A 72,089-nucleotide genomic window follows, 5' to 3' on the forward strand; every position below is an offset into this window, starting at 1 on the left:
TCTCTATATAGGTCAACTCTTTCATTGCATGTATTTATAATTATCCTCACTATATTGTGAAGATTGAAGATCACCGAATTGAAGAAAAGACAAATCGGTGATATTGGGTTCATTAACACAAATCTCATAGATGCAACTGAGGTTAAATATCGTGCCGAAGATACCGAGACCAACTTGCTACGATCATTGGTAATAAATGAAAACAAAGATAGAATACTCTTTCTTTACAACTTCAAGTGAGTGTTACTGTCTTGTGCATATTCGGTTTCCCTTATTAGTCCAGGTTATAGTAATGTAATTGATGAGTTATGCATGCGTGCGCAGCTTCCACTATATTCTCCTAGAGATTAAGCTTGAGCAGGGACTACTAACCGTCTTAGACTCGAGACGAAAAGATCCTCAGGACTATGCGGACATGACTCAAATGCTCGAGAAGTAAGTTAAATCGATCATTATCCACCATATCAGCAACTTTGTTTATTTCCTGATATATCAAGTAATTGTTTTCTTTGTCCGGCGAGGTTTGGAGAAAATTCACCAAAAAAGCTCCGGGACTGCCGAAGAAGCTGCAATTTAGACACCCGAAAGTAAGTACTATATAGTAACATGTTCCACGCATCTCCTAGTGATTCAAGCGCTAGTTTCATCAATACCATTTGGCATGCTTGCTTATCAGTTTGATTGACCTCTATTTCTTGTAAAGTGGTTGTGGCAGGAACAAGGGAATGATTTCTGTGGATACTAAGTTTGCGAGTCCATCCACCACACGACCTGTGAACGAGGGTACTCTGATGAACAATATGAAGTGCGTAAGCAATAATATTCACAATTTTATTTTATTACCATCATTTGTGTTGAGTTTCATTTATTCATATATATATATATATATATATATATATATATATATATATATATTGACCCCCTTCTTCAAATTAGATCTTTGGGATGCGGGATGAACTCCTAGCACCACATCGTATGCGAGCAATTCAAGAGGAATTGGCGACATTCTTCCTTGACCACGTGATCGCTAAAGACGGACAATACTATGTGGATCATGTGTTCATATATAATTAGGAGATTATATTGTAAGAGATAATTATTGTATATATGTAGCCGGTAGTGTCGGATAGATATACGAGAACTTGTTGTTCGACCAATCTCTCGAAGAAGGAGAGGTGGTCGATATCACTTCTCTCTGTATGCATATATGTTCATGACGATCTTCTGTTTCCTTCGTTTGCTTACTAGCTAGCTAGCGTGTCTAGTCCTCGCTATACGTATGTATAGTACGTAGCGTCGACCAAGCACGGACATAAGAGAGGACACTTCTCTCTATTAATTAGCTAGCTAACACAATATATGGAACACCTAAATTAACCCCCCAAAACCCGCAACCCCCCCCCCCTTTCAAAAAAAACAAAAACCCCAGCCACAGAAATGCTGACGCGTGGATGGCTATTGGTCCCGGTTGGTGCCACCAACCGGGACCAAAGGCCCTCCTGCCTGGGCTCCGCGCACAGGCCACGTGGAGGCCCATCTGTCCCGGTTCTGAACTGAACCGGAACTAAAGGGACAGGGCATTAGTAACGACCCTTTAGTCCCGGTTCAGGAACCGGAACAAAAGACCCTTACGAACCGGGACAATAGGCCTGTTTTCTACTAGTGTACGAGGCGACTTGCGTATAGTCTCCTACTTGATTGATACCTTGGTTCTCAAAAACTGAGGGAAATACTTACGCAACTTTACTGCATCACCCTTTCTTCTTCAAGTGAAAACCAACGCAGTGCTCAAGAGGTAGCACTCATCACTGTCGATCCCCAGCGGGAGAGGCCCCTGCCTTCCTCTCCTCCTGTGTGGTGGTAGATGGCCGCAGTTGACGGCGCTCCTGCGAGCAGGGGACACGAGTGCGGTGCAGCGTTCTTTCACGTGTTGTAGACCATGCCATTCTATGACGAGGATGTGTTCCAGGTGAGCATTCTGTGAAGATGGTTACCTGCTTCACGAAATGCATTCCTAAGTAGCGCTTTTCTTGTTAGATCGTCATAAAAATCTGGATCTTACATTTTATACCATGTTTATTTTATGAAATTGCTATCTCATTCACATGCCGGACTGATCCACTAGCCAAAAATGTAACCGGAAATGGAAACAAATGAAACTGGATGCTCATCATGTATTTCATGAAGAAATTTGCATGTCTGAGGCATGTCTCCGTATAAAAGGTCGATCTCTGCACAACAGTAGTTTCTTCAGGTTATCGTGTTCGATTTTTTTCATCTCATTTTTCCATGCACTAGATTACATGGTTAATACACTGTCACTATGCAATAACTGGGAAGATTACGGAGGGAAGGGACAATATGTAAGATGGGGCAAGGAGGCTGGTGTAGATCTTGCTTCTCATGACGACTTCATATCTGATGCAACACTTAAGAGCTACTACAAAAGCTTTTTTTAGGAAGCTACTACAAAGCTTTTTTTCGGAAGCTACTACAAAGTTTTGTTCAGGTAAATTTCTAGCTTAAATGGCCATTGGAAATGGATTCCTGTTATCTGTCATGCTTGGTGACTAATGGATATCATCATATGCATAGCTATATGAAATGCTACCAGCAAACAGTTACTCTAATTTTAGTTTACCAGCTCTGAATTCTGTAGTCGTGTTTTCCTGTTATACCAGACTTTCAATATTGTGCATATGTTTCCTTTTCTTAGCTTGTTTTTTCAAGAGTAAACACAATCACAAATGAGGCCTACAAAGACGATCCTACCATTCTTAACTGGACGATGATCGTGGAGTCATGCTGCCCTTCACATCCATCAGGCGATACACTCTAGGTCCTTATTGCGGTCTTATTTTGGGGAACTTTTATGTCTCATTTATGTTTGTCCACTGCATATTTTGACAATGTTGGTTTTTCTGTAGTCATGGATAGAAAAGATGGCATCTTACATTAAGTATATAGATACTGTGCACCTTGTCGAGATTGGTGTAGAAGTATATATTATGGACCGTCTACTCCTGAAATTTTGCTCGTCAACCAAGATGAAATCGATCAGACACATAACGTACAGTTGTATAACTATATAACTTGAGTTATAGAACATGAAATTTTGTTATATATGTTTAACAGTTGCTTTTCAACAAGCGAATATTTGTGGCCTGTTTGCAACACATGGGCAATTAACTATGGTTTGATTCTCTGCACGGTCGGCCTCGCCCCTGCTCGCCAGGGACGCCTCCTTTTGTCGTAATCACGCTCGTCACCGGCCGCCTCTCTATCTCTGGCCGACCTCCACTGTCAGCTCCGCCTCTGCCTCGATCCCACGCACCATGGCTGCCCGGATGGCCAGCCATCGGACGCAGGCGACTGCCATGCTAGGTATCCTCGACCGCTGCTGCCACTGTTTTTCTGAAGATACGCTTGTTCCATTTGCACCAACCTTGTCGTTTAGTACTCTCTCCATTCCAAAATGAGGTAAATATACTAGAAGTCTTGGAACTTGTGTGCGACGGTCAGTTTGATGCACAAACTTGCAAAATACATGTTTCTGGTCATCTAACTTGCGCGGGCGTGCAAATACAGTCACATTTTTCTGTACGTGGGTGTATTCGCTGCCTATGTGGCATGCCAACATGGCCAGGGCCGATATTTTTTTTCTTCAGAAACACCCTCATTTTTTTTACTTTGTACAAAAGCAAACAAAAGTTGCCTGTTGGGTCCCACCGTCAGTATAGGCCATTGTCAGTGGCTAGTGCACGTTGTTAGACAAAACGTGTTGTATTCAATCTCTGTAAACCATAGTAGTCCTACGTAGCTCTTTCTCCTCCCGATTCTCTCTGTAAACCGACCCCGTCTTGTATCCTACGACAAAGGCGATCTGTCTAATATAAATATAGATCACGCGGCCTTCTACGGAAGGTAGGAACGCTTTCGACCAATATTCTTACACATGTGATGTTTTTTTCCAGAAAGATGCTCGTTATTTTTTTACTTTGTACAAAAGCACTCCAACAATAGTTGTCCGTTGGGTCGTAAAGTCAGTGTAAGTTGTAAATATATTGGGCTGGAAAAAATGGCACGAGCAAGTTCTAACCAACGACCTATTGTAATGGAGCCTATCCACCGCAACTGACCGTACTTGGTATTTTATTTCGCCTACTAAGGTATATCACCTCTAAAATAAAAGTGCACATTCTGAATATATTTTCATTTCTCTAGATTTTCATATTTAAAATTATTCGGATTCAACCAAATTTTCAGGTGAGTTGTTCGAAACAAAATTGCATACATTCATTATGCGCTATATTTTATTTTGTCTAGATTTTTTAATCTAACATGATTTGAATTTAAACAAAATTTATTTATTTATTCCGGAAAAAATATGCATACATTCATTCTGACCTATGTTTTCTTTTATCTAGATTTTCCAATTTAAAATTATTCGAATTTGAACAAAAATTCTGTTGATTTGTTTGAAAGAAATTTACGTACATTCATTATGAACTAAATTTATTTTATATAGACTATTCAAATTCAAATAAAAAATAGTTGATTTGTCCAAAAAAATTACGTACATTCATTCTGACCCATATTTTATTTTATCTTGATTTTCAAAATTAAAATTATTAGAATTCAAACAAAATTTTGTTGATTTGTCCAAAAAATACGTACATTTATTGGGCACTAAATTTCCTTTTATCCTTATTTTCAAATTTTAAATTATTTGAATTCAAACAAAAAATTAGATGATTTGTCCAAAAAAATGATGTACATTCTTCTTAACATATAATTTCTTTCAGCTAGATTTTTGAACTCATAATAAATTAGTTTATTTGTCCGAAAGAACTTTACGTATATTCATTATGAACTATATTTTATTTTATCTAGATTATTCAAATTCAATCAAAAAATTAGTTGCTTTGTCCGAAAAAATTACATACATTCATTTTGACCTATAGTTTCTTTTATCTAGATTTTCAAATTTTAAATTATTTGAGTTCGAACACAAATTTACATTAGTTATGCACTATATTTTTTAATCTACATTTTTAATTTAAAATTACTAAAATTCATACAAAATTTTAGTTGATTTGTCCAAAAAATACGTACACTCATTCTGCACTATACTTCCTATCTAAAATTTTAAATTTAAAATAACTTGAATTCAAACAAAATCTAGTTGATTTGTCCCAAAAAGTTTATCTAGAATTAAGTAATTTTCTTACATAGAAAAAAGAATACATAAGATAAATTGTGCTTATCTATTTAAATGTCATTGTGTCCAGATGGTTGGCGCTCGCACGTGCGGCGAGCTTACGTGGTCATAGGTTAGAACTGGTGCCTTCCCCTTTGCTCGTTTGGTTTCTACTTTAACTCGTACGGTTTATCTTATATAAAGCTAATTGTGCTCTATAACGTCAACAGTAAGGAGGTCAAGTGGCTATCTAAGCGAGGTGAATAATAGCAGGTCGTGTGTTTGAATCCTGCTGCTCCTCTAGCACTTTTCATTTTATTTGAAGATTTTCTGCATAAATAAATAAAATGCAAGGGTGCTTTTTGAAAAAAATACAGTGCATGCGGATTACCCACTGCGTCAGCCACTGACAGTGGACCCCTGCCAAGTTAGCAAGCCAAGCGTGCACATGATACGGTAGAAAGCACCGTATATGAACGGAAAGACAAGTTAGATGGCCAGAAAGACGTATTTTACAAGTTTATGCACCAAACTGACCATCATATGCAAGTTCTGTGACCTGTGGTGTATTTACCTCTTCCAAAATATAGTGCGCCCGCGTTTCCCGAGATCCAACTTTGACCATAAATTTAACCAACGAGACCAACTACGGCGGGAGAAAAAAATTATATAACTGAAAACTTTTTTCGAATACGAATTCACTGATATAATTTTTGCTCCCGCCGCAATCGGTCTTGATAGTTAAATTTACGGTCAAAGTTGAAGCGCGAGGATAAAGGAAGCACTATATTGTGGAATGGAGGGAGTAATTAACATCTATGTTTCTTCTACTACAGTGGGATAAGAGTACCATATCCCGAACAATAGGGTGGTCCAACTTTTGATACCGGCGAAGCTTTTGCAAATGATGGCTGCATCATTTGTTGCTCTGGTGGAGGTTTAATTAAACCGAGGTAAAAGAATGTTAGTTTCTTTTGTCAGATAAAAACATGACTATTTATTTTGCTTGTCACCAAGATCTCTAGATATCAATGAAATTTCCATAGTAGTTTTTGTTGCCTTTGTGTAACCCTGATAGCAGCCTCTTGGAAGGTTCAGATGTGTGGTAAAGGATTTCAATTTTCCTGGTTACACAAAGGCAACCCGAGGAAGGTTCAGATTTCTCATGCTCGATTCAGTGCTCTCAGGGTTAGATAGACAAAAATGCCTCCTACTTACACAAAGGCAACCCAAGAAAGGTTCAGATTCTCATGACTGCTTCTTGGGTATTTCATGCCTTTACCATCTTATTAGGAAAATGTAGTTTGTTTTATAGCTGATGCTGCTCGATGCTTTTCATCGATGAGTAAATGCTTAAATTTAGCTCATAACTACATGGCACAAGCTACTTCCGATGGGTCTTGTGCAAATAACTTTCATCTTCAGACATGCCTTGAGTTGATTATTTAATCCTTTTATAAGAATCTATTTAGCTTTGTATCGTTGCATTTTCATTATATATGCACTTACCAATGCATCTAAACGTTCAACAATGTAGAAACCACCATTAGTCTTGAGGCTACAAATTGCTTCTTCATTCCTCAGTGTTGCACTGTAGGTGCTAAGGGTCCGAGGTCGTACGTTCGTTGAGGCATCAATACACCTCACTTTCCCTTTCCTTTCCCATATTTCTGTTCTTGCATTTATTTATTCTTCTCGGACCTCTTTGTCCGCTGCTTTAATATGGTTCTGATTAGTGCCTTACGTCTCCCAAGATATATGGATTTTGGTTGAGTCAGTCATCACATAGATAAAATGCTAACATTCTCTCAATTTCTGAATGGATTTGTTAAATTGCCTTTCTCTTGTTGGATCTCACCTGATTTGTTTGATACCCTTGAAGCAAATACCATGACAAGAGCTTGAAGATTTCAAAGATACAGAGGGTTAGCAGAAAAGGATACACTGATTTCATCTGTTGCACTTAAGAGCCGAGTCTCTCCCTAACAGGTAGCTCAACTCTTAACATATTCATTGCAGAAGCAGAAACAACGGGATACATGGCCTGAATACTTGCATTGTGGCATGTTTTTGCCTGTGCCTCAAATTGGAACGATGTCCATGCTTTTGACCTCCACAGGTTAGCCACACTTCTGATAAACCAACGGCTGGAACCCCGATAATTTGGGTTATATGGCAAATGTTTAAACTGCTTGGGTCATGTTGGTCAATAGAGTAATTTGTTAAACACATGGTCGTATCTCACATGTGTTACGTACAGGAGGTTGAGTACTTCACAAAGATAGCTATAGGCGCATGATATATTCTATTGTAACTACTAGCTAGCTTATTCTCTTATCTTCTTATCTTTCTTCCTCATCAAGTTGTATCTCAACAGACTCTGTACGCGTATCTCAGGCTCGCACCCTGCCTATTAAACACGCAGCATGTCGCCCTAGATCGGGTAAGACGTTTCCGCCAACGCACATGGTAATCAGAGCCTTCCTACTTCCCATCTAGGCTCCACCTCCACCTGTGCCGAAACCATGTCTTCCTCCTCCGGTGTTGCCCACTCCAATCTCAATGGGCAGGTCATCGAGAAGCTTTCCCGCACGAATTACGTGCTTTGGCGCACGCAGATCAGACCCCAACTCCGTGGCGCCGGTGTCTTCGGCTACATTGACGGCACGTCACCGGAGCCGGCCAAGCTCCGCGCTGCCAAGGACAAGGACGGCAAGGACACCTTCGAGCCCAACCCTCTCCATCCTCTTTGGGTCAAGGAGGACCAGCAGGTGCTCGGGTTCCTCCTCAGCAACCTCTCCAAGGAGGTGCTGGTCACGGTGACCGCGGTCACCACGGCGAACGCACTCTGGACGACGCTGGCGGGCATGTACTCGTCGCAGTCGCTGAGCCACGTCAACAACATCCGCACCTCCCTCATCAACGCGCAGAAAGGTACCCAATCCGCCGCCACCTACTTTGCTCACATGCGTGGCCTCGCCGACGAGCTGGCCGTAGCGGGCAAGCCGATCCAAGATGATGAGCTGATCTCCTACATCCTCCATGGGCTGGATCTGGAGTACCAGCCCCTGGTCTCAGCCCTCGACGCTCGCGTCTCCCCCGCCTCCCTCGATGAGATCTTCGCCATGCTCAGCAACTTCGACCAACGCATGGCACAGTTCCACGGTGCGGGCGGCCACTCCTTCAAGTCCTCGGCCAACACTGCAACTCGCGGTCGTGGTGGTGGTCGTTCCTGCGGCTCTTCCCACGGCAGGGGGTGGTCTGGCGGCAGTGGCAACAACGGCGGGTGCTCCAACAACAAGGCTCGCCGTGGCGGTGGCAGCGGTTCTGGTCGATCTCGTCCGGACTCGCCTCGCTGCCAGATATGTGGTAAGCCAGGCCACACCGCAAAAGATTGCTGGTACCGTTATGATGAGGACGAGGATGACTCCCAAGATGATGACAAGATCGCTGCGGCGGCCGACGACTCCTATGGCATCGACACCAACTGGTATGTCGATAGCGGCGCAACCAACCACATCACCAACGAACTTGAGAAGGTGACCATGAAGGAAAGGTACTGTGGAAAGGATCAAATCCACACGGCCAGTGGAGAAGGTATGCGGATAAATCACATTGGTCATTCAATATTTAGTACCCCTAGTCGCAATATTCATCTCAAGAAAATCTTGCATGTCCTTAGTGCTACCAAAAATCTTCTTTCTGTTCACCGAATTGCCTTAGATAATCATGTCTTTCTTGAGTTTCACCCCTTTTTCTTTTTGATTAAGGATCAGGAAACGAAGAAAATTCTCTATCGAGGTAGATGTGTTCGAGGGCTTTATCCGTTGATCCCGGTGCGTAGAAGATTCAATAAACAAGTCTATGGTGTTACCAAGCTTTCATCAACCCGGTGGCATGATAGATTAGGACATGCTTCTTTCTCTCTAGTTGAAAAACTGCTTAGGAAAAATAAGCTCCCGTTTGTTGTTGAGCGGCATAATGAAACCATTTGTGATTCATGCCAAAGAGCAAAAAGTCATCAATTGCCGTATCCCGTATCTACTAGTGTTTCTACCAAACCATTGCAACTTATATTTTCTGATGTATGGGGTCCGGCCCCAACCTCTGTTGGTAGACACTCGTATTACGTCAGTTTCATTGATGACTATAGCAAATTCTCGTGGATTTATCTCCTTAAGCATAGATCCGAAGTGTTTCAAGTTTTTCAAAACTTTAAAGCTCTTGTTGAACGCAAGTTCGACAGCAAAATAATTGTTGTCCAATCAGACTGGGGAGGGGAGTACGAGAAGTTAAATTCCTTCTTCCAAATTCTTGGCATATCACACCACGTATCATGCCTTCATGCCCACCAGCAGAACGGCTCCGCCGAACGAAAACATCGTCACATAGTTGAAGTTGGTCTTGCCCTTCTTGCAGGAGCATCCATGCCTCTTAAATTCTGGGATGAGTCTTTTCTCACAGCCGTCCATCTCATAAAAATTCTTCTTAGTCGTGTCATCCATAATGAAACACCCCTAGAAAGACTCCTTCATGAAAAACCAAACTACCAATCTCTTCGTGTCTTTGGGTGCGCATGCTAGCCCAATCTTCGTCCCTACAACAAACGGAAACTCATGTTTCGTTCCACCAAATGTGTGTTCCTTGGCTATAGCTCTCAACACAAAGGTGTCAAGTGTCTCGAGGTTTCCACGGGTCGAGTCTATATCTCTAGGGATGTCGTATTTGATGAAACGTAGTTTCCCTTTGCTGATCTTCATCCTAACGCCGGTGCACTTCTTCGCAAAGAAATTCTTCTTTTGCCCTCACATCTCACCGGTTGTGATCATGGGGGGAACGATACTGATGATCACTTGTTGACTAATCCTGCTGATATGTTGCATGAGTCGTGTGGTGCAGAACCAGGAACGGAATCAGAAAAAAATGAAGAAGAAAGAGCAAATTTTGGCCCTTATTTCATGTGTTCAGAAACAGGAGACAAGATCTCCTCGGGATCAGCGCAGCGTCAGGAAATCCGATCCTCCTTGGGATCGGTTGCAGCAGACGCGGGATTCCCCTCGGGATCCAGCGCACCTGGCGCGGCTGCGGCTGCAGGCGCACGCACCGCAGCGCCCGGCTCCACAGACGGCACACGGTCGCCTTCTGTTGGTCGCGACGCGGACCCAGTGACGCGCCAATCTCCTGCTGCCACCTGGCGGTGCATGGATGGCCCAGACGGCGCACGCTACCGCGGCCAGCCGGTGTGCTACAAGCGGCGGGCTCCAGTTCGCTCCATTGATGCGGACACTCGTGTGGGCCCTGACGCGGCCCCTGGTGTTGATTCGCCATCATTGCACAATGATGGGACGGTCCAGAGGCTGGGATCCTCTATGGCCTCTCCAGGCGATGCAGTTTAGCCAGAAACCGCAGAAAATTCCGCTGGGACAGCCCGCGCTGCTGCACCCAGGGGATCCTCCTCGGGATCGGCTCCGGCTGGAACTCCTGTACAGGAGACAGGATCTTCTGTGGCCATGGATGAGGCTGTGGCATCACCGCGACGCACACGGCTGCAAAAAGGGGTAACGAAACCTGTGAACTATAAACACGTAGCTAAATATGGTATGATTTGTTCTACAGGAGAACCAGGTGAACCAAACACGGTTGAAGAAGCACTTGGTAATGAGAAATGGAAGAAAGCTATGAATGAAGAGTACATGGCATTGAAGAAAAATAAAACATGGCATCTGGTTCCTCCACAGCAAGGTAAAAACTTGATTGATTGCAAGTGGATATTCAGGATTAAGAGAAAATCTGATGGAACCATTGATCGTTATAAAGCTAGACTTGTTGCAAAGGGCTTTAAACAAAGATACGGCATAGATTATGAGGACACGTTTAGTCCAGTTGTAAAAGCTGCTACCATTCGCCTTGTCCTGTCTATTGCTGTTTCTAGGGGCTGGAGTCTCAGACAGCTAGATGTACAGAACGCGTTCCTCCATGGTGTTCTGGAAGAGGAAGTGTACATGAAGCAACCTCCTGGGTTTGTAAGCAAGAATGCTCCATCCTATGTGTGCAAACTTGACAAAGCACTATATGGGTTAAAGCAAGGTCCAAGGGCATGGTATTCACGTCTCTGTCACAAGATGCAGGCACTTGGCTTTGTTCCTTCCAAGTCTGACACTTCATTGTTTATTTACAACAAGTCCAACACATGCATATTTGTCCTCTGATGATATTATTGTGACAAGATCATCTGATGAAGCAATCACAGGGCTCTTGAAGGACTTGAGTGCAGATTTTGCCTTGAAGGATCTTGGAGACTTGCACTTCTTCCTTGGGATTGAGGTAAAGAGAAATAATGATGGACTTCATCTTTCTCAAGAAAAGTATGCAACTGATCTGGTAAAAAAGGCTAGTTTTGAAAGACTGTAAGCCATCTCCTACTCCACTATCCAGTTCAGAAAAACTATCTCTCACAGAAGGGACACTCTTGAATCAAGAAGACAGCACAAGATACAGAAGTTTGGTGGGAGCATTATAATATCTCACTCTTACTAGACCTGACATTTCCTTTGCAGTTAACAAAGTTTGTCAGTTTCTTCATGCACCCACCACTGTTCATCTAACTGCTGCAAAACGCATAGTTAGATATGTCAAACATACTTTGAGCATTGGTCTAAACTTTAGCAAATCACCTTCAACACTTGTCAGTGCATTCTCTGATTCAGATTGGGCAGGATGCTTGGATGACAGGAGGTCAACTGGTGGGTTTGCTGTATTCTTTGGACCTAACTTAATATCATGGTGTGCATGAAAGCAAGCTACTTTCTCCAGATCAAGTACAGAGGCCGAATACAAAGCATTAGCAAATGCTACAGCAGAGATTATATGGGTTCAGTCTATGTTGAAAGAACTTGGTGTGAAGAACACACGAGCTCCATGTCTGTGGTGTGACAATCTTGGTGCTACCTATCTCTCTGCAAATCCAGTCTTTCATGCTAGAACAAAACATATAGAAATTGATTTTCCCTTTGTCAGAGAAAGGGTTGCTCAGAAGCAACTTGACATTCGGTTTGTGCACTCCAAAGATCAAGTTGCAGATGGATTCACAAAGGCATTGCCTATACGGAGTTTTGAAGAATTCAAACATAATCTCAACTTGACCAAGCTGTGATTAAGGAAGGGTGTTAAACACATGGTCGTATCTCACATGTGTTACGTACAGGAGGTTGAGTACTTCACAAAGATAGCTATAGGCGCATGATATATTTTGTTGTAACTACTAGCTAGCTTATCCTCTTATCTTCTTATCTTTCTTCCTCATCAAGTTGTATCTCAACCGACTCTGTACGCGTATCTCAGGCTCGCACCCTGCCTATTAAACACGCAGCACATCGCCCTAGATCGGGTAAGAAGTTTCCGCCAACGCACATAATTAACATGTTGGTTTTGTTCTGAGATGATATAAACTTGATGTATACAGTATTAGAGTACTAACATAGATCCTTTTTCTTTCAACATGTATCATTATTGCATATACTTGAAGTAATATAATATGTCTAAGTGTACGTGGTGAGTTCTTAAGTTATGGTTTTCAGAAGTATTTAAACATCATGTCTTTTATATGGCTATCTACCTATCCAAAACAGTTGACATTCAGGGTCAATTGAGCTATCAAACATAATATAAGACGCAAAAATATAAGTGTATGAGCATGCAGTGTATAATTGGTGAGATTAGGGGAATGTACTGACAAGTGACAAGCATATTTCCTTGCGTGCCATCCTCGATGTTGCTTCCTTAGCTCACACAGTAGTTCTCTCACTATGTTCCGTACTCGACTTGATTGGCATGCTTTAGCTAATTCGTGTTCATGTTGTAAGAAACGAACTCATGTGCTGCTCTTTTACCACTTTCTTGATGCAAATAACATCAACGGACCTGTACTGCTATGTATTAGTTCTCTGAAACATAACCACTTGTTCTTCCGATGTATATGTTTCTTGGCAAAATTTAGGGTAACACTAATCTTCTAGAGATTGTTGTAAGAAATAACTATATTTAGGATCTTATCCCATCAGTGGGCTAATTCTATAAAACAAATAATAAGTAAATTTCTTAGGAGTACTATATATGTTTGGAGTAATGAGGTAATTTTATCATATGTGAATTTCTTTCTCTTGCCTTACCTGATTTTGTTTTCCCCTCCATTTTTTCAAGTTCCAAAGTTTGGCAGCAGCTAGGTTGATTTGGAGACATTTCCTGTTAGGAGTTAAACTTTGGTTTGGAGGCATTAAGCTTTTGCTGGAACTAGCTTTGTTATTTGGTATACTTATGTCAGCATTAAGGTAAAATAACTATCTACCACATTGTTTAATCTGGGGTTTACCCTGGTGCCAACTGTACTATATTGTTATATTTTACTTTAATCTATGCGTTGCTATTTATGTATCTCGGCATAAATGGCTCATCATACTAGGATTTAATGTAGTAATCTTACTTCTATTGCTTCTTGGTGAAGATGAATTATATTGCGTTTTCATGAAAGCAGGAGCCACGTAGTTGTGTAGCGGGTCGCAGGAGAGGTAGTCGACAAGCGCGGGCTGGGCGGGAAGGTGATGTCCGTGATGGCAACCATGCCGGCAAGTAGGGCAGGGTCCGACGGTGGCCGTCATGGTGTTTCGAGGGAGAGCAAGACATTCGCCATCGTACACCTAAAGAAGTTGAAGCCCGGGCCAAAGTTGGCCACCGTGGCTGGCGTGAAAGCTGACGGACCTAAAGGTTAGTGATGGGTCTGTCGTCGTTCTCTGAGCTTGGTGGAGATGCCGGATGAGAGTGGTGGCGCCGTGTTGATCAGGTGGTGCCGTGTTGACCTTGATCAACACGTCCGTATTTGATCAATATGCCCATATTTTATTATTTTGTGGCAATGCATGGGTATTTGGTATTTGCCCGTAGCAATGCATGGACGTTCTACTAGTTAGTTTAGTTGAGGGTAAGACACAACGATGGAAGTGCATCGTATCTTCGCGTACTCGCTCGCTTTGCTGTACATGATGACACGCTTTAGTGTGCAATCAATAGGGACCCTGACGCTGTAGGAATACAGTCAAAAGTACAGTTGTGCTGGGTTGTACTAAGCATTCTATCCTGGATGTCTCCTATTCCCATATTCTTTTTTTTTCTTTTTTCTTAAAAAAGGGGACTCCCCGGCTTTTGCATCAGAACGATGCATACAGACACCTAGATGTCTCCTATTCCCATATTCTTAAGGTAACATTGGTTTCTTCTTGCATTGTATTTTTCTAACAATTAGTATTGAGAAAACTGATGATCCTTTTGAACTATATATATTGAGTAAACAAAGACACTTGATCGGTCCTCCTCGGTTGTATATATACACGGACAAACATTGCCTTTTGCTAGCCGCAGGTAGGTTGCTAAAATTTAATTTGATAAGACATCTTTGGACGAAAGGACTTCGTGACTTATGACCGACTCTACCATTTATTAATGTAACTATCACAGTGTGTCTGCACATATACATGAACAACATCTAAATGGATTGTCATTACTATTTTAAAAAATTATACAAAGTAATAGCGCATATATTTTACAGGCTATACTATATATCGTCTTGTAAATGGGACATTTTTTTTAGAACAAACATCCAGTGGGCATCTTATAACTGAATATTGCCAAGGAAAATGCTGGACAATAGGATGAAAGATAAAGACACAAAACGACCCGCAAAAAAGATATTACATCGGAAATCATATTGGTCATCTTCTTCCTTCGATTGTACAAAGCCCGCCGAAACTTAAAAATTGAACTGAACTAGTGCGGGGTTAAAGCGATTTCATTGCTCAACTTGGAGGGAAATCCTCCATACAGAGCTGTGGTACATTAAGAGAACCCGATCGGATCCATAGTGTCATACAGCCTTCTACACGATCAAAAGAAGCTAATTTATGACTCATGACATTTTGCTTCCTACTAACACGAGCAATAAAACGTCTCATCAAGAAGCTTCCTAACTTCAGTCACTAGTAAAAAAAAATGGTCAAATATGAAGCACATTAATGCCGGTTTGAATTTGAGCCGCCACTAATGTGTCCATTAGTGCCGGTTCCAACGGCTAGGCGGGCGGACATTATTAGTACCAGTGCGTAGGCAACATTTAATACCGGTTCATGCCACGAACCGGTACTAATGAGGTTGTGTCAGGCGTGGTTAGGCTGGGGCCCCCACGAACACCTTTAGTATCGGTTCATGGCATGAACCGGTACTAGAGTTTCTTAGTAAGCTGATTTTCAGTCCCACCTCGCCAAGAGAGAGGCAGTAGGAGCGGTTTATAAGCCGTGAGTGCAGAGACGATGAAGGAGAGGCGCAATGCTCACCTGCACGTTGCTTAGCTTCAAGCCTTTCGGAATAGCATAGATTGCACAGAGCTATGTGCAGTGCAGTCTACATTATCCTGAAAGACTTGAAGCTAATTAACCAGCATTGCACCTCTTTTTTATTTTTAGTAACTTATTTGATCTCTAGACTTTTATTGCGTTCAGTATGCAGCATTCAAAGCGACGTCATCAATTTCCAACACGTTCTGACATCATTTGTTGTTTTTCAGTCATTTACCGATTTGTTTAGAGAGCTAAATGACCGTGAAACTGAAAATCACTACAAAATGAACTCTGAAAATGTTGAAACTTAGCATGGTATCATCATTTCACCCGCATAGCATTTGAGAAAGAGTAGAGAGCGTCACAAAGAAACTAAATATAGAAAAAAAAACTACTCAGAAATAAATAGAAGAAAATAAATAAAGCAGAAAAGAAAAAAACTATATCAAAAATTACTCAAAAATAAATAGAAGAAAATAAACAATGCAGAAAAAAACTACTTAGAAATAAATAGAAGAAAATAAATAAAGCAGAAAAGAAAAAACTATATAAAAATTACTCAAAAATAAATAGAAGAAAATAAATAATGCAGAAAAGAAAAAACTATATAAAAATTACTCAAAAATAAATAATGCAGAAAAGGAAAAACGATCGCAGAGAATTACTAGGGGCAGCATTCAGAAGCGCAACCCACGATTAGGAGACAGGTTCATCTGCATGCTCCAATATGATGAATCAAGAAAGCTATCACTAGTCACTAGTAGAAAAGGAGGCTTTGGTCCAGGCCGGGTAAGCCCATTAGTCCCGGTTAAGTCCAGAACCGGGACCAATGGGTGCATTTATCCCGGTTCATGCGGCTAAGGCATTAGTCCCGGTTCACTTGGGTGCCACGAACCGGGACTAAAGGGTGCGATGCCCATTGGTCCCGGTTGGTGGCACCAACCGGGACTAATGGGCTTTGAGGCATTAGTACCGGTTCATGGCACAAACCGGTACTAAAACTCCCATTTTCAAACTCCCCCCCCCCCTGTGGACCGCCTTTTCAGTTTTAGAAAAAACAAAAGAAAATGATGGAAATGTAAAAAAAAAATAAGTTTCCCATGTCATATGTGGTCTAGTTGTTGGGAAAATTTACAAATATTAATTTCGACTTTATTTACAAAATCTCTCTAGAATTTGTAAAATGGGCATAACTTTTGCATGCGAACTCGGATTAAAAAGTTTTTTATATGAAAAATCATCTACTCGAAAAGTTACATTCGATGAAGACGGCCTATGGCCTGTTTGCAAATTTGTAGAATCCTCAAATTCCAAAAGGAAAAAAAGTTATGCTCAAATTTCAGTTTTTTTAAATTTTCATTAAATCTGGTCAAACTATGGTCAAACTACTTATTCAAGAAGTATTAGTGTTACTAAATAATTATTCAAGAATATTAGTGTTATTAAATAATTATTTCACCTTTTTGAATTTTGGTCAAATCTGGTCAAACTGTGGTCAAACAATGGTCAAACTACTTATTCAAGAAATATTAGTGTTACTAAAAAATTATTGTTTTTTAGAACAATAGTTTCAAACTCAAACAGTGAAATGTGTGACTTCATGCTCAAGCTAAATTCCTGAGGGTTAATAGGATTGACATCTTACTATTGTCAGGAAAACAACAAGTGCAGACTTGGAAACGAGGGAGAATAGAACCCGGAAGTTAAGCGTGCTCAGGCTGGAGTAGTGAGAGGATGGGTGACCGTTCGGGAAGTTAGATGATTTGGAATGATGAGGGGTGATTAGAGATTAAATTGAGCAGTGATGAGGGGTGATTAGAGATTAGAGGTTAAAATAATTCAGAAATTTGAAAATAAAAAAAATTCAAAAAAAATTCAAAAAAAAATTTCAAAAAAAATCAGAAAATTTCCTTTAGTACCGGTTGGTGTTACCAACCGAGACTAAAGGTGGACCGGCCACGTGGAGGGCCTTTAGTCCCGGTTCTGGATTGAACCGGGACTAAAGGGTCAGCGCATTAGTACCGACCCTTTAGTCCCGGTTCCAGAACCGGGACTAAAGGCCCTTTTTCTACCAGTGAATAGAAAAAGGGTCAAATATGAAGCACATTAGTGCCGGTTTGAATTTGAGCCGGCACTAATGTGACCATTAGTGCCAGTTCCAACGGCTAGGCGGGCGGGCATCATTAGTACCGGTTCGTGGGCAACCTTTAGTACCGGTTCATGGCATGAACCGGTACTAATGAGGCCGGTGCGGCTGTGGTCAGGCTGGGGCCCCCACGAAGACCTTTAGTACCGGTTCATGGCATGAACCGGTGCTAGAGTTTCTTACGAAGCTGATTTTTAGTCCCACCTCGCCAAGAGAGAGGCAGTATGAGCGGTTTATAAGCCGTGAGTGCAGAGACAATGACAAAGAGGCACAATGCTCACATGCATGTTGCTTAGCTTCAAGCCTTTCGGAATAGCATAGATTGCACGGAGCTATGTGCAGTGCAGTCTACACTATTCCGAAAGGCTTGAAGCAAATTAACCAGCATTGCACCTCTTTTTTATTTTTAAAAACTTATTTGAACTCCGTGCTTCTTGTGTTTAGTATGCAGCATTCAAAGCGACATCATCAATTTCCAACATGTTCTGACATCATTTGTTGTTTTTCAGTCATTTACCGAATTGTTTAAAGAGCTAAATGACAGTGAAATTGAAAATCACTACAAAATAAACTGTGAAAATGTTGAAATCTAGCATGGTATCATCATTTCACCCGCATAGCATGTGCGAAAGAGTAGAGAGGGTCACGGCAAAAACTGGACACACTTCGTGTACAAACTGGACAATCTCTTTCGGAGTATCAGGGTTTCGGACGAGAACTCATCTGTTACACGGGCACTTCAATGTTTTTTAAACTTATTTGAACTCCGGGCTTCTTTTGTGTTTAGTATGCAGCATTCAAAGCGACGTCATCAATTTTCAACATGTTCTGACATCATTTGCTGTTTTTCAGTCATTTACCAAATTGTTTAGAGAGCTAAATGACCGTGAAATTGAAAATCACTACAAAATGAACTGTGAAAATGTTGAAACTTGGCATGGTATCATCATTTCACCTGCATAGCATGTGCGAAAGAGTAGAGAGGGTCACGGCAAAAACTAGACGCACTTCGTGTACAAACTGGACAATCTCTTTCGGAGTATCAGGGTTTCGGACGAGAACTCATCTGTTACACGGGCACTTCAATGTTTTTTAAACTTATTTGAACTCTGGGCTTCTTTTGTGTTCAGTATGCAGCATTCAAAGCGGTGTCATCAATTTCCAACATGTTCTGACATCATTTGCTGTTTTTCAGTCATTTACCAAATTGTTTAGAGAGCTAAATGACCGTGAAATTGAAAATCACTACAAAATGAACTGTGAAAATGTTGAAACTTGGCATGGTATCATCATTTCACCCGCATAGCATGTGCGAAAGAGTAGAAAGGGTCACGGCAAAAACTAGACGCACTTCGTGTACAAACAGGACAATCTCTTTCAGAGTATCTGGGTTTCGGACGAGAACTCATCTGTTACACGGGCACTTCAATGTTTTTTAAACTTATTTGAACTCCGGGCTTCTTTTGTGTTCAGTACGCAGCATTCAAAGCGACGTCATCAATTTCCAACATGTTCTGACATCATTTCTTGTTTTTCAGTCATTTACCTAATTGTTTAGAGAGCTAAATGACCGTGAAATTGAAAATCACTACAAAATGAACTGTGAAAATGTTGAAACTTGGCATGGTATCATCATTTCACCCGCATAGCATGTGCGAAAGAGTAGAGAGGGTCACGGCAAAAACTGGACGCACTTCGTGTACAAACAGGACAATCTCTTTCAGAGTATCAGGGTTTCGGACGAGAACTCATCTGTTACACGGGCACTTCAATGTTTTTTAAACTTATTTGAACTCCAGACTTCTTTTGTGTTCAGTATGCACCATTCAAAGTGATGTCATGAACTTTCAACCATCAACTTGGCATGGTATATAAAAATAAATGAATAGAAGAAAATAAATAAAGCAGAAAAGAAAAAAAGCAGAAAATAAAAAATAGCGGGAAAGAAAAAAACTATAGCAGAAAAGAAAAAAACTATATAAAAAACTACTTAGAAATATATAGAAGAAAATAAATATAGCAGAAAATAAAAAAACTACTCAGAAATAAATAGAAGAAGAAATAAAGCAGAAAATAAAAAAAACTATATAAAAAAATTGGGGCGCTGCCCTGTGGGCCTGCTAGACCATGGGTGTGCAATTTCAGGCCCACAAGGCCCAGCAGGCTCACAGGACAGCGCGACGTAGTTAGGCCGAGAAGCCTGCTTTATAAAGGAGTTCGAAAGGGCAGCCGCGGCTGGGTTTATAAACCAGTGCGGCTGCCCTTCGCCCGGTAAGGTGGGACTAAACTTTGTGCACCGCGGGTGGCAGCGCACCACCTTTAGTACCAGTTGGTGGCTCCAACCGGTACTAAAGGGTGGTCTTTAGTACTGGTTGGAGCCATAAACTGGTACTAATGGTCTGCTCTTCCCGCCTCTTGGCCTGGCCAAAGTTGGCCTTTAGTACCGGTTGGTGGCTCCAACCGGTACTAAAGGCCTCTCCTATATATACAACACTTACGAAAATTTTCAGTTAGTTTCTGTTCGTCTTCGTCGCCGCCCCCGCCCCCGCCCCATATCGCGCCCCGTCACCATCGTCGCACCCCGGCCGTCCCCGTCCCCGTCGTCGCGCGCGCCCCGGCCGTCCCCGCCCCCGTCGCGCCGTCCCCGTCGTCGCCGTCTCGCGCCGCCGCCCGTACGCCGCCGCCCCCGTCGCACTGTCCCCGTCGTCGCCGTCTCGCGCCGCCGCCCGTACGCTGCCCCCCCACTCGTACGTACACACACATACACACACACAATTTTTTTACTTATTTTCTGTTTTCTGTTTTTTAGATTAATGCATGTCAAATTGTTAATTAGATGAATTACCTAGGTAAGAATGTTAGATTAATGTGAAATGTTATATATGAATTAGATAGAAAAGTTAAATATTAATGTCAATTGTTAGATGAATTAGCTAGATATTAATTAGGTATATGAGATTTGAACTAGTTGAATTAATATAACTAGTTTATTTTTACTAAATGCTTAGTTGAATTAGTTGAATTAATAGAACTAGTTGAATTAGTTGAAATAATTGTTAGATTAATTAGATATATATTAATTAATTAGGTATATGAGATTATTTGAACTAGTTGAATTAATATAACTATTTTATTTTTACTAAATGCTTAGTTGAACTAGCTAGTTGAATCAGCACTAGTTTATTTTTAGTAAGAAAATTTAGGTATATGAGATTTGATGATCTAATTAAAATATTACTATATAGCTACTTTATAAATTTTAGTAAGATAATTAATAGAACTAGTTTATTTTTAGTAAATTATTAGTTGAATTAGTTGAATTAATAGAACTAGTTATTTTTAGTAAATTATTAGTTGAATTAGTTGAATTAAGAGAACTAGTTATTTTTAGTAAGAAAATTTAGGTATATGAGATTTGATGATCTAATCAAAATATTACTATATAGAACTACCTACTTTATTTTAGTAAGAAATTAATAGAACTAGTTTATTTTTAGTAAATGCTTAGTTGAATTAATAGAACTAGTTTATTTAGTTGAATTAATAGAACTAGTAAGTGTTTAATGTTTCACCTATATATGAACATATGTTAGATATTAATGTCAAATGTTAGATGAATTAGATATAAATTATATGTTAGATATATATTTAATTTAGTTATATACATTTGATTATCTAATTAACATTTTACTATATAGAACTAGCTACCTTATTTTTAGTAAGAAAATTAATAGACTAGTTTAGTTGAATTAGTTGAATTAATTAGTTGAACTAGTTAGTTGAATTAGTTGAGCTACTTTATTTAGGTATATTTTTCATAAGTGCTTAGTTGAATTAGTTGAATTAATTAGTTGAACTAGTTGAATTAACAGAACTAGTTGAATTAATAGAACTAATAAGTGTTTAATCTTTCACCTATGAACATAGGAATGTCGTCTGATGACGAACACGATTTCATTATGTGGGAATACTGTGAAGACCTGTGCGGCAGAAATTTTCTAGTTGATGATAGGCGCTTCAGCATCAAGCTGGATGAGAACTTCGAAGTGGATACAGTAAGTCAGAACGACAAGTCTTTTTTCATAATTAAGCATGACTTATGCTTCATTTGTTTCAACTTTTAATTTTAATTTTTTCACTATTCTACTAGCGTATCCCCTGCCATGCAAGAATTTTTGTCTTGAATAAGATAGGTTTCAGTCCTAACAAAACTATGGAGGTAAAAAGAGTTTACTTGAAGACCGAGCATGGTTATACCTTCAACGTCAAATTATACAATGCAGACACATACACCTATTTTGAATGCAAAACTTGGCAAGCACTATGCAAGGCTTATGCATTTGAGCCTGATATGGTTATCACCTTTGATATTCGTCCGGAAGATGATATTGAAGGTAATAGAGACATTTGGGTCGATGTGCAGACGCCTCCAGTTCTACCATTATGTGAGTTTCTCAACCATATTTATGTCTTCGATATTGTTTATTCAAAAATATTTGACAAGTAATTTATATTGACAGCTTATTTCCAATCAAGCAAACATGTCCGGCGCTTGGTAGACAGGACCGTCCACTGTCCCGGGGCTGAACTAAACTGCGAGGAGACAAGTCATTATGTTTCATGGCTTGAGAATCTTGATGCTGTCAAGACAAAAAAAATTCTGCACTTAGAAATGTTAGTACTCAAAACGTGCGACCAATAGTGTTCGTACTGAACTACGGTCACATATATTTAGGAAAGATGGTAAGATTTCTACTATTTCTCCTCAGTGCATCTTTTGCATACATTATTTTTTAAGCTAAACTTCATTGCTAAGTATGTTACTATACGATGTTCTTCAACAGGGACTCCCGATGAATGTTGTGCCTGATGGATCGAGACTAAAGGTACCATGAATATTGTTAGCTTACGCCCAAGATATCCTATAATGCACTTTAGTGCATCCAGGATTTCTAATAGCGAGGAATGCTTAATAGTAAAAGACTGGAGCAAAATTGTGAACGATCGCAAAGAAGTACTAGGGGGCAGCAATCAGAAGTGCAACTCACGATTAGGAGACAGGTTCATCTGCATGCTCCAATATGATGAATCAGGAAATCTATACATGTTCTATGCTATTTTACCTGAGAGAGAGCAGCAGGAGTGATTAGCTAGTCCATGCTCTTAGTACTTGTCCTCTCATGTTCGTGTTCTTCGTCCTGAACTTAATCTCAAAGAGTGATTTGCTTTTGTGGTGTTATGAACGCTTATAATAACATTACCATATTGAACTCGATGATATCTTGGCTTCTGGTACAAGTGAATGTTTCTTCTTTAAGCTAGTGTTGGTGGTGATTAGATAGTGGTAATGACTATATGATGATTAAGTAGTGGTAATGAGACGACTATTATATGATGATTTTTAGCTAGCTATGAAAACTGTTGTTGGTGATGATATATATGATGCAAGAGTTTTTATATTAATATGATGATGATGATGATGATGAGTTATTATATCATTTATGAAAGAAACCGCAGATTAGTTTCAACTGGAGGGATCCTAGCTAAGTGATCAAGTATATGCCATATCCATATTACCTCGAACACTTAATTAGGTGATCAAGTATAATATGGATATGGCATATACTTGATCACTTAGCTAGGATCCATGCATCGAGTCGAAACTAATATGCGGTACTTTCACCTAATGATTTAACAACTCATTATAATGTAAAACAATCACTAAATTAAATTGAAACACAAAATTAAAGTAAAAATAAAAAATAAAACCAAAACACCCCCAAACATTTAGTACCTGTTGGTAACACCAACCGGTACTAATGTCCTATGCGCACCTGGGCCTGGCTCGTGCCACGTGGTGGCACTTTAGCGCCGGTTCATGATGAACCGGTACTAAAGGGGGGGACCTTTAGTCCCCACTCTTTAGTGCCGGTTGTGGAACCGACACTAAATCCCCTTACGAACCGGCGCTATAGCCCGGTTCTGCACTAGTGAGTCCCAAGTATTGTGTTTCTCGATGTGTATTGATTGTGCATGAATGGAACCACCGCAACTTTACAGTCTATCTCAACATGAATGGACAGTGTAGACCATTGCAAAGCAAAGTTTAGCCCCTCTAGGCATGTTGCTAACTCCGTTGACAATGGGCTCGCACAGTGCAATAGGTTTCTACACGTACATCTTTTGCATACTTCTAAAACTAGTACATCATTGCTAACTATGAAGTTATTACAATGTTTTTCAACAGAGAATCCCGATGGATTGTGTGCCTCATTTGATGTATCAGAATGGTAGCCTTGATATTTTGAACATATATCCAGGTCATCCTACGAATCTGAACTGTCCATACCGAATTTCTAAAAGAAGTGGAGACATGCTAATCAAACAATGGAAAAAATGTATGGACAGTTGTAAGGAGGTTCTTGGAAGCAAAAGGAAGCGAAGCGCAAGAATTGGAGACATGATGATCTCCATTCTCCATAATTTAGAGTCAGGGTCTATATTGTTTTATGCTATTTTATCTTAAAGAGGGTATTTAGGTCCTATCTAATACTGATGATCATGTGCTAAAAACAATTAAGTAGGGTTGGTTGATGACTATGAGGATGATGATCGTATGACTTGTTATTAATAACGAGTAGAAGTTGTATGATGATGATTAGTAGGACTTGTTATTATGATGATGCATGATGCGAGCATTAAGAGTTATTATATATCAGTGAGTGAAATGAACATGGATTGGATTGAAGTGCATGTTGTTAGAATATGTATAGGATAGTTTCATTCAAATTGTAATCTATCTCTATCTCCTTTGTTTCCTCTCCTCGTTAACCTCCTGTACCGAACCACCTGAGATCGATCTTCTTGATCTCTTCTTGTACTCCAAGGCATATCCATTATATATAAACATGCGGCCCGAGACAAAGGGTTCAATGCTTCCAACCCAATTTACATGGTAATCAGAGCATCTTCCTCTTAGATCGAAGATCGCATCTAGCTACCTTCCCGCGGCCAAGATCATGTCCTTCTCCACAGCCCTATCTTCCACCACGAGCGCGCTTTCCTCCTCCACGGCCTCCACCTTCGCATCATCATCTAGCAGCAGCTCTATTCCTCTCGGACCGCCCCCACAGGAGAAGCTAACAAGGGGAAACTTCCTCTTATGGAAGGCCGTCGTGCTCCCGCAAATCCGAGGCACACAGATGGAGCGCCACCTTGATGGGACGAGCCAGGAACCACCGGCCACCCTCACCATCACCAAAGATGGAAAAGACGAACAGATCGTCAACTTCGCCCGAACCCTCTGGTACACGCAGCAGTAGCAACTCCAGGGATATCTGATGGGATCTTTATCCCGTGAGATTCTCGCTCAAGTTGCCACCCTCTAAACGCCAGCAGAGGTCTGGAGCGCCATCAACGCCATGTTCGCCGCCCAGAGCCAGAGTCAGGCCATCAACACCCGCATCGAGCTCACAAACTTGAAGAAAGGTAACATGTCCATGGCAGAATATCTTGGCAAAATTAAAACCCTTACAGATGAAGTTGCATGCTGCACCGGAGTTCCTCTTCCCGATCCAGAGATAGTCTCCAAGATCATGGCTGGCCTCGATCTGGACTACAATCCAGTCGTGTCCGCTCTGTCTGCTAGGGTTGAGCCGGTCTCGGTTCAGGAGCTGTATAGCCAGCTCTTGAGCTTTGATGCTTGCCTCGCCCTCCTCCACGGCACCAACATCAGGCAGTCCTCCGTCAACTCGGCGGCCGTGGGCGCGGTCACCAGGGACAGAACCGCAGCTCCAACGGCGGCGGACGCGGCCGCGGCAACTACCAGGGCGAGGGTGCTCGTTCTGGTGGTGGCAACAACTCCGGAGGTGGCGGCTTCAACAACAACAACAGCCTCCGCTCCTCCTCAAATCGCTGCCCTCGTTGTCAGCTGTGCAAAAAGTCAGGCCATGAGGTCATGTACTGTTGGCACAGGTATGATGAAGACTTCGTCCCCGACGCTCGTCATGTTGCTGCTGCCATACGTGAAGAAGGAGGAGGAGACGGCGTCTGGTACGTGGACTCGGGTGCAACAGATCATGTCACCAGCGAGTTAGAGCAACTTGCACTTCGTGAGAGATACCATGGTGGCGATCAGATTCACACTGTGGCAAGTGGTGGAGGTATGGATATTTGTCATATTGGACAAGCTTACATTAATTCCCCCAACCTTAAACGTGATCTAGTTCTTAAAGACGTTCTTCATGTCCCACAAGCTGATAAGAATCTTGCATCCATGTCTCGTCTAGCCACTGACAATAACGTCTTCTTTGAAACTCACCCTCGTTACTTTTTTATAAAGGACCGGGCAACGAGGGAACTTCTTCATCACGGTAGATGCGTTGGAGGGCTCTACCCCATTACATCTGGAGCACTCAGTCGCAATCGGCGTCAAGTTTATTCTGCCACTAAGCCCTCCTTGGAAAGGTGGCATCAAAGATTAGGACACCCATCATCAATCATAGTTAAACAAGTAGTCAATAAAGACAAACTTTCTTTGTCACATTGTCAAAATAGTGAGTCAGTTTGTGAAGCTTGTCAGTGTGCCAAGAGCCACCAACTTCCTTATCCCAAGTCAAATAGTGTGTCTCATGCTCCTTTAGAGCTTATTTTCAGTGATGTATGGGGTCATGCAAGAGATTCCTTTGGAAGAAATAAATACTATGTTAGTTTTATTGATGATTATAGCAAGTTCACTTGGATTTATTTACTCAAATATAAATCTGAGGTTTTCTCTGTCTTTCAAGAATTTCAGAAATTGGTTGAAAGACACTTTAACAGAAAAATTCTAACAGTCCAAAGTGACTGGGGAGGGGAGTACGAAAAACTCAACTCTTTCTTCCGTAGCATAGGAATTCAGGACCATGTGTCTTGCCCTCATGCTCATCAACAGAATGGTTCTGCCGAGCGCAAACACCGCCACATTGTTGAAGTTGGACTCTCTCTACTTGCTCATGCGTCTATGCCTCTAAAATATTGGGATGAAGCTTTCATTATAGCAACATATCTCATTAATCGTCTTCCAAGTAAATTTATTGGCAACTCCACTCCTTTGGAACGTCTCTACCATCAAAAACCAGACTACAACTCTCTCAAAACTTTTGGGTGTGCTTGTTATCCCAACTTACGTCCGTATAATCATCACAAACTTGAATTCCGTTCCACTCAATGTGTTTTTCTAGGCTATAGTAATCTACACAAGGGATACAAGTGCCTAGAAATTTCCACCGGACGTATATATATTTCTCGAGATGTAATTTTTGATGAAACTCTCTTTCCGTTTGCCAAGCTTCATCCCAACGCAGGCGCTCTTCTCCGTGCTGAAATAGCACTTCTTCCGGATCTTGACATACTATCTGATCACGGGGGTGAATTATCTGTAGCTGACCATGTGAACAAATCCGTAGAAAATTGCAGCCCTAATGATGTATGTACAAATGCAGCTCATGATTTTATGTGCCCAGAAACAGACAATACAGGTGTTGCTGATCACGAGGAGGATTCTGGCGGCAGCAGGCGATCTGGCGCGCGACCCCAGGCGAATCCTGGCGCCAGCGCCGGCGCAATCATTGGCGCACGATCCGAGGAGGATCATGTCCACCTGCATGCGGAGACGGCGCGCGACCCGGTGGCCGATTGTGACCGCGCGGAGCCCACTAGCGCAGGCGGGGCTGGAGGCGAATCCCCGCTTGCCACGAGCCCACGGTCCGCGGGGGTGGCAGACCAGCCGCCCAACCGGGCGACCGCGGCTGGGTCCAGCCCACGGGCCCCGATGCGCACGTCCACCCGTGTGGAGTCCTCAGGCGACACGCGGCCCACTTCTGCTGGTGAATCAATCCCGAGGCCGATTCTTTCTGGAGAAGAGACGGCGCGTGATCCCGTGGCGGCGCGCGATCCCGTGGCTGCTGGACGTGTACAGGACGCTGGATCTTCTGTGGACGCCTCTTCTGCTGCACAAATTGTTCCTCGGCGTCACACACGGTCACAATCAGGTATTACCAAGAAAAAGGAATACAAAGATGGTTCCATTAGGTATGATAAAAAACGTGCTTTTCTCACTACTACTGGTGAACCAGTTAATCTTGCTGATGCTCTTGCTCACAAATATTGGAAAGAGGCCATGGATAGTGAGTATGATGCACTTATGAAAAATAAAACATGGCACCTAGTACCATCAAAAAGTGGAATGAATGTTATTGATTGTAAATAGGTGTACAAGATAAAAAGGAAGTCAGATGGAAGCATAGACAGGTACAAGGCTAGATTAGTTGCTAAAGGTTTTAAGCAAAGGTTTGGGATTGACTATGAGGATACTTTTAGTCCAGTTGTTAAATCAGCCACAATTCGACTTGTCTTGTCTATTGCTGTTTCCAGAGGTTGGAGCTTAAGACAGCTAGATGTTCAGAACGCGTTTCTGCATGGTGTTCTTGAGGAAGAAGTGTTCATGCGGCAGCCACCAGGTTATGAAAACAAAGGTACACCACATTATGTCTGTAAGTTGGATAAAGCTCTATATGGTTTAAAACAGGCGCCCAGAGCTTGGTATTCACGATTGAGCATGCAACTACAACAACTTGGATTTGTACCATCCAAAGCAGACACATCCTTGTTCTTTTACAATAAAGGAAATGTCACTATTTTTGTGCTGGTTTATGTTGATGATATTATTGTTGCTAGCTTGAGTTCAAGTGCCACCACTTGTTTGCTTAAGGATCTTAAGTTAGAATTTTCCCTCAAGGACTTGGGAGATCTTCATTATTTTCTTGGTATCGAGGTCAAACAGATAAGAGATGGTATACTTCTGACACAGGGAAAATACACAGCTGACATACTCAGGAGAGTAGGTTTGGAAAAATGTAAACCTGTGAGTACACCTATCTCAACTTCTGAAAAACTCTCTGTTGAAAGTGGAGAGCCACTTGGGTCAGAGGATGCAACAAACTACAGGAGTGTTGTGGGTGCATTGCAATATTTGACACTTACACGCCCTGACATTTCTTATGCTGTCAACAAGGTATGTCAGTATTTACATGCTCCTGGCACTACTCATTGGACTGCAGTTAAGAGGATTTTGAGGTACCTTAAGTTTTCAGAGGGACTTGGACTTCAAATTACCAAGTCTTCTTCTATGCTTGTTACTGCCTACTCTGATGCAGACTGGGCAGGATGTATTGATGATAGAAGGTCAACTGGTGGATTTGCTGTATTTCTAGGATCCAATCTTGTGTCATGGAGTGCAAGAAAGCAGGCTACAGTCTCTAGATCAAGTACTGAGACTGAATACAAAGCTTTGGCAAATGCCACAGCTGAAGTAATGTGGATACAGACATTGCTTTATGAACTTGGAATTAAGACTCCAAAAGTAGCCAGATTGTGGTGTGATAATATTGGTGCAACCTATCTGTCAGCTAATCCTATTTTTCATGCACGCACAAAGCATATTGAAGTTGATTTCCACTTTGTCAGAGAAAGAGTAGCTAGAAAGCTCCTCGAAATTCAGTTCATTCCTACTGGAGATCAACTTGCTGATGGATTCACAAAGCCTCTCACTATGAGGAAGTTAGATGAGTTCAAGTACAATCTCAACCTTGGTCGAAGTTCATGAGGTTTAGATTGAGGGGGAGTGTTAGAATATGTATAGGATAGTTTCATTCAAATTGTAATCTATCTCTATCTCCTTTCTTTCCTCTCCTCGTTAACCTCCTGTACCGAACGACCTGAGATCGATCTTCTTGATCTCTTCTTGTACTCCAAGGCATAGCCATTATATATAAACATGCGGCCCGAGACAAAGGGTTCAACGCTTCCAACCCAATTTACACATGTCGAAAGTAGTACAATTCAAACTTGATCAAGTTAGGATTAGTATTACTTTCGACATGCACCACATATTGCCTTCACTTCAATCTAAGCCATGTTTAGGCATAGCAGTAGCGTTGGTAAACCAAGCACGGAGATAAGAGAGGACACTTCTCTCTATTAGCTAGCTAACAACCTAAATTAACCCCCAAAACCCCTAAACCACCCCCTTTAAAAAAACCATAGCTCCTGCTAGCTGCTGACGCGTGGATGCCTTTTGGTCCCGGTTGGTGCCACCAACCAGGACCAAAGGCCCTCCTGCCTGGGCTCGCCGCAGCGACCACATGGAGGCCCATCTGTCCTGGTTCGTGTAAGAACCGGGACTAAAGGCCTAGGGCATTAGTAACGACCCTTTAGTCCCGGTTCGCCAACCGAGACAGATGGGCCTTACCAACCGGAACAAATGGTCCTTTTTCTACTAGTGCGAGAAGATTATGCCACCGGTGTTGTCACAGAGAATCATCCCAGAACCGGCTTCGCGTGTCTCCTTAATATATGCGCCATCTACTCTTAGCTTAACAACACCCTTGCCATACTTGACTATGAAGACCACAATAGCCATTCATCGCAAGAAAGAAGATATAATAAGCGCTGAGGGAATATCGGTAGGGGCATCACCCGCACACAATGCAGGATTGCACTCCTTCACCACTATTTTGGAGGGCTAGAGAAACTGCATCATTACACTGAATAACTTGGAAAAGATGGTCTCCTAGATCCAACCAACTCCTTACCTTAATTGACACACCAATTGCCAAGATTTGAAGAGATCCAACAATATAGTAACACATACCCTCACAGGCTCTTCATCAGCGTCAAGTCAGACGTCGTCGAGGTAAGGAGAGGCTGAAGCGATCTTGTTTCAACACGTCATAGCCGCCGCCACCTCGTGGATACCGCCAGGGAGAAAACCCAAGGGGGAACAAGAACGAAGAAAAACGAAAACGACGAGTCCCTGCTCCTCTCGCTATTGTTGATCCACTAGACTGGAGAGGGAAGAAGGACCAAGGCGACAGCTTTGAGGAGCCTTGGTGGCGGATAGAGTTAGTGAAAGGTGTTGGTCGTGGTTAATTCATGGATGGACCTTCCATAAATGGGAGTTGACGAGGCATAAGTAATGGAAATTTGCTAAAAGCTCTTCAACATCATCGCTCATTGAACTTTCCTAAAGGATCTTTGGCGGCTAAATACAAATTATCCGAGAAAATACAATGAATGTCCACCACAAACTGACTTTATCACCACTAGCAAAATATCATGCGAAGAGAAAAGAATATTGAGTTATTGTGATTATGATTTTGCCACTTATAGATCAAGGTACTCCATAATTTCTTAGTTAGTGTTGGATAGGATTAGTGATGGGGTACTAATTGATATTGACCACCCGATCGAGAGAAATAGAGGTTGTATATTGAATTCCAGGACCGCAAAGAGTTCCCAAAACATTATAGTATGATAACAACGTAAATATGTAAGCATGGCGTTGCCTTAGATGCAGCTCCAATGAGCCTCGAAGCATATTCTTTATTCATAACAAAGCACACGTATCTAGCTAGTATATCATCCATTAAATGTTTTTTTGTATGATGTGCCGGTTCTTAAATGTGTGACATATATGATTTAATTTTCACTTAAAACTGCTACAAATTTTCCCCAAGATCATTTTGTTGTATAATTGTTTTGTCCCTTTTTCCAGGATCGTTCCTAGGAATTTGGGTGCTTGGTGCGAAATGTAAAATGGGCCCATACTTTTTAAAATCTTATGACTCAAAAACTAATATAATTAAAGCATATTGCCAGTTAACTATAAAAATTTAAATGTGTGTTATTTTGTAATATATTTTGAAATATATCCAGTAGCAACTATCTTGAAAATATTAGATCCATAACTTGAGCAACTAGCCAATTGATATGGATTGATCCATGTATACACAAAATATGGAAATAACAAAATTAATATTTTTTTTCTTAATATAGTGTTTGCAAAGATGAACAGGTTAGAAATGTAATTATTCAATATAATGTTTACTAAGATGAACATATACAGTCATTAGTATAATTATTCAAAAATAATGGCCTAAATCAAATAGGGTTTTGGTTTTATCGCAATTGCACATGCCGTGGCGTGACTGGGGTATACTGCAGGCTAAAGTCACATGAAAAGATTCGCCAAGCTATCTAATGAGACCTCCTCTTCAACGTGTTTTCATTTCTAGGCAAGCCTCTTCAGCACCTTAAGCGCTACTTGCGAACTGGCGCTCACGCGCATGACTGCAGGCCATGGCCCTTTAAGTTTTATCGCTTGCTCACTCGGTTATCTCACACCGTTCACACGTTTCATAGAAAAACAGGATCCAAATTTTATAGATTAAAACTTATAAATAACAAATTTATAAAAAATTAGGAATTTCAATAAATAGAAATAATAAAAATCATCAACTTTAAAATTTTCGTGCATTTGTAATAAATTCACGAATTTGGAAATGGTTATTAAATTTTTTTAAAAAGTTAACGGATATGAATAAAGTACATGAATTTTTTTAAAAGTCAAGAATTTCCAAAAATACTTAACCAATATTTCAGTAAATCCACGAATTTGGAAAAAGGCAAAATTGAAAAACCAAGCAAAACCAAGACCAAAAAAACAAAACAACAGAAACCTTCTAAAAATTCCTATTTCGCACACGAGTCGCTTGGTAGCAACGCATGCTCCCCCATCTCATGCTTTTATGCCGGTCCATATGGGCGGCTGGGTGCCCCTATTTTTTCAGTTTCTTTTTGATATTTGTTGTTTATCTATCTATAAAGTTGTTCCAAAATTAATATTGTTTGTCACTCCAGAAAATGTTCACTGATTCAAAAAAAAATTAAACGAGTTTCAAAAAGTGATTACAACTTTTTATAAAAAAGTTGCGAAATTTAAGGAAAAATATCGCTAATAAAAAATGTTAATAAATTTTAAAAAGGTGTTTAAGAATTTGCAAATTACAAATTGTTCACGATTACAAAAATATGTTCATGATTCAAGAAATATTATGATTTCGAAACAAGTTCCTGATTTCATAAAATTATTCAAAACAAATTGAAAAGGATGTTCGAAAAATCAATAAGAATATAAAAATTAAAAACAAGAAAAAACGTCCATGAAAAAAATAAAATTTAAAACAAAAAAGGAAAAAAAAAGAAAAGATAAATTAAAGTGGAAATAGAAGAAAAAAGATAAAGAAAAAGAAGGCTCTACAACTGTGAACCAGGGTTCCACGTCTCTCTCATTAATTAGATGACACCTCGAGATCTGCATTGTGTAGAGTCATTCGGCCAAGGATCACTAATCATGTACAGTAATTTCTTAATCTATTATGCCATTGCATATGTTATTCTTTGCTGCTCCTTGTTAAAGCAGTGAATTAGTATTAAAAAATAGTTTCTCTTTCGATTTTTTTCTTTTCGAGAAATCTGCTAGGCTTTATTGATCAACGTGTAAAATTGCAGGTATTGCATGGGGTCATGAGGCACATCTAACCACAAATGATGACCCTGATCCAAAGACTCTTCATTCCAAGTATCATTATATCCAGCTAATTACGTGTTGGGGTGTTCGCTATATCCCGTCCACAATCCAGTTGGTACGGTACGATATTGATGGCGTCTGCGCCTGTGGTCTTTGGCGGGCATTGTGGTTGCAGACACTCGTCATCGGGAGTCAGCAATAAGGAACGTATCTGGTGCATCAAAACAAGAGCTCTTTTATGGTACCCTGTAGTGAATATGGACCGTTAATCCACGAAATCCAACGCCCATGACGGATCTGTATCACTGCGAGCAGACCAACAGCATGGCGAGCAGTATAGGTAGCACCGGTCCTTCTCGACCAACAGTATATATATTCTGAGGGCATTTTTGGACTTCTTCAATTCAGCCGGCCCCCAAGTCCCCGACCCACCCTGCCCGTTGTTCTCGTCCACCTATGCTGGTAGAGTTCCGGCGGCCATCGCAGTGCATCGTCCTCTTCTCCATCCTGTCTTCCCTCCCTCGATAAGCTTGAATCCTGTTCTTTCCCCTGCGTGGATCCAACACTCACAGCTTGGCGTAGGCCTCGGCCCGGACCGTGCTCTTCTTCTCCAATAGGCCATGAGGCGTTGGCCTGCGCCCCTCCCATGGCAGAGCATACCCCAGACCGGGCTCATTTTGTCCTGGTTCACAACGGTGGCAACCAAACCACTTTGTGTCGTTGTCCGTTGATGCAGAAGCATGCCGTGTACAGAAGTTCATGGTCTGGCCATGCCGTCCAGGCAGGACGAAGGACTGGAGGAGGGCGCTGACGGAGCCGTGGCCACCATGTCTTGCTCCCACCGAGAAACAGCGACGTGACCCCAAGGTAGACTAGCGCGTCGGGTCGCAGTACACGGCAGGCGGCAGCAAGGTCAGCTAGAGCATGGCGGCCATGGGAGCGAGCAAGCTATGTCAAGTCCCAGCTATTACTCCGAAATAGGCTGGCATCTTGCCCCAACAACATTCGTGTTAGGCCTTCACGTACTGAAAAATTGTCCATATTGCCCACACGAAATCAACGGTAAGATTTAGTTATACTGGCCCACCTCGCCCCGAGCAGTATAGGGTACCGTAAAAAAGCTCCAAAGCAATTGGTGCTACCGGTGCACCGGATCCCGTTGCACATTAAAAAATGTTCAAGAAAATCCGAAAAAACTTTAGTGTATTGATACAACATCAATGTATCTTTTCACAAAAATTCAAATAAAAAATCAAAACAATGGTCAAGATAAAAAAATGACAAATTTGACGTCAATGTGCTAATGGGCCAAAACTGAAGCCCAACTTGTGTTATGCACTATTCATGTCAAATTTGTTATTTTTGTGTCTCGAGCAATGTTTCGAATATTGATCTAAATTTTTGTGACAACATATATTCATGTTGTGTCAATGCACTAAATTTTTTCCGGCTTTTTTGATCATTTTTAAATGTGCAAACGGGCGACCGGTGCACCGGTAGCACAAATTGCCCCGGTGCACCAGATACATCCCCGTCAGCAATAAGGTCCCCGCAACCAAGAGGATCATGCGTAGTTCTGTATTTCTTCGGATTGCCCGAGCAATTGGATAAGCGATCATAAAAGAGAAAACACACATCTCAACATTATACCTATGTAGGAACATATTTTGTGTTTAGGTGCAGTTTGAGACAACAACGCGAGTACAGGTTGTCTTCATACACTCCCTCTCGACAGCTCAAGATGACATGCCTCATTCTGTAATCAAAGGATGCCCCAACGCCGGATTTCAGTGCTTCAAAGTACGGAGCGAGCTATTGGTACTAAGCATTCTCTCCTGGATGTCTCCTACTCCCTTAATTTCAAGGTACTAGCATTGATCTCTTCTTGCATTATCTTTTAATAACATCCCATATTCTGAAGGTAGCATTGACCTGTTCTTGTGTTGTCTTTTGCTAACACTAGGAGCTCGAGAGCAAGCCTGTGATCCTCCTGGACTATTGAGAAAACATACACACTTGCTTGGTCTTCCTCGGTCGTGTCTATATATACACACACATGAACATACATTGTCTTTTGCGAACAATACATTGCCAGTATTTAATCTTTTAAGATATTTTCGAATGGAATAAAGACTTTATGAACGACTCCAGTGCTATGCAAGGAAACTGTGTGTTATAAGAAAAGACGACCATGTGCTATCTTTAATTTTACTTTTGCTGCAGCTGGCAGACGAGCCAAGCTCATTCATATTTCCAACCACTTTGCTGGTCGACCAAGCCCCCGCGTTACTTCACAGGGGTGAACCGGGAGGCGGCCTAGGACCGCCGCCACCCCTCCTTCGACAGTGACCAGGGAGGCCCTTCGCACTGCGCAGTAGGAGGCGAAGCGGCTCCTTCACGAGCGTCTGGCAGCGACGGCCCTCCAGCATCCTTGCATCGCTGGAGAGACGACGACGACGTCACGAACATTGACGATGATGTGGTAGGACAGGGTGGCCACGCTTACGAGGTGGTCGTCCGATATAGCGTTTAGTGTTTTTATATATTTTTTGTAAAACGATCGAAATATCGTCTGTTTATGTGAATTATATTAGAACTTGAATGAAAACTGACCGTGTTTGCATGAATTTCATACGATTTATTGAAAAAGAGTTTGAAATGTATGTAAGAATGACGGTCTTCCGCATCCATGTCCGCGGACTGGTTCCCCTGTTCACAGACAGATACAGAAGGAAATTTATAGGTAACCGTTGGAGATGCCGTAAGGTCCTCACGACCAAAGAGGTGATGCCTAGTTTGGTATTTCTCCGATTGCCTGAGCAATTAGATAAGAGATTGTAAACGAGAAAACACACATCTCAACATTATATGTAGAAACAATTACAATGATATCAAAATAAGGTGGAATACACCAGCGCGGGTACAGGATCTCCCGATACAATCCTTCTGAGCGACACAAGATGACAGGCTACACTCTGTGGTAAAAGGATACCTTGACGACGGACTTGAACTCTTCAAAGTACGCAGCTAGTCCTTGTTACTAAGCATTCTCTTCTGGATGTCTCCTACTCCCGTAATCTCAAGGTACTAGCATTGATCTCTTCTTGCATCATCCTTTACTAACACCCCATATTCTCAAGGTAGCATGATCTGTTCTTGTGCTATCTTTTTGCTAACACTAGGAGCTCGAGAGAAAGCCTGTGATCCTCCTGGACTATTGAGAAAACACACACACTTGCTTGGTCTTCCTCGGTCATGTCTATATATGCACACCCACATGAACAGACATTGTCTTTTGCTACCAATATGTATTTAATCTTATAACATATTTTTGCACGGAATAAAGACTTTATGACCAACTCCAGTGCTAAGCAACAAGATTGCGTGTTATAAGAAAAGAAGACCATATGCTATCTTTAATTTTACTTCTGCTCCAGGTGGCACACGAGCAAAATTCATTCATCTCTCCAACCACTTCACTGGTCGACTAAGCCCCCGCTTTGCTCCATAGGGGTGAACCAGGAGGCGACCTAGGACCGCCGCCGCCACCCCTCACTCCTCCCCCCTCCTCCATGCTCCTTATCGTCGTCGCCGGGAGTCATCGGCAAAGCCTGCTTGGCCACCTAGGACGGGCGGCTGCAGGGTTTGTGCTGCTCCTTCCTACCATCTCCTTCCACCTCCTTCTCTCGTGGCCATTGACCTCTCCTCCTCATAGGTCGGGCTCCCTTCGTCTCCTACATCGCGGATCTAGTAGGCAACTCGCCAGATCTAGCTATCCCGGCTACCGGCGATTGCGGTTGCGTACGTGGGAGATCTGGAGCCCTGTTCCGTAGCCGCTTCTTGGCTCTCCCACCACGGGAGCCTACCATCCTAAGAGGTCGTGATCTTGGCTAGGGGGAGTCATCGCCTCCTTCCACTCACTGGGTGGTTAGGGTTGAAGCCAAGGTTATCGCCCTTGCACAGCCGATGCAGGGTGGTAGTCAGTGGGGATGGGCGCTCCTCGTCTAGATCTAACTTCTGTTGGCGACGGAGACTGATTTGTGGGTCACCAGTTGCTGCCACAGTTGGTGGTGGCATCGTTGGGAGTTGCACCTTAGGGCATGTACAATGGGGGCAGCTGTATAGTGCTGCCCCATGCTCCACCTAGGTAAAATTTTATCAAGCAGCTATTTGGAGACCACTAGCTTCCACCGCAGGCATCATCTCACTGGGACCCACCGTTTCAGCCTTTTCATACCTAGTGCTCTCTCTCGTGAGTTGTCTCCCATGCGTGAGCTCACCTTCCGCTTGTTTTTACTCTCTAAAGCTGGCTTTTACGAGTGAGGAAGCGGGTTTCTCTGCAAGATCCCGCTTCACTCTGCAAGCAGCAGTTTGGGCTGAGCTGGAGCATTTGTTCTGACGTGATGTGCTGGGGCACTAGTCCACCGTGGAGCGTTGTACATGCTCCTAGTCCAAGGTGTCTCGTGGGTCCGTAAATGAGGGGCCATTCTGTCGACTACCAGTGCTGGTGTGCACGTGGTATGGTAGTTGGCTTTGGTGTGCAGTGGTGACTGGTGAGGTTTGGGTCCTGGATGCCGAGGCGGCAGCATGGGTTGCGGTTCGTCTGGTTGGCTCTCCATTGAGCTTTGTTGTGGCGGTGGTGGCTACGTTCCTTTGTCGTGTGGGGTAGCATGGAATGTAGGGATGGGCGGCGCTGATGTGCCCGGTGCTTCTGCTGTGGCAGCTCCTAGATCATTATCTGGAGGTCTGGTTTGTTGGTCCTTAGGGTGGGTAGGTGACCGTGGTACCTCTGTGTGGCGTCGGTGAGAATTCGGGCGAAAGCTCGGTGTTCCGGCAATGCTCGTGGGTGTCGGATTTCTCTTGTGGGTGTCATTGTAGTCCCTCTTCCTGTGTCTGGGCTCTGGGTGAAAACTCTTGACCGTTTCTCAAATATGCAAAGCTTGTGTATCATTTCATTGATAGAAGGATTAGAATGAGTACACAGGGATACAACACATGACACGAACGCCAGCGGGCGTGTACATGGTACCCGGAGCAGAGAGACAACGAATGCTCAGCCAGTACAGATGATACAACACAGCTAAACCTACCAAACCCGAACCAAGGGCAGCAATGCCAAGCCAGCGAGAACTCCAACATCGTCTAAGCCAAAACCGGGGACACCACGAGCGATCAAGATAGTGCCTTCAAGAAGGAATACGACGCCGAGACACCGTCACTATCCGATCCAAGGAACCCGGACCTAGGGTTTCTCCTGAGCTCGAAGAGGGGCGCAATTGAAGGCCTTGGCAGCACCTCCAAGAAGGAAAACAACACCCGCGGGCGCCATCACTGCCAGCACCAGCAAGCCGAGCAGGGATCTCTCCTTGGCCTGAAGCTGAGCGATCCCATAGCCGCTGAGTCCGGAATCAAAGATGGGGAGGCCAACGCTGGTCGGAACCACCAAGTCAGGAAGGGGTTGGTGGGGTTGCACCTGCCGTAGGAGGGTGGCATCGTCTTCGAACCCGGGAGCATATGATCTGGCAAAAGAGGGAGACTTTGAGGCGTACAGGGTAGGGCGGGCGACAAGGCGAACCACGCGGGAATCTTGGGGCGATGATGTCCAGCAACGCCGGCAAGCGATGACTGGAGGGACGCAGATCCAAGCTGCAGTGGCCTTAGCCGTCGGAGCATCGGCGAGCAAGGCAAACTGGAAGGAACGCAGGTACCTAGTCGCTGAGGCCGGAGCTGTCCGGTTGGGGACACCGACAGCTAGGGACACCGGAGAGACGCGGGCCAGAGGCCGCTGGGGCTGAAAAAACACCAGCAAGGACCATCGCGGGAAGTCCCATCATAGGTACAACGAGGTGCTATACAAACGGTTTTTAACCCCTTTCGACGGCGGCGTTCGGAACCGTCACCTAGTGAGTGACTGCGTTAGGGGGGTCCTTCCCACACAACCCAGAGACCGTCGGGGATATGTCCTCCTGGCACACACGCTCGGCAAAATGAGGTCATGTGCGACCGGCGAGCGACCAAATACGGTTATACGTACAGTAGTGCTAAAAAATACAATTATACAGGCGAAATCGTTTCCGGTCGTAAGTACATCCCACACAGTCAGTCCCCGCTAAACGTTTCTATTCGTATATACATCCCAAACAGTCACTCCAAGAAAAACAATTGCACAAGGTGGTGTAACGCAAACAGTTTTCAAGAGAATGTCGTGTGTGATTGTTCATTGATCCAACACGGTTTATTCCTAGAAACTGTGTGCGTTGCCTGAGGTCATCGCCCACGGTGTTTTCTCAATAACCGTTTCAATAGGAAAACCCAATTAGCAGGCTAATTACCCTATTATTAATAATCCATTTACTAATCTCATTGACATTCATATTAAGCACATAATATGTTTCATTTCCATATTAAGGAAGCAGGATTTCATAATTGAAATACATCCGAGTACAACACGATATAACTTCAGCACTCAGCTACCCTATTACACAACTGCACCAGCACCAAGTTTCACATGCAACATCTAGAACCTTTCGATATTAGCATCATAGACGGTACATATACACATGCATCTTATCTGGAAAACTGCTGAAGCGGAAGGCGAATATTGAGCCGTCATTTATGTTGAAGGTCTTTGCAACTTTAGGCCAGTGCCTGTGGATGATTAACCGTCCATCCTTCGACCTCTTCAAGAACACTTCAATATTGAACCGTGAGTGTTATATGAAAACTTTCCTCGCCTCCTGACCACAGAGGTGGTTTGAGAGGTAATCATCAGTGAACTGCTTTGAAATGTCTGAAAACAAGGATGTGCATAAATATCTTCTCTATATTGGAAATGGGGCAAAGGAATAAAAAAGGCAAGGTATAATAGTTAGTACCATCTTGTAAACCTCAGTGCTTCCCATTGTTTCCCTGCAACACATATAAGGTAGTTAGTCATCAGGTTATGTAAGGGTTCGCATGCTATCAGTAAAATATGTTGCTGATAAATAAGCACATTGCAGATTCATCAGATTAATTCAAGCCACATGGAAAACTCATTTATCCAAACCAAGCACGATTAAGAACTCGAAAATATATCACTTGTATATGTTTCTCATGTATTAAGTGCAGCTAAATTCGATTTATTCCTCACATGGTATATGATACGTCTCTTACGTATCTATAATTTTTGATTGTTCCATGCTATTATATTATCTGTTTTGGATGTTAATGGGCTTTATTTTACACTTTTATATTATTTTTTGGATTAACCTACTAACCCAAGGCCGAGTGCAAATTGCTGTTTTTTGCCTATTTCAGTGTTTTGTAGAAAAGGAATATCAAACGGAATGAAACCTTCGAGAGAGTTATTTTTGGAACAAACGTGATCCGTGGGACTTGGAGTAGACGTCAAGCAACCAATGAGGAGGCCACGAGGCGGGGGCACATATACCCCCCCGGGCATGCCCTCCACCCTCGTGGCTCCACCGACCAACTTCTTCCTTCTATATATATTCATATACCCTGAAAACATCCAGGAGCACCACGAAACCCTATTTCCACCGCCGCAACCACTACACCACAACACTACATTCCCAACAACCTAGTTGGTCAGGAAAACAACCTCCATCAACAAACAGTCGGTCGGGAAAGACTATTGCCGACCGATCGTGTCTGTTGGGGAAAGTCCAGACGGGAAAACCCTTTCCCGGCCGACATATCTTCCCGGCCGACTGCTTGACGGCTATGGTGTATCTTTCCCGACCACCAATCTATTGGGCTTGCCATGGTCCTTTCCCAACCAACAGTCCGTTGGGGTAGCCATGGGCCTTTCCCGACCAACTATCGGATGGGAATTCTTTCCCGAGCAACATTCTGTTGGCCCTAATTTTAGCCTTTCCCAACCGACTGTTAGGCAGGTTTTGTTTCGCCGACCAACAATCAGACGGTGTTTTCTTATGCGACCAAAAATTCATTTACATTTTGTTTATCCAATCACAACTTTAACTAACATATGGTACTGGTTGTCACATACATATAGTTCATGTGGTCTAAGCATAATCACGGAGACATCATACATCAGGTGCACCAAAACATTTTTCATTCCATTAACTAATAGTCGCATACATACACTTCGTTCTGTTCTAAACATAACCACCAATACACCATACATCAAGTTCAACAAAGGACAGCTAAAAGACAGCAAGTATGAGACATCAGTTGTACAAAATGAGAAGTAAAACATTCAGTTGATGTGGATCGCTGGCTTCATGGTTCATTGTGAGTCGAGTCATTATGTTTGCTTCCTACAAAAGTTAAACAAGCCCACCTTATTAGAATGCTCAATTAATTTATGAAATTGAATGCAGGAAGAATTCACATGTGCACCGTGCACACGCAATGGCAGAAAGAAGAATACAATTACCTAATCTACAAAACTAGCATTTCTGGTCATGAAGACCACCAATCAACATCCAGTAGTAGCCATGGATGTGGCATAAAAGCCCTCTGTCCACGTTTTGTCTATCCATTTGAAAGGAAATGCATCGTTTACTTTGTACGATTGCTGATAATATAGTGTGCTGGGGATATACTCAAGTTACTGTACATAGGTACTAGCAGCCAATATTCCAACACTTGTTTCCAAAAAATAAACAAACAACTTTATAGATAGTGGATAAAATGAGCCGGAAGCTAAATAAATATAAATGTGACTCTTTCACTAGATGTACAGTTTTCTAGTAGTTCACACTAGATATAGCTACCTGATAGCTAATTATAGATGTGACTCTTTCTGAATGCCCAAAAGTATCGTCTTAGCTCCTAAAAGTTACGAGTAAGAAGAAAAGAGGCTTCAACACCAAAGTAGATTAACCTGGTATCCCTTCCAAGGTAGGCGGACAGAGACTAGTATTTAGGTCTGACCTGAATACACCATGGTAATTGAAACATTAGTATTGGACTATATACTCTGTTGAATTCGTCCCAAAATGGTAAAATTTCAGATTGTATAATCAAAGCCATGAACAAAATCCATCAAAATCAGGCATTTACAGCAAGTAGGCTGGAACCAATATACTAATATTCCAGATTGTACCCTATTTTTTAGAAAGAAATAAATTTACACAAAAACAACAGCGAAAAATAATCATTTGACTATCCTACTATAAGTGAACGACAATGTAACTACTACATTGTAGTAACATTCGCCATACTTTGGTTAGACAAATAGAGGACAACATCCATGTAAACCACCTTTCTAAGAGCATTTCCATGTTATGGACCTGGATGATCTATGATCATTTAGTTATATGCTCCAGGAACTAATTAAGTTCTGCATTTTTTTGCTGATATTCAGATCTGCTATATTTTTATACCTTCATATCCAAAACCATCTACTTTCTTGTCTAAGTGCCCCTGACATGGCAGAGGCAAGAATATATTTGGCGCTTTTGTTTTTTGTACAAATGGAAAAAATATAGGAATACAGTAGAGCGACTACAGAAACTTTGACAGTTCTTCATATCCACAACCCTTTTACTCAAGGAGAAAGGGGAACATAATGCAAGGAATGCAACTGCAGCACTTGGACAGTAGTAATTAGAAGACTCTAGGAAAGTATATTAGAGTTTTCTGTTTAATGTAACCCAATTTTCTCTTTGCTTATTTCTTGGATGAACATTCAGACATACCAGCCGTACAATTTACCGTGGTAGTTTCAGATTAACACCTGAGATTAGTATGCCATGATATTAATAGCAAATGGCCAGGAATGACATATATGCCATAATTTATATATATTGCCCATGGTCTACACAGGAGGAGGAGCAGCAGAAATAGCTAGTGAGTATCAAGGAACTTTATTAAAGGATAACCAAATTACCTGATAAATTTCATTGAAAGAGACAAGAAATAGGCCAAAGACACAAGTTTTCCTTTTATGAATGTACATATATAATATCAGTATAATCTCATGTTTTTGTTTTCCCTAGAATGTATTATTGCTAAACAAGCATGATCCTGCAGGGATAATTATACCACATCTATATATTTGATCCTGCAGGGACGATTTAATAGCCAAACAAAGCATAATAACCCACCTTTCACGATTCCAGGCATAATTCACATCCCCTTGAATAGTGGCATTCGTGGTTAGTACTGTTTCCACCCTTCATTTGCTGGGCAGTGTTTTAAATGTTCGTCTACAAGGTTTTACATGTGGTGTCACATTTTCCATACAAGAATAACTATTAGAAATCAAAATCTGAAATAAACAAGTTGAACACAAGTTGTTATTTGTCAAGGAAGACCAAGCATTCATCTTCTCTCACCTTAATAGCCAATTGAACAAAGAAAAATATGGTGTTCCATAGAGAAGATGCTTACCATCTCTCACCCAGTAGCATGGTTCAGCTCAACACTAAATTTCATTTATTTCAGAGAAGCGCAGATGTAAAACATATCTAAATAACAGATTGAGGCCCCCTTTCTTTATTGTACACTTAACTCAATCAAGCATGTAAGCAAGACACTAACCCAGGAAGGAATCAAATTGTACCGCACTAGCAGTACATGGTCATGAACAACATAATTAATTGGATTATGATTACCATAAGAAATATCTAGAAGTTAAATCGTAGGGTGAATAGGCTTTGATGGCTGCAATGGAAATTTCAAAGCTTTAAAAGAGACTGTACTACACAAAACTGCTAGTTCAGATGTCACATGTAGGCGAAAACTCTTGCAATACTAAAGTAATCTACTTCAGCAATCAACATGCATGATCTATGTTTAAGGAAAATCCAAAATGTGAGAAGGGAGTGTATACATTAATTGCATCCACACATAAGGAGGGCCTCGATACATGCATGGGGAGCAGAAACTCACCGAAGCGGCTGCAACAAGCACGTTAGATGGGTAATGACTTGAAGATAAACGCCCACGGTGTAGCTAGTTTTCTGAAGAAAAAAATCACATAAGAACCAAAGCCTAAACAAAATATTCAGTACTTGTTCACAAACTGCATTGGCTGGGAGCTACTAGGAATAAACTAGGATATCATATTAGAAAAGCTTAGAGAAGCTCTGTTAAGAGAAAAAGTACATATTGTTCTTTATTGTTCAGTACATATTGTTCTTTAGCTCTAATCAACAACCATCAAAATACGGTCTAACAACTTCAATAAATCTAGCAGCCAAATTAGTTATAGACAAAGCATTACCTAATATATAACCATCAAACTTCAGTCTAACAACTTCAAAAAAATCTAGCAGCCAAATTAGTTATAGACAAAGCATTACGTGGACATTGAGCTCGTCAATTTTATTAAAAAGATATGTTTTCTAGCCACCATTTCCTGCTCTTTTATCGTTTTGGGTATTCACGTAAGTTTTGAAAAGTGCCAGGCTCCAAGCTACTAAATCACAACACCATATACTGAAACAAAGAAAAAAGAGCGTTGACACACCACATCTTATGAACAAAATTCTTCTAAAACTGAAATTAGTTCGAGTCATATACCAACAAATCTGACATAATGTTTTCTAAATAGAAAACAAACACATACAGTGCACTAAATCACAGACGAAGAAACATAATGTTGAAGGATTTTTCAGAGAGTTGCCTCACCAGTCATTGCACAGTTGCAAAAACAACACACATCTTTTGACATCCACAGATAAGGAGGTCGTCAGGACTTGGGGCAGAGAAACTCACTAGATTGTGGTTGCACATCAAATGGATGTGGTCTCTTGAAGATGGATGCTAGATGTCTGCCTTCTGAAGAAGAACCTGCCGGTGCTGATGTGTTTCGATCTGGGAGATGAATTTGTTTGTCAGGTTCGAGAAAGGGAGAGGGGTAAGGGGGAGGGAGTTGCCTCACCGTGGGAAATCGCCGGCACCGGCAGCAGGGAGTGGGCGACGACGGCGGGGGAGCAGGCCGGTGTGGGGGCACTAGTGGAGAGGCAGGATGATGCGGGGGCGGCGGTGGAGAAGCAAGATGGCGTGGAGCAGCACCCCGCCACGTCCGACAGGAGCTTCTGACACTGGTTGAGCCTGGTCTTCGCCAGGATCTACCCGGTGCCTAGGACGACGACGAGGCCGGAGTCCTTGGTGACAGGGTGGGGATGGAGCACCTTGGTCGAGGATAGGGTTCGAGCTCGTGGGGGATCGGCTGTGTGGGGCGGCGGGAGGTTTGGAGGACGACGGCGCGGTGCAACGGCCGGCCGGAGAGAACAGTGAGTGTCGCGCTGTTGGGGGGAGGCGCGAGTGGCTGCTCGTGGTGGGCGATTTAGGGATTTCAGGGTAGCTGGAGGGAAAGAGGAGTGAGGTTCGCGGGCTGGGCCAAAATTTAGAGCTAAAAATTTACGTCTGCGCGCGCTTGGCCCATTTAGCTCCAGGCGGTCGGTCGGCGTTATTTGCCGACCCACAGTTCGATGGGTACATGAGAGTTCCCGACCGATCTCTTGATGGCAATTGTGCATGCATTCCCGGCCCATAATTTGTTACCGTACGAGTGTTTTCCTAATCAATAGTCCGGTAAGAGTTTTCCCAACTAACGATCGGTCGGTAATAGACATCTTTTCCAACACACATCAGTAGGGAATATTGTACCATGGTGTAGTGAACCTTCTGTACCCAAGAGATCCCGTCTTGGGGCCTTTTCCGGAGCTCCACTGGAGGGGGAATCAATCACGAAGGGCCTCTACATCAACTCCATGGCCCCTCCGATGATGTGTGAGTAGTTTACTTCAGACCTTCGGGTCCAAAGTTATTAGCTAGATGGCTTCTTCTCTCTCTTTGGATCTCAATACAAAGTTCTCCTTGATCTTTTTGGAGATCTATTCGATATAACTCTTTTTGCGGTGTGTTTGTCGAGATCCGATGAATTGTGGGTTTATGATCAAGTTATTCTATGAACAATATTTGAATCTTCTCTGAATTATTTTATGTATGATTGGTTACCTTTGCAAGTCTCTTCGAATTATCAGTTTGGTTTGGCCTACTAAATTGATCTTTCTTGCAATGGGAGAAGTGCTTAGCTTTGGGTTCAATCTTGCGGTGTTCGATCCCAGTGACAGAAAGGGAAACGACACGTATTGTATTGTTGCCATCGAGGATAAAAAGATGGGGTTTATATCATATTGCTTGAGTTTATCCCTCTACATCATGTCATCTCACCTAATGCGTTACTCCGTTCTTATGAACTTAATACTCTAGATGCATGCTGGATAGCAGTCGATGTGTGGAGTAATAGTAGTAGATGCAGGCAGGAGTCGTTCTACTTGTCACGGACGTGATGCCTATATACATGATCATGCCTAGATATTCTCATAATTATTCGCTTTTCTATCAATTGCTCGACAGTAATTTGTTCACCTACTGTAATACTTATGCTATCTTGAGAGAAGCCACTAGTGAAACCTATGGCCCCCGGGTCTATTCTCCATTATATTTATCTCCCGTCAACAAGTTATTTCTGGCACCGTTTATTTTGCAATCTTTACTTTTAATCTTTATCATAAAAATACCAAAAATATTATCTTATCATCTCTATCGGATCTCACTCTTGTAAGTGACCGTGAAGGGATTGACAACCTCTTTATCGCATTGGTTGCGAGGTTCTTATTTGTTTGTGTAGGTACGAGGGATTTGCGTGTGGCCTCCTACTGGATTGATACCTTGGTTCTCAAAAACCGAGGAGAATACTTACGCTACTTTGCTGCATCACCCTTCCCTCTTCAAGGAAAAATCAACGCATGCTCAAGAGGTAGCAGTATACAATAACAGAATGCAGCCACAATAATTGAACATCGCATTGCAGAATTGAACCAAGCAGTTAACTAAGCACCACAACAAATGAACCAAACGTTAACTGAGCCCCACATTGCATAATATAACATACTCCTAATAGAAGATCAGACAGTTAACCAAATAAAGCATGTTTAACAACTTGGAAATATAGCAATTGTATTTGTTTCTCATGTATTTAGTACAGCCAAATTCGATTTATTTCTCACATGATATACAATAACAAAATGCAGCCACAATAATTGAACATTGCATTGCAGAATTGAACCAGACAGTTAACTAAACACCACAACAAATGAACCAAACGTTAACTGAGCACCACATTGCACAATATAACATACTCCTAATAGAAGATCAGACAGATCAAACCAAGCATGCTTAACAACTTGGAAATATAGCAATTGTATTTTTTTATCATGCATTTAGTACAACCAAATTCGATTTATTTCTCACATGGTATACAATAACAGAATGCACCCACAACAAATGAACATCGCATTGCAGAATTGAACCAACCAGTTAACTAAACACCACAACAAATGAACCAAACGTTAACTGAGCACCACATTGCACAATATAACATACTCCCAATAGAAGATTGGACAGTTAACCAAACCAAGCATGCTTGACAACTTGGAAAATTGCACCCTGAAGAATTGAACATCACATTTGCAGAATTGAACCAAATAGTTAACTGAACACCACATTACACGACATGTAGAACATATACTCTAGAGCAGAAGATTGCATGGTAAAAGTAGATAGCACAATCCACTAGAATTTGTTAAGGAAAGGCGGTAGCTAGCAAACTGAACATGGGTCCTTATAATGAGCTAATAAGACAAGCTACTCTTCATTGTCAGAGATATCGATGATGATTGGCTCCTTGGACATGGAAGAGGGCGAGGCCTCCGCATCGTGGGTGCCCTCGTCATAGTGGTGAGTTAGCTGAGCTGCTCCGGGCACCAACCTACTGGCTCTCGAGATGAGGCAAGCACGTGAACGCTGAGAAAACACCTCGTAGTCTTCGTCGAAGGCACCGACGGTGGCCTTGAGAAAACACCACGAAGTGTCGTTTAAAGCAGCCAACTGATGACCCACAAGTATAGGGGATCTATCGTAGTCCTTTCGATAAGTAAGAGTGTCGAACCCAACGAGGAGCAGAAGGAAATGATAAGCGGTTTACAGCAAGGTATTCTCTGCAAGTACTAAAATAAGTGGTAACAGATAGCTTTGTGATAGGATAATTTGTAACGAGCAACAAGTAACAAAAGTAAATAAGGTGCAGCAAGGTGGCCCAATCCTTTTTGTAGCAAAGGACAAGCCTGGACAAACTCTTATATGATGTAAAGCGCTCCCGAGGACACATGGGAATATCGTCAAGCTAGTTTTCATCACGCTCATATGATTCGCGTTCAGTACTTTGATAATTTGGTATGTGGGTGGACCAGTGCTTGGGTGCTGCCCTTACTTGGACAAGCATCCCACTTGTGATTAACCTCTATTGCAAGCATCCGCAAATACAACAAAAGTATTAAGGTAAACCTAACCGTAGCATGAAACATATGGATCCAAATCAGCCCCTTACGAAGCAACGCATAAACTAGGGTTTAAGCTTCTGTCACTCTAGCAACCCATCATCTACTTATTACTCCCAAATGCCTTCCTCTAGGCCCAAACAATGGTGAAGTGTCATGTAGTCGACGTTCAAATAACACCACTAGAGGAAAGACAACATACATCTCATCAAAATATCGAACGAATACCAAATTCACATGACTACTAATAGCAAGACTTCTCCCATGTCCTCAGGAACAAAAGTAACTACTCACAAAGCATAAACATGTTCATAATCAGAGGGGTATTAATGTGCATATAGGATCTAAACATATGATCTTCCACCAATTAAACCAACTAGCATCAACTACAAGGAGTAATTAACACTACTAGCAACCTACTAGCACCAATCCCGGACTTGGAGACAAGAATTGGATACAAGAGATGAACTAGGGTTTTGAGATGAGATGGTGCTGATGAAGATGTTGATGGAGATTGCCCTCTCCCAATGAGAGGAGCGTTGGTGATGACGATGGCGATGATTTCCCCCTCCGGGAGGAAAGTTTCCCCGGCAGAACAGCTCCGCCAGAACCATAGATTGGTTCCGCCAAGGTTCCGCCTCGTGGCGGTGGAGTTTCGTCCGAGAAGATGGCTTATGATTTTTGTTCCCATGGAAAGAGTCCATATAGCAGAAGATGGTCACCGGAGGGCCACCAGGGGGCCCACGAGGTAGGGGGCGCACCCAGGGGGGTAGGGCGTGCCCCCCACCCTCGTGGGCAGGGTGTGACCCCCTTGGTGAAGTTCTTGAGCCCAATGTTTTTTATATATTTGGAAAACATCATCTGTGAAGTTTCAGGACTTCTGGAGCTGTGCAGAATACGTCTCTAATATTTGCTCCTTTTCCAGCCAAAATCCCAGTTGTCGGCATTCTCCCTCTTTGTGTAAACCTTGTGAAATAAGAGAGAATAGGCATAAGTATTGTGACATAATGTGTAATAACAGCCCATAATGCAATAAATATTGATATAAAAGCATGATGCAAAATGGACGTATCAACTCCCCCAAGCTTAGACCTCGCTTGTCCTCAAGCGAAAAGCCAAAATCGAAAATATGTCCACATGTTTAGAGATGAAGGTGTCGATAAAAATAAAATACGGACATGAGGGCATCATGATCATTCTTAGAGCAGCAACTCATATAATTCTGGTCATATGATATCTTATGCTAGAGTAATAATTCAATCACAATATCAAGTAGGAATCGTAAACTTCATTGAAAACTGACAAACTATAATCTCAGTCATTGAAGCAATTGCAATTTATCATAACATAGGAAAGAGTCAATGTGTAAGAGATTTTCAGCAAGTCCACATACTCAACTATCATATAATATTTCACAATTGCTGACACTCACGCAATACTTATGGGTATGGAGTTTTAATTGGACACAGAGAAAGATAGGGGCTTATAGTTTTGCCTCCCAATGTTTTACCTCAAGGGTAATGTCAACAGTAATAGTTCATGAAAACCCACATCCAATTAGCCATATATAGCAGGATCTTTCCAACATATTGTGCTTGCCAAAGGATAAAATGTAAAAGGGAACGGTGAAGATCACCATGACTCTTTTGCAGTGTAAGAGATAAAGGTAAAAGATAGGCCCTTCGCAGAGGGAAGCAGAGGTTGTCATGCACTTTTATGGTTGGATGCACAAAATCCTAATGCGAAAGAACGTCACTTTATATTGCCACTTGTGATATGGACCGTTATTATGGAGTCTGTCGCTTTTATTACTTCCATATCACACGATCGTATAAAGCTTATTTCTACCACACCAATCAATCATACATATTTAGAGAGCAATTTTTATTGCTTGCACTGATGACAACTTACTTGACGGATCTTACTCAATCCATAGGTAGGTATGGTGGACTCTCATGGCAAAACCGGTTTAAGGGTATTTGGAAGCACAAGTAGTATTTCTACTTGGTGCAATGAATTTGGATAGCATGAGGGAGAAAGGCAAGCTCAACATGTTGGAGGATCCAAGACAATATAATTTATCTCAGATGTAAGAAAACATAACCCATTATGTTGTCTTCCTTGTCCAATGTCAACTCTTTAGCATGTCATATTTTAATGAGTGCTCACAATCATAAAATATGTCCAAGATAGTATATTTATATGTGAAGACCTCTCTTTCTTTATTACTTCCTATTAATAGCAATGATGACCAAAGCTATGTTTGTCAACCCTCAACAACTTTTATTCATCATACTCTTTCTATGTGAGCTCATTACTCTCCATAAGAGCCACATGATCTCTTTGTTCTTTTTATTTCTTTCTCTTTCTTTTTATTCACTTGGGATCATGGCAAAAAATAAGAAAACCCTTGACTCAACACTAATCTTTATTATATAGCTCACGGACTCGATTACATAGAAGGATAATAAAGCAAAACTCACAACTAGATCATACTAAAACTTTTATTCTACTAGATCAAGATATTATCAAAAGGATCGAACTAAGGAAAACGGTAAAGATAAAAGTGATGGTGATACGATACCGGGGCACTCCCCCAAGCTTGGCGGTTGCCAAGTGGAGTGCCCATACCCATGTGATTATGTCTCCTTTGTTGGTGAAGAAGGTGGAGTTGTTGATGATGGATAGTCGCACATCAAGCGTAGGAGGTCTTCTAGCTTGCGGATAATGCCCTTGAGTGCGATGATATGCTCCTTCAACAAAATATTTTCATGTGTGAGATACTTATTTTGTATACGAGCCAACTCAATCATCTTGAAAGCTTCGATTTCTGTTGGGGTAAGAAGATCGTGATCCAGTTGAAGGGTGTCTTCTGTTGCTGGAACTTGGTCCTCCATGACCTTCTTGATCCCTTCATCCTTGTTGATCTCCATAGGTTCTTTTCTCTTCAGCTCTATCTTCATTAGCCAAGCATTGTTGCCCTCATGGTTGGAGGAGGAGGGAGATGACATAGTGCCTGGCCTTGACAACTGAGGGAGTCCTGGATTACGGGGTCTCCGGACAGTTGGACTATATCCATTGGCCGGACTGTTAGACTATGAAGATACATGATTGAAGACTTCGTCTTGTGTCCGGATGAGACTCTACTTGGCGTGGAAGGCAAGCTAGGCAATACGGATATGTGTATCTCCTCCTTTTAACCGACCTTGTGTAAACCCTAGCCCCTTCCGGTGTCTATATAAACCGGAGGGTTTTAGTCCATAGGACAACATACAATCATACCATAGGCTAGCTTCTAGGGTTTAGCCTCTCTGATCTCGTGGTAGATCTACTCTTGTACTACCCATATCATCAATATTAATCAAGCAGGATGTAGGGTTTTACATCCATCAAGAGGGCCCGAACCTGGGTAAAACATCGTGTCCCCTGCCTTCTGTTACCATCCGCCTTAGACGCACAGTTCGGGACTCCCTACCCGAGATCCGCCGGTTTTGACACCGACATTGGTGCTTTCATTGAGAGTTCCTCTGTGTCGTCGCCGTTAGGCTTGATGGCTCCTACTATCATCGATAGCGATGTAGTCCAGGGTGAGACTTTTCTCCCTGGACAGATCTTTGTGTTCGGCGGCTTTGCACTGCGGGCCAATTCGCTTGGCCATCTGGAGCAGATTGAAAGTTACGCCCCTGGCCACCAGGTCAAGTTTGGAAGCTTAAACTACACGGCCGATATCCGCGGAGACTTGATCTTCGACGGATTCGAGCCTCTGCCTTGTGCGTCACGCGGTCACGATGAGTACGATTTAGCTCTACCATCAGACAGTGTTATGGAGATCGCATCGGCAACCGCTCCGGCCCTCAATTCGGAGCCAGTTGCGCCGTCCATGGATGGGTGGATGGACCCCGCCACGGAGGCCTTACCCCCAGCGGCGATCGAGCCGAACATCGACCTTACCTTGCATGAGAGCCATGTTGTTAAACTACCGGATCCTTCTCCGGCCACGGACTCCGAACCGCCTGTGCCCGTTCCTATCGAATCTGGCTGGGCGCCGATCAAGGAGTTTACCTCCGCGGATATCTTTCAGCACTCGCCCTTCGGCAATATACTGAACTCATTAAGGTCTCTCTCCTTGTCAGGAGGATCCTGGCCAAACTATGTCCGGCAGGACTGGGATGCGGACGACGAAGAAATTCGCGGCCCACCCACCACCCACTTAGTAGCCACTGTCGATGACTTAACCGACATGCTCGACTTCGACTCCGAAGACATCGACGGTATGGACGACGATGCGGGAGACGAAGAGGAACCACTGCCCACAGGGCACTGGATAGCCACCTCATCATACGATATATACATGGTGGATACACCCAAAGAAGGTAATGGCGATGAGACAGCGGAGGATGACCCCTCCAAGAAACAACCCAAGCGCCGATGTCAGCGGCGCCGCTCTAAGTCCCGCCAAAGCAAAAGTGGTGATACTGGCACAGGAGGTAATAACACTCCGGATAGTGCCGAAGACAACAACAACCCCCTCCAGCAAGAGTTAGAGCAGGAGGATGGAGGAGCCAGCCCTCCTGAGAGAGCGGCAGATGGAGAGGCGGAGGATGATAATTACATGCCCCCCTCCGAAGACGAGGAAAGACTCAGCGATGACGAATTCGCCGTGCCAGAGGATCCCGTTGAACAACAGCGCTTCAAGCGCCAGCTTATGGCCACGGCAAATAGCCTTAAGAAAAAGCAGCAGCAGCTTCAAGCTGATCAAGATCTGCTAGCTGACAGATGGACTGAAGTCCTCGTGGCCGAGGAATATAAACTCGAGCGCCCCTCCAAGAGTTACCAAAAATGCAGGTTGCTACCTCAACTGGAGGAAGAAGCGTATGACGCGGCTGATCGGCCACCTCGTGGCCGTGATAGAGAGGCATTCCAGCCAAAAGCTCAGCCTGCACCCCGACGCCATTCAAATAAAAAAGCATGGGGAAACACGCCAGACCTGCGAGACGTATTAGAGGACGAAGCAAAACATGCAAGATCGATCTACGGATCACGAGGGCGCTACACTATGCGAGACGATAAACGTCACACCGGATACAGTAAAAGTAAATCCGGCCGGGCCGAACACAGCGGGCAAGACCCATTCGAGCTGCGTCGTGATATAGCCCAATACAGAGGCGCCGCACACCCCTTATGCTTCACAGACGAAGTAATGGATCATCAAATCCCAGAAGGTTTCAAACCCGTAAATATTGAATCATACGACGGCACAACAGATCCTGCGGTATGGATCAAGGATTTCCTCCTCCACATCCACATGGCCCGCGGTGATGACTTACACGCCATCAAATACCTCCCACTAAAGCTCAAAGGACCAGCGCGACATTGGCTTAACAGCTTGCCAGTAGAGTCCATTAGCTGTTGGGAAGATCTGGAAGCCGCATTCCTTGATAACTTTCAGGGCACTTATGTGTGACCACCAGATGCCGATGACTTGAGCCACATAATTCAGCAGCCAGAAGAATCGGCCAGGCAATTCTGGACTCGGTTCCTAACAAAGAAAAATCAAATCATCAACTGTCCGGATGCAGAGGCCCTAACAGCTTTCAAACACAACATCCGCGACGAGTGGCTAGCCCGGCACCTTGGTCAGGAAAAGCCGAAATCTATGGCAGCCCTCACGACACTCATGACCCGCTTTTGTGCGGGAGAAGACAGCTGGCTGGCTCGCCATAACAATATGTCAAAGAACCATGGTACTTCGGATACCAAGGACGCAATAGCAGGTCACGTCGCAACAAACATAAGCGCCGCATTAATAGCGATAATACTGAAGATACGGCAGTCAATGCCGGATTCAAAGGCTCTAAACCCGGTCAGCGAAAAAAGGCATTCAAAAGAAGCACTCCGGGCCCGTCCAGTTTGGACCGTATACTCGATCGTTCGTGTCAAATACATGGCACCCCCGACAAGCCAGCCAACCACACCAACAGGGATTGTTGGGTGTTCAAGCAGGCCGGCAAGTTAATTGCCGAAGACAAAGATAAGGGGCCACATAGCGATGACGAGGAAGAGCCCCGACAGCCGAACGCCAGAGGACAGAAGAGGTCCCCCCCCCACAAGTGCGGACGGCGAACATGATACACGCAACCCACATCCCCAAGAGGGAGCGGAAGCGTGCGCTCAGGGACGTATATGCGTTGGAGCCAGCCGCCCCAAAGTTCAACCCATGGTCCTCCTATCCGATCACCTTCGATCGCAAGGACCACCCCACTAGTATCCGTCATGGCGGATTCACCGCACTAGTCCTAGACCCAATCATTGACGAATTTCATCTCACTCGAGTCCTTATGGATGGCGGCAGGAGCCTGAACCTGCTTTATCAGGACACAGTGCGCAAAATGGGTATAGACCCCTCAAGGATCAAACCCACAAAAACGACCTTTAAAGGCGTTATTCCAGGCGTAGAGGCCCATTGCACAGGCTCAATTACACTGGAAGTGGTCTTCGGATCCCTGGATAACTTCCGAAGCGAAGAATTAATCTTCGATATAGTCCCGTTCCACAGTGGTTATCATGCACTGCTCGGGCGAACCACATTTGCGAGATTCAATGTGGTACCGCATTATGCATACCTCAAGCTCAAGATGCCAGGACCTCATGGGGTTATTACAGTTAATGGAAACACAGAGCGTTCTCTCCGAATGGAGGAGCACACTGCGGCCCTCGCAGCAGAAGCGCAAAGCAGCCTCTCAAGGCAATCCACCAGTTCGACATTTCAAGACCCGGACACCTTCAAGCGCGCTCGGAGTAATCGGCAATTAGACCGCCTGACACGATGTAATCTCGTGTAGCAATGCGGCCCCCACCCCAGTCCTAGCCAAACGGCGAAATCCGTGCCACACGTACATAATTACGCATTAAAAATACCATGGGCACGGGTGGGGAGGGGGCACAACTACGGCATGCCCCAAGACGCGGCTTAAACCGCACTAGGGGCTTCCTGCTTTGTTATTTTTCTCTTTTTCAGGACCTTAATCTCTGGAAACCCTGTCCGGCAGCATGATTGCCGAAAACATGATGCAGCAACCAAGGAGGCAGAAAGCTACGTCACACCACGGAATTCCTAGGTGGATTATGATAACGAGCGAAATATTTGCTTTAATACTATTCATCAGCTTGCCCTTGGAAGGGACATAGTCCTACTTTTTGCTTATCGAACTATCTGTATCATTCTGCTTTAACGCACCTTTTTGAATAAACAATGCATAACATTACGACTATTATTGCATTCTTGTTATATATATGTGTTCATTAATAACGCCTTGCAACCGTACACTTTGGTACGACCAATACACCAGGGGCTTAAGTACCCCACAATATGGTGTGAGAAGTCCGAACACTATCACAAGTGCGGCACCCCGAACTTATAGCATTATATGCATCAGCTCTGAATCATGTCTTTCATCAAATGTTGGGTTTGCCCGGCTCCTATGTTTTGGTACCTTATGTTCTGCTCTATCGGCTAAGGTAGCGCTAGGAGAACTACTGCGATTGTGCCCCGGTTCTGCTGGGCTAAGCACCTCGGTAGAGAAAGCTAAAACTGACTATCATGATAAGGCGACAGACTGGTCGCTGTTAGGCGAGGTTTCGAGTCCCTAAAGACTTATGCCGCTTAAAGCGAGGGGCCGGCCCTGTCCAGCTTAAAGGCGTGTATCGCGCCCCGAATTCGGCCTTCCGAATACCATGGGCTTCGCCGAAATTTAAAATTATAGAATTCTATGGCTAAGTGAGAGTGATAAAGCATTATTAGTCTGGTTGCCTTGTTCGTTGTGCTGAGCACCTCCTTCGAAGGACCCAAAAATGGGAACAAGAGTGCTCAGGTTTATCCCGAACACCCCAGCACTCGTGGCATGGGGGCAGAAGCCGAGGACTAGCCATCTCTCAGATTGGATAAACAGCCAAACAAAAGGTAATATTTTAATTCAAACAAGCGTTGCATAGCGCATATGAAACAAGTTTTCATCATACAGGATCACACGAGCAAGTTTATTCAAATATTACATCCTTGGAACATTCGTCCGCTACAAGACGGGCACCCTTTAGGACACCCTCGTAATAAATTTCGGGGGTGCGATGCTCCTTGCCCTGCGGCGGTCCTTCCTTGATCAGCTTCACGACGTCTAGCTTGGCCCATTGCACCTTCACATGGGCGAAAGCTCGGCGTGCACCTTCGATGCAGACGGACCGCTTGACGACTTCCAGCCGTGGGCAGGCATCCACAAGCCGCCTCACCAGGCCGAAGTAGCTGTTCGAAAGGGCGTCGCCAGGCCATAGCCGGACTATAAAGCCCTTCATGGCCTGTTCGGCCGCCTTGTGTAGCTCAACCAGCTGCTTTAGCTGGTCGCTCACAGACACTGGGTGTTCGGTCCCAATATACTGGGCCCAGAACAACTTCTTCGTTGAGCTTCCATCCTCGGCCCAGTAAAACTTCGCGGCATCCGACACGCTGCGGGGCAAATCTGCGAATGCTCCTAGAGAGCTCCGGATTCGGGTAAGTAATCGGTAATTTACTTTACATGCTTGCTTTGCATATAGAATGCCTTACCCACCACTATTTTCTTTATCGCGTCGATCTCCTGGAGGGCCTTTTGGGCTTCTGCCTTGGCACTCTTTGCGCTCTCGAGGGCCGCGGCAAGCTCAGACTCTCGCGTCTTCAAGTCAAGCTCCAATGCCTCGTGCTTCATCACGAGGGCCTGGAGCTCTTGCTGCACCTCGCCCACCCGAGCCTCTTGCCTTTCCCGCTCGGTGCGCTCCTTAGCCGCTTTATCCTCGGCCTTGGATAGCGCTTGCTTTAAGGTCGCCACTTCGGTCGCGGCCCCTAGCAAATTCATGATGATCCTGTCATTTTGCAATCACATTCTTTTTATACATATCCATAGACTAGGTACTACTTACCTTTGTTCTCCTCGAGCTGCCTCTTGGCAAGGTCGAGCTCATCCTTGGACCCTTTAAGGTCCTGCTTCAATACGGCGACCACCGCAGTAAGTGCGGCAGATGCCAGCAGCGAAGCCTGCATATGCATATTGACATACTTATATTAGACTCCTGCGATATTGTTTGATCCTCTGTTCGGCTTTTCTTTGTGAACACCGAACAAAGCATCAGGGGCTACTGTCTATGCGGTAATATTTTTCCTATATTTTAAACACTTACCTCAAAGCCTGTTAGAAGGCTGGAACAGGCTTCAGTCAGTCCGCTCTTGGCGGACTGAACCTTCTAGACCACCGCACTCATAATAGTACGGTGCTCCTCTGGATGGACAAAGGTCACCGGCATAGGCGTCTTGCCCCTATTGGAAGGAGGCCGCCTGCCCGAGTCCTGAACCACTGGAGGTTCCGGCGCAGTGTTCGACTGAGGGTCGAACTCGGAGACCTCAAGGGCCTTGTCCCCTCTGCTCCCGGAGTCCGGAAGGCCGCCTTGAGGCGCCTCCAGGACTGTCTCCCCTCGACCCGGTGCCTCTTGGGACAATACCTCGGCGTCGTCCGCAGGGCAAGGGAGGTGGCAGTCGGAAGTGGATCGCTATCCATATCCGACGAGCCCAGGGAGCCGTCAGATGATACATCGATACGGGCTCGTGGTGGCCTGCATAATCATATTCGGCGTTAGGTGAAGCAGTGCGACAAAGGAATGCTATGAGTTACTCTGGTATCCGAATACTTACGACTTCCCCAGGGGCTTGGACCTAGGCAGCCACTCGTCTTCGCCGTCGGCGGCAGTGGTAGAACTGTCCGGAAGGAGAGTCCTTCCCTTCTTGGACCCTTCGGCCTCCCCAGTTGGGGCGACCTTCCTTTTCTTGTCTCCCCCGTCTGGAGGGGGAGCATCTTCTTCTGCTTCCTCGTCTTCGGGGGAGGAGTGCGTCGTAGAGTCATCAGACGGTGAGTCCGATGACGCCTGGCGTCGGGAACTCTTTCGGGTTCCCTTGGCCTTCTTGGTCTTCTCCGGCACCATGTAAGGAGCCGGAGTCAGCATCTTCGCCAGGAGAGCGTTTGCTGGGCCTTCGGGCAAAGGAGCCGGACAGTCGATCTGTCCGGCCGTCTCCTGCCAGTCCTGTCAAAGGTACGGGAGATTAGATCCCGCATAGAGTCAAACTATGGAAAACAAGTATCCTGTGAGAGGTAAAACAACTTACCGCGCGGGCTTGGCGCTTCGCGCAGAATCCGCGGTCCTCGGTAGTGGGAGGGGGAACCTCGGCACTCTTGAATAGCACCTTCCAGGCATCTTCGTGAGTTGTGTCGAAGAGCCTGTTCAGAGTTCGATGTTGGGCCGGGTCGAACTCCCACAAGTTGAAAGCCCGCTGTTGGCACGGGAGGATCCGGCGGATGAGCATGACCTGGACTATGTTGACGAGTTTGAGCTTCTTGTTCACCATGTTTCGAATACATGTTTGGAGTCCGGTCAGCTCTCCTAAACTACCCCAGGATAGGCCCTTCTCTTGCCAAGAGGTGAGCCGCGTGGGGATGCCAGATCGGAACTCGGGGGCCGCTGCCCATTTAGGGTCACGCGGCTCGGTGATGTAGAACCACCCCGATTGCCACCCATTTATGGTCTCCACGAAGGAGCCCTCGAACCATGTGACGTTGGGCATCTTGCCCACCATGACGCCTCCGCACTCCGCCTGGCGGCCGCTCACTACCTTCGGCTTGACATTGAAGGTCTTCAGCCATAAGCCGAAGTGGGGCTTGATGCGGAGGAAGGCCTCGCACACGATGATAAATGCCGAGATGTTGAGGATGAAGTTCGGGGCTAGATCGTGGAAATCCAGGCCGTGGTAGAACATGAGCCCCTGGACGAATGGGTGGAGAGGGAATCCCAGTCCACGGAGGAAATGGGTAAGGAACACTACCCTCTCATGGGGCCTGGGGGTGGGAATGAGCTGCCCCTCATCTGGGAGCCAGTGCACGATGTCGTCGGGCAGGTATCCGGCTCTCCTCAGCTTCTTGATGTGTCCTTCCGTGATGGAGGAGACCATCCACCTGCCTCCCGCTCCGGACATGGTTGGAGAAGGTCAAGGTGGGAAATGCGAACTTGGGCACTAGAGCTCGAGTGTGCGAAAATGGATGAGCAAAGGAGGAAGAAGGCATGGATGAAATGGTGAATCCTTATCCCTTTATATGGGCGGACAGAACTATGCGTCCCCACTAGCCTGGTAAAACTCACTTATCCCCCAAGCGCCGTAATCGATGGCGCGGTTGGGTTACCCACGCCCGTATTGATGAGAATCCCGTGATAAGGGGACACGATCTCTGCTTTGACAAGACGTGTCAAAAAACTGTCTCGCGTTATGTGTGGGGCTAGTTAAAGGAAACGGTTCGAATAATCGTCGGGCCATGGCATAATGTCGTGTTACCAAAACAAGTCAGCAAATTGGATTTGTGGAAATATTATTATCTCTACGGTGGTATGTGGAACGTATTTTGCAGGGTCAGACACTATGCTTGTATTCAAATTCTTCCGTGGTGTATTCGGAGGAGGAACCCGCCTTGCAATGCCGAAGACAATACTGCGCGCCGGACTCATCGTCATTGAAAGCCTGGTTCAGGGGCTACTGAGGGAGTCCTGGATTAGGGGGTCTCTGGACAGCTGGACTATATCCATTGGCCGAACTGTTAGACTATGAAGATACAAGATTGAAGACTTAGTCTCGTGTCCGGATGAGACTCTACTTGGCGTGGAAGGCAAGCTAGGCAATACGGATATGTGTACCTCCTCCTTTGTAACCGACCTTGTGTAAACCCTAGCCCCTTCCGGTGTCTATATAAACCGGAGGGTTTTAGTCCGTAGGACAACGTACAATAATACCATAAGCTAGCTTCTAGGGTTTAGCCTCTCTGATCTCGTGGTAGATCTACTCTTGTACTACCCATATCATCAATATTAATCAAGCAGGACGTAGGGTTTTACATCCATCAAGAGGGCCTGAACCTGGGTAAAACATCGTGTCCCCTGCCTCCTGTTACCATCCGCCTTAGACGCACAGTTCGGGACCCCCTACCCGAGATCCGCCGGTTTTGACACCGACAACAACCCTGACAGAAAACAGCTCGAAACAAAGACAGGAGATTTTTGCGTGATACGGGAGTCAAAACCCCCGGGAGGTTATATAACGAATTTTTACTGACCATAATACATGTCCTGTAAGAAAACGGAGTCCGGCGAGCACACGAGGTGCCCACGAGGTAGGGGACGCCCAGGGGGTAGGGCGCTCCCTCCACCCTAGTGGAGCCCTTGTGTCCTTTCCGGACTGCTGCTTATTTTTCTATTTTTCTAAATATTCCAAAACGGAGAAATATTGCCTTAAAAACTGTTTTGGAGTCGGTTTACTTACCGTACCACATACCTATTCCTTTTCGGAGTCTGAAATGTTCCGGAAAGTGTCCCTTATGTATTCCTCCGGGGTTATGGTTTCAATAATATTGGTTTCAACATTTATGGGATTACCTAAGATATAGTGTTTGATTCTTTGACCATTTACCACCTTCGGATCTGTGCCTTCGAAGTTGTTGATTTTTATGGCACCGGAATGGTAGACGTCCTCGATAACGTAAGGACCTTCACATTTGGAGAGAAGTTTTCCTGCAAAAAAATCTTAAACAAGAGTTGTATAGCAATACATAATCACCTACATTGAACTCACGCTTTTGTATCCTTTTGTGATGCCATCTTTTAACTTTTTCTTTAAACAACTTGGCATTTTCATAGGCTTGGGTTCTCCATTCATCAAGTGAGCTAATATCAAATAACCTCTTCTCACCGGCAAGTTTAAAATCATAATTAAGTTCTTTAATAGCCCAATAAGCCTTGTGTTCTAGTTCGAGAGGTAAGTGACATCTTTTCCATAGACCATTTTATACGGAGACATACCCATAGGATTTTTATATGCAGTTCTATAGGCCCATAATGCATCATCAAGTTTCTTGGACCAATTCTTTCTAGATCTATTAACAGTCTTTTGCAAAATTAATTTAAGTTCTCTATTACTCAATTCTACTTGACCACTAGACTGAGGATGATAAGGAGATGCAATTCTATGATTAACATCGTATTTAGCAAGCATTTTACGGAAAGCACCATGAATAAAATGTGAACCACCATCAGTCATTAAATATCTAGGGACTCCAAACCTTGGAAAGACAACTTCTTTAAGCATTTTAATAGAAGTGTTATGATCAGCACTACTAGTTGGAATAGCTTCTACCCACTTAGTAACGTAATCAACAACAACTAAAATATGTGTATAACCATTAGAGGAAGGAAAAGGTCCCATATAGTGAAAGCCCCAAACATCAAATGGTTCAATAACAAGTGAATAATTCATAGGCATTTCTTGACGTCTACTAATATTACAATTCTTTGACATTCATCACAAGATAAGACAAATTTACGGGCATCCTTGAAGAGAGTAGGCCAATAAAAACCTGATTGCAGTACCTTATGTGCAGTCCTATCTCCAGCATGGTGTCCTCCATAAGCTTCGGAGTGACACTTGCGTAGGATCTGTTCCTGTTCATGCTCAGGTACACAACGTCTAATAACACCATCTACTCCTTCTTTATAAAGATGTGGGTCATCCCAAAAGTAATGCCTCAAATCATAGAAGAACTTTTTATTTTGCTGGTATGTGAAACTAGGTGGTATAAACTTAGCAACAATGTAATTAGAATAATCAGCATACCATGGAGCATTATGAGAAGTATTTATGACATTTAATTGCTCATCAGGAAAGCTATCATCAGTAGGTAGTGGGTCATCAAGCACATTTTCTAACCTAGACAAGTTGTCTGCAACGGGGTTCTCAGCTCCTTTTCTATCAACAATATGCTAATCAAATTCTTGTAGCAAGAGAACCCATCTAATAAGTCTAGGTTTAGCATCTTTCTTTTCCATAAGATATTTAATAGCAGTATGATCGGTGTGAATAGTTACTTTAGAATTAACAATATAAGTTCTAAACTTATCACAAGCAAATACAACTGCTAAGAATTCTCTTTCAGTAGTAGCATAATTTCTTTGAGCATTGTCTAGAGTTTTACTAGCATATTGAATAACATTTAGTTTCTTATGAACTCTTTGTCCTAGAACAGCACCTATAACATAATCATTAGCATCACACATAATTTCAAAGGGTAAATTCCAATCAGGTGGCTGAACAATTGGTGCAGAGATCAATGCTTTATTAATCAAATGCTTCTACACAATCATCATCAAAGACAAATGGTATATCTTTTTGTAAAATATTAGTCAGAGGCTGAGAGATTTTTGAGAAGTCCTTGATGAACCTCCTATAAAAACCAGCATGACCAAGGAAACTTCTTATACCTTTGGTGTCCTTGGGACATGGCATCTTTTCAATAGCATCAACCTTGGCTTTGTCGACTTCAATACCTCTTTCAGAAACTTTATGCCCCAAGACAATACCTTCATTAACCATAAAGTGTCACTTTTCCCAATTTAAGACAAGATTAGTTTCTTCACATCTTTGCAAAACTCGATCAAGGTTGCTCAAGCAATCATCAAAAGAAGATCCATAGACGGAAAATTCGTCCATGAAAACCTCACAAATCTTTTCACAAAAGTCAGAGAATATAGCCATCATGCATCTTTGAAAGGTAGCAGGTGCATTACATAAACCGGAAGGCATACATCTGTAAGCAAAAGTATCAAAAGGGCATGTAAAAGTAGTCTTTGATTGATCTTTGGCTGACACAGGTATTTGAGAGAAACCAGAATAACCATCTAGAAAGAAAAAATGTGTATGTTTAGACAATCTTTCTAGCATTTGATTGATAAAAGGTAAGGGGTAATGATCTTTTTTAGTAGCCTTATTTAATTTGCGGAAATCAATTACCATCCTATAACCAGTGATAATTCTTTGAGGAATCAATTCATCTTTGTCATTAGGAACAACAGTAATACCTCCCTTCTTAGCACTAGTAGAAAAAGGGTCGAATGTGAAGCACATTAGTGCCGGTTTGAATTTGAGCCGGCACTAATGTGTGCATTAGTGCCGGTTCCAACGGCTAGCCGGCTGCTCTCATTAGTACCGGTTCGTGGCGAACCTATAGCACCGGTTCGTGCCATGAACCGGTACTAAAGTGAGTGGTGGCAGGATGTTGTCAGTCCGGGGCCCCTCCAGCACCTTTAGTACCGGGTCGTATCATGAACCGGTACTAAAGGTCGTCCTACATAGACCCTTCATCCACCCGAGCTCGCTCTATTCTTCCCCTTTCCCCTCTCCTCTCTGTTCTTTTCCCTCTTCCTCTCAAGCTCATCACACATTTTGCCCAAAATTTGTCAAGATTTGAAGGCCCCCATCCATTCAAATGATCACAAAGGTTAGCAACTTTGTACTTTCATCTCTCATTGCTAGATTAGCTCGTGCAATGCTTTATATAGTGATTGATTTTTGAGTTTAGTACTTTGGGAGGAATTATATATATGTGCTAGTATTTGATTTATATGCAATTTGAGGTCAAAAATAACACTTAGTTTGCATATGTAGGTGTGGTTTACTTAGTACCTTCTAAATCTCTGTCGTAACCACCGTCGATCGCTCGCAACGTCCCGTCGCCGGCACCACCTTGTGGTGAGCCTCTTGTTCATGAAGTTTTATATAAAAAATTGATGTTTGTGTGATTTGGATATATAGTTACTCGTATAATTATTTTACCCATATATTGTTTGTTATACATAGTGCCATGGTTTTGATATCCATCCCCGTCGGCCCTCGTCCGGGTTATGATTTGGTTGTGGTATATTCTCTTTTAAAACTATTCATTGCATTTTGTGTTTATGACAAATTATGCCCATCAAGTTGACATAGATATTTGTATGTAGGAGGTAGTTGAACCAGAAATTCCAACCGACCCTATTGTCGAGAGGTTAAATTTAGTTGAAAGAGAAAATGAGGATTTGAAGGAAAAATTGAAAAGAATTGAGGGGGAGAAGACGGAATTGGAGTTGCATGTTGTCGATGTCGTCGATGATCACAAGATTAAGATGGAGAAAATGCGCTTGAAGATTAGAAAGATTAGAAAATATGCCATTCATAGTGAGGCTTGGTATCATTATGCTGTTGGATCAATTGTTACCTTAGTTGCGATCTTGATCGCATTTGTTGTTGCATTTAAATTCTTTAGCTAGAGAGTTATTTGTTTGTTGCATTTAAGTGTTGTATGATCTTTATGTATGAACTTTATGTATTGTATTAATTTGGTGTTTTCGGTGCTGTGTATTGAAGATGAGCCGGCAATGGATGTACGATGACCGATGCTCTCCCGAGTTCATTAATGGCGTGCATACTTTTCTGCTTGCGGCTGAGGCAAACAAGCGGGCGGATGGTTTTATGCCTTGTCCATGTGCTGGCTGTAAGAATGGTCACAATTACTCTACGTCAAGAACCATTCACGTCCACCTGTTTCAGTCCGGTTTCATGCCCCACTATAATGTTTGGACCAAGAATGGAGAAAGAGGGGTTATGATGGAAGACAATGAAGAAGAAGAGGACGACGACAGCTATCTTGGCCATGGGTTCCCTGAATACGATGATACAACAATGAGGGAAGAAGCTGAGCTGGTAATGCGGGAAGAAGCTGAGTCGTCAATGCGGGAAGAAGCTGAAGAAGAGGCATCGGATGAGCCCGTTGATGATCTAGGTCGGGCCATTGCCGATGCAAAGAGAAACCGCACAAGTGATTTGGAGAAGAAGTTGCAGCACATGTTAGAGGATCACAAAAAATTGTTGTACCCGAATTGCGTAGGTGACAAGAAAAAGCTGGGCACCACACTGGAATTGCTACAATGGAAGGCAGAGAATGGTGTATCTGACAAGGGATTTGGAAAGTTGCTGGTAATGATAAAGAATATGCCTCCAAAGGACAACGAATTGCCCGAGAGTACGTACGAAGCAAAGAAGGATGTCTGCCCTCCAGGGTTAGAGGTGCAGAAGATACATGCATGCCCTAATGATTGCATCCTCTACTGCGGTGAGCGCGAGGATTTGAACGCTTGCCCAGTATGCGGTGCATTGCGCTATAAGATCAGTCGCGATGACCCTGGTGATGTCGAGGGTGAGCATCCCAGGAAGAAGATTCCTGCCAAGGTGATGTGGTATGCTCCTATAATACCACGGTTGAAACATTTGTTCCAAAACAAAGAGCATGCCAAGGCGATCGATGGCACAGAGAAGACCGTAAGAAAGACGGAAAGTTGAGAGTACCCGCTGACGGGTCGCAGTGGAGAAAAATCGAAAGAAAGTACGGGAAGGAGTTTGCAGATGATGCAAGGAACGTATGGTTTGGTCTAAGCACAGACGGCATTAATCCTTTTGGGGAGCAGAGCAGCAACCATAGCACCTGGCCTGTGACTCTATGTTTGTATAACCTTCCTCCTTGGTTGTGCATGAAGCGGAAGTTCATTATGGTGCCAGTGCTCATCCAAGGCCCTAAGCAACCCGGCAACGACATTGATGTTTACCTAAGGCCATTAGTTGAAGAACTCTTACAACTGTGGAATGGAACAGGTGTACGTGCGTGGGATGAGCACATGGGGGAAGAATTTGACCTAAAGGCGTTGCTGTTCATGACCATCAATGATTGGCCTGCTCTCAGTAACCTTTCAGGACAGACAAACAAGGGATACCGCGCATGCACGCACTGTTTGAACGATACCGACAGTATATATTTGGCTAATTGTAAGAAGAATGTGTACCTGGGACATCGTCGATTTCTTCCGAGCAGGCATCCCGTAAGAAAGAAAGGCAAGAATTTCAAAGGTGAGGCGGATCACCGGACGAAGCCTCGCCACCGTACTGGTGCTGATGTACATGATATGGTCAAGGATTTGAAGGTGGTCTTTAGAAAGGGTCCTGGTGGACAACCTGTTCCGAATGACGCTGACGGACGCGCACCCATGTGGAAGAAGAAATCTATATTTCGGGACCTGCCCTATTGGAAAGACCTAGAGGTCCGCTTCGCAATCGACGTGATGCACGTGACAAAGAATCTTTGTGTGACCCTGCTTGGATTCTTGGGTGTGTATGGGAAGACAAAAGATACACCTGAGGCACGGGAGGACCAGCAACGTATGCACGGAAAAGACGGCATACATCAAGGTCATGCAAGCTACGCTCTTACCAAAGAAGAGAAGGAAATCTTCTTTGAATGTCTGCTCAGTATTAAGGTACCATCTGGCTTCTCGTCGAATATAAAGGGAATAATAAACATGGCAGAGAAAAAGTTCCAGAACCTAAAGTCTCATGACTGCGACATGATTGTGACGCAACTGCTTCCAGTTGCATTGAGGGGGCTTCTACCGGAAAACTTTCGATTAGCCATTGTGAAGCTATGTGCATTCCTCAATGCAATCTCTCAGAAGGTAATCGATCCAGAAATCATACCAAGGTTAGAGAATTATTTGGTTCAATGTCTTGTCAGTTTCGAGTTGGTGTTCCCACCATCCTTCTTCAACATCATGACGCACATCCTAGTTCACCTATGTGAATAGATTAACGTTTTGGGTCCTGTATTTCTACATAATATGTTCCTGTTTGAGAGGTTCATGTGAGTCTTAAAGAAATATGTTCATAACCGTGCTAGGCCAGAAGGAAGCATCTCCAAGGGCCATGAAAATGAGGAGGTCATTGAGTTTTGTATTGACTTTATTCCTGACCTTAAGCTGATTGGTGTTCCTGAATTGCGGCATAAGGGCAGACTGGATGGAAAAGGCACGCTAGGAGGGGAACAAATAATATGTATGGACGGACATTCTCTCACTGAAGCACACTACACAGTTCTACAGAATTCCTCCTTGGTGGCTCCGTATATGGATGAACACAAGAATTTGCTATGCTCCAAACACCCGGAGCGGTCTGATCACTGGATTACACGTGAACAAACCAGGAGTTTCGTCAGCTGGTTGCAGACACGTACCATGCATGACGCCACTATTGAAGATGACCTGTACTTGCTGTCCCAGTTACCATCTTCGAATATAATGACTTTCATAGGGTACGAGATAAATGGTAATACATTTTACACGATCGCCCTAGATAAGAAGAGCACCTACCAAAACAATGGTGTCCGCTTTGATGCAGAAACCAAGACGGGAAAGGAAACATATTATGGTTATATACAGGACATATGGGAACTTGACTATCGGCGTGGTTTGAAGGTCCCTTTGTTTCGGTGCAAATGGGTCAATATGACACAAGGCGGGGTAACGGAAGACCCGTAGTACGGAATGACAATAGTGGATCTCAACAATCTTGCATATGCAGACGAACCATTCGTCCTAGCCAATGATGTGGCACAGGTTTTCTATGTGAAGGACATGTCTACCAAGCCGAGAAAAAGAAAAGATAAGGAAGCGAATGCATCCTATGATGAGCCAAAGCGGCACATAGTTCTTTCTGGGAAGAGAAACATCGTGGGAGTGGATGACAAGACAAACATGTCAGGAGATTATGAAAAGTTTGATGAAATTGCTCCATTCACAGTGAATATTGACCCGAGCATCCAGTTAAATGATGAAGATTTTCCATGGCTACGGCGCAAAGGGACATACGCGAAGAAAAAGTTTCACACCTAAAGATCTGGGATGTGATCGGCTTCACTATCATCACTTTCTTCTGTGTTTCACACCTAGGAGGGAATCTCTGTAATAGTTAGGGTAGCTAGTTATGTGTTTTGGCATTTGAAACGCGAAGAAATTTTATGTGCAAGCAAATTCTTTCATGCATTTACTGATTTTTTTCAGCTAAATGACCCTGAAATTGAAAAGCATTTCAAATGAACTCAAAAAAGGTTGAAAGTTGGCATGGTATCATAATTTCACCCACATAGCATGTGCAAAAAAGTAGAGAGGGTTACCGTAAAAACTGGATGCACTTCGTATACAAAATGGACAATCTCTTTCGAAGTATCAGGGTTTCGGACGAAAACTCATCCTTTACAAAGGCATTTCATTTTTAAATAACCTAAGCACTACCAAATTGAATATAATGATAAAACACACTAATATTAAACATAAGAAAAAAGAATCACTGAAAAATCTATTTTCAAAGTTAAGTTATTCACAAACTAGTGATTCACACAAATTTCAAATAATTCAAAATTTAAACTATTCAAATTTGTAAACTACCGGTACTAACAGAAAGTTTGTAATTTTTTGTACCTAAAGCAAAAATATTCACAAAGAAACTCTAAATACAGCAAAAAACAACTCAAAAATAAATAAAACAAAAATAAATAAAGCAAAAAAAGGAAGAAAAAAAGCCCACCTACTGCGCCACAGCAGCCTGCATACGACTAGAAACCCAACCTGTTGTTGGGCCAGGATGTAGGCCCGCAAAGGCCCAGTAGGCCCACAGGGCAGCACCGAACATTTAGGCCTAGTAGGCCTGCTTTGGAGAGGAGCTCGAGGGAGCTACCGCACTAGGGCTTATAAACCAGTGCGGACGCCCCTCGGCTAGCGAGGTGGGACTAAACATTTCGCACCGCACCTGCGCCAGCGCACCCCCTTTAGTACCAGGTGGTGGCTCAAACCGGTACTAAAGGGGGGGGGTCTTTAGTACCGGTTGGAGCCACCACCCGGTATTAAAGGGGTGCCGTTCCCGCCGCTTGGCCTGGCCAAAACAGACCTCTAGTACCGGTTGGTGGCTCCAACCGGTACTAAAGGTTGTTCTATATAAGAAAACACTTCAAAAAATTTGTCAGTTTCTCATCTCTCCCTCTGCTTCTTTCTCCTCTGCCCCGTCGCCGCCGCCCCTCGTTGCCGACCCCGTCGCCGTCCGTCGCCGTCACCGTCCCCGTCCCTGTCGTCCCCGTCGCCGCGCCGCGCCCCGTCACCGCGCCCCGCCCCGTCCTCCCGTCATCCCCGCCCGGCCCGTTGCCGCCTCGTCCTCGTCGTCGCCGCCCCGTCCCCGTCGCCGTCTCCGTCTTCGTCCCTGTCCCGTCGCCGCCCCCCGTCGTCGCGCCTCGCCGGTGAGCTCCTGCCCCGGCCGCCATGTACCACACACACACACACAATCTTTCTGTTTTTTAGTTATAGAATTATTAGAAATGTTAGTTATATAGAAATGTTTTTTAGTTATAGAAATATTAGAAATGTTAGTTATATAGAAATGTTAGTTATATAGAAATATTAGAAATGTTAGTTATATAGAAATGTTTTTTAGTTATAGAAATATTAGAAATGTTACTTTTAGTTATAGAAATATTAGAAATGTTAGTTTTAGTTATAAAATTTAGAATTTGCATATATGAAATCACAATCCATCATTTAAAAAATGTTACTTTACTTTTGCGGCATATAGTATTTGTTGTCGACGATGCCCGGCTCGCATCCTCGCCGTCGACCCGTTCGCGATGATGTCCTGCTTCAGAGGACCCATGTCCGGGACTGGGCTCCGCCGGGCTGGCACTAGGAGGTGCTACCTTCAGGGGCGCAACGCTTGGTGAGGAATCCGGCCCCGATGTGATGGCCTGGCTTAGTAGGGATGATAGACTACTCATATCAATAAGGAATTCCTTCTTTTCCGGGATCCCATTCGGACAGAACTTCGAAGTTAAGCGTGCTCAGCTTGGAGTAGTGTCAGGATGGGTGACCGGCCGGGAAGTTGCTCTCGGGTGCGAATGAGTGAAGACAAAGTGCGCAGAAAAGACTAGTATTGATTTGTGGGGCCAGTCTAGATCTCGCCAGGAGTAACGACCACCGGCGGGTGTGTCCGGGGCGTTACAAGTTGGTATCAGAGCCGACCCTCGCGGTTACACGGATGGTTGCGGACAGGTGCGTGGTCATGTTGTTCATGATGTTTGTGACCCGTCGTGGCACACGACATGGCACATGTACTGGACTGGAAGCACAGACGTATGTGCCAAGAGGGAACGTTCCTGTGGCCCGACGAGGACGTCGGTTCCTCTGAGTGGGGGTGTATGTGATGGCCTGGCTTAGTAGGGATGATAGACTACTCATATTAATAAGGAATTCCTTCTTTTCCGGGATCCCATTCGGACAGAACTCCAAAGTTAAGCGTGCTCAGCTTGGAGTAGTGTCAGGATGGGTGACCAACCGAGAAGTTTCTCTCGGGTGCGCATGAGTGAGGACAAAGTGCGCAGAAAAGACTAGTACTGATCTGTGGGGCCAGTCTAGATCCCGCCAGGAGTAACGACCACCGGCGGGTGTGTCCGGGGCGTTACACCCGGGTCCCGTCGTCGACCCTCATCTCGTTTGGTGGCGTTCGCGTGGGCCACTTTCGATGCGGAGGGAGCCGGGCCTGCCGGAGGTGGTATGTCACCGTGTCAGGGAGGAGTACGAGCACGTCCATCGCTACATGGCTGCTATGGACGTCAGGTTCTCCAATACCTGGCAGGTTCTTTGGGGAGATCACCCGAGCTATGATCCAGTGATGGTTCCTTCACTTTGGTTGTCCACCGCCTAGATTACTCTCTAGTATTCGATCTTTATTAGCTAGCTAGCTAGTGATGTATTCGATATATAATATTCGAGATGATTTATTCGAGATTATATATATTATTCGAGACGATGTATTCGAGATTATGTCTATTATTCGAGACGACGTATTCGAGATTATATTCGGTGATGCTTATTATGTACTATGATTGATTCAGTTTTTCCTTATTAATTGATTGCATCCATGCATTGTAATTTGAATATATTTCTTTTGGATTAGTTAAACAAAACCTATGGCGGACAATACCGGCAGAGAGGGAGAAGAGGCCCTGTTCAATATCATACGCAATCCTCGCGGGCCAGATGATGATCAGAATGAAGAAGATTATGACGGCTCCGAATATCTAAACAACACCGGGGAGGGTGATATGATATTCGATCGCGATGACCTAATTGATGAAGTCATGAACTATGAACATGACGAAGAAAATGTTGATCTTGAAACAACAAAGACCGGCGAGGTATATATATTTATATAAGCAGGCATCTGGTGATCATCACATGTTTTAAATGACTTGAAGATATATTAACGAATCGATCTTTCTTCTTTCAGCCATCCGGATCGAGCAAATCTTCAGGAAACAGGAAACGAGGCCCGAACAAAAAGTTGAAGGAGGGCGTAAAGTAGAATATCGAGGCCATCAAACCTAATGGCGAACCATTAGCGCCTAAGAAGATTGCGGACAAGTTCATTCGTCAGTGCGGAGTTCTTGTGAAGGACCAACTCCCGATCTCCCTTCAAGAATGGAGAGAGCCAGCAAAGCCACGTCCAGGAGTTACTTTTGTCGACGACAGACAAAAACTTCTGCTTTGGGAAACGCTCATGGAACATTTCACCCTACCAGATCATTTCACAGATGCAGATGTGGAGAAAGTCAAGGACGGTGCTCTTAGGAAGATGGCGGTTGCATTCAACAACCACAAGAATCGTGAATGCGCCAAGTACGTCAAGGGAGGAAGGAAGACTCCATTATTTGAGGGAACACTAGAGAAGCAAAGTGCTCATTGGGACGATTTCGTGAAATTCAAGGGTTCAGAATTATCTAAGGAATGGTCGAGAATAAACAAGGCCAATGCCGCAAAAAAGGATAAGTTCCATAAGCTGGGG

At 43.5% G+C, this 72,089-nt stretch overlaps 1 protein-coding gene and 1 long non-coding RNA gene across 2 annotated transcripts; one reads left to right on the top strand and one right to left on the bottom strand.

Moving 5' to 3' along the window:
• The first annotated feature begins 7,725 nt into the window (after positions 1 to 7,725).
• Positions 7,726 to 25,050, top strand: LOC147958548 (uncharacterized). The gene is made up of 5 exons (XM_087532188.1): positions 7,726 to 8,797; positions 10,100 to 10,582; positions 10,817 to 11,300; positions 11,383 to 11,607; positions 24,708 to 25,050. Exons 1-5 carry the CDS (start codon positions 7,726 to 7,728, stop codon positions 25,048 to 25,050), a joined length of 2,607 nt encoding a protein of 868 aa, XP_087388314.1.
• Positions 25,051 to 41,018: 15,968 nt separating this feature from the next.
• On the bottom strand, positions 41,019 to 45,416 carry LOC125525952 (uncharacterized). The gene is made up of 6 exons (XR_007291482.2): positions 44,998 to 45,416; positions 44,832 to 44,930; positions 44,004 to 44,074; positions 43,217 to 43,318; positions 41,992 to 42,041; positions 41,019 to 41,422 (listed from the first exon to the last, which is right to left on the bottom strand). It is a non-coding gene; the product is annotated as an uncharacterized LOC125525952 (long non-coding RNA).
• Between the last annotated feature and the right edge of the window lie 26,673 nt (positions 45,417 to 72,089).

This window comes from Triticum urartu, chromosome 7A (genome assembly GCF_056163025.1).
Source record: "Triticum urartu cultivar PI428250 chromosome 7A, HENAU_Tu73, whole genome shotgun sequence".
Classification (NCBI taxonomy): domain Eukaryota; kingdom Viridiplantae; phylum Streptophyta; class Magnoliopsida; order Poales; family Poaceae; genus Triticum; species Triticum urartu.

Coding starts and splice junctions, on each gene's coding strand:
- LOC147958548 (XM_087532188.1), top strand. CDS start 7,726: ATGTCTTCCTCCTCCGGTGTTGCCCACTCCAATCTCAATGGGCAGGTC. Junction 8,798..10,099: donor CCACACGGCCAGTGGAGAAG/GTATGCGGATAA, acceptor CGTGTGGTGCAG/AACCAGGAACGGAATCAGAA. Junction 11,608..24,707: donor AAGGCTAGTTTTGAAAGACT/GTAAGCCATCTC, acceptor TCTTCCTCTTAG/ATCGAAGATCGCATCTAGCT.